Source organism: Ixodes scapularis, unplaced genomic scaffold (assembly GCF_016920785.2).
Source record: "Ixodes scapularis isolate PalLabHiFi unplaced genomic scaffold, ASM1692078v2 ptg000312l_1___fragment_3__unscaffolded, whole genome shotgun sequence".
Classification (NCBI taxonomy): Eukaryota; Metazoa; Arthropoda; class Arachnida; order Ixodida; family Ixodidae; genus Ixodes; species Ixodes scapularis.
In genome coordinates, this window is record NW_024609958.1 from 410620 (window position 1) to 471567 (window position 60948).

General features: G+C 45.6%; 1 protein-coding gene across 1 annotated transcript; it reads left to right on the forward strand.

Annotated features, from left to right (window-relative positions):
• The first annotated feature begins 14753 nt into the window (after positions 1-14753).
• Positions 14754-58265, forward strand: LOC120850893. Its single transcript, XM_040223582.1, has 4 exons — positions 14754-14805; positions 27765-27856; positions 45877-45972; positions 58164-58265. The coding sequence occupies exons 1-4, from the start codon at positions 14754-14756 to the stop codon at positions 58263-58265; spliced, it is 342 nt and encodes a 113-aa protein (XP_040079516.1).
• Positions 58266-60948: the final 2683 nt, after the last annotated feature.

The following is a 60948-nucleotide window of genomic DNA, read 5'->3' on the forward strand; positions in this document are numbered from 1 at the left end:
AAACACGGGTGACATAGAAAAAGGCCTGTAGTTTGTCATGCTGTTCTTGTCACCCTTTTTATACAAAACGCTGACCTCAGCTATCTGCATATTTTCTGTAAATACTCCGAGCAGCAAACAGATTAAAAATTTAGGTCAGACAGGGTGATAGGACATTTATTACATATCTACATTTATTACGACAAGCTTAGCCATGCTTCGAGCCTGGCGTGTCATACTGCAAAACAGCGGCTTATACAAATATATAGAGTGTTCATGAAACAAATCAAAGTATATGTAGCAAGAAAGTAATAATTGTTTTTTGTATAAGAAATTTAAAAAAAGTAAGTCGAAAGCAAATAATTACTTTGGGAGAAATTTGTAATTCTGATGAAGCACAGTTTGTTGTGGTAATTTTTAATGTAACTTAATTACATTTTTGTTGTGTCAGGCAAGGTAATTAGTACTGTTATTTATTTGGAAAGCAAAAGTAATTTGGCCCCCTCCGGCCGAGTGGTGCGATGCCCCAAGCTTTTCTCCGGTCCTGAAAGCTCTAATTCATATTCACATAGAAACTGAGACTTTGACTTTTTACTTTAGGTGCAGCCGGGTCTTTAAAGAAGATTTCAGTTCACTACTCATGGCTTCTCCACCGAAAGAAACGCCTGTGGCTTGACTGGCGTAAGAGGATGCTAATCTGGAGACATCTTCCGCTTGGTTTGCGAATAGAAACAAGTGAATATAATGGCGGTTACGAAAAGACACTTATCGTCGTGTAAATACACTTATGATAAAATCAAGTAGATTTGTGATGATTGTATCGTAAATGTGATATAAAAAAAAAGAAGTAGAATAGCTTTTGAACTGTTTCTTGCAACTCAGTTACGATTGAATCATTAGCAATTCTAGTAATTTGTTATTGTTATTATACCCTATCATAGCTGCAAAATAAAATTTAAAAAATACAAATTGAGCATTGAACTTTTTTTTTTAACTCTTTTACGATTGAATTATTACAAATCTTGCGTAGGGTTTTATGTTGTTGTTGTTCTTGTTTTTGCGGCGGAGGGGGGGGGGGGGGTGCGGCATCTTTATGAGAATAAGTATAGCTTCTTACCGAGGCAATTTACTGGCTCGCGTTTTCTTCCTAAAACAAGCGGAAGAGATACGCATTCTGACCGGCCCTCTTTGACGCCTTTCAAGGCGTCGGCGTTATGTCGGTGAGGGAGCGACGGGGAATAAACCAACAAACGTGTTTAAAAACGCGAAAGACCCCTTTCGAAATTCCCAGGCCGACTATTAGAAGGTGGGAACCACCGCCCAATGGCGGAACAACTGACATCGTGAAAGGTCCAAGTCAATCCATAAGATAGTGAACGTCGCAGCGTGGCCAACGCTAGGAGCAGAGGAACCAATCGAACAGCGTCGAAAGTGCAACTTCACTGCGCTCATCGCCTTTTTTGTTAATGTTTTTTTTTTCTACTCCAACTAAACGCGTAAAGTGTACCGTGACGTTGCGATTTCAGTCCGCCATTGTGCAGGGGTTTTACAGGTGCCAACAGAGGCCAGTCTTTTAAAAGGGGTCTATAGTGTAAAAATTGCAAGAGTGCATCATAAAACTATTGTAAAAGGAAAAACAATAATTTATATTAGAACCCGGTTTCGATAAAACTGAAACCTGTAGTTTTCGTTTTTAAGACGATGTTACGCTCGTTTAATGACTCAACAAACCCGTAAATGGTTTTAAGGGTGTAGTACGTCTGATACATCACTTCGTCAGACATAACCTTTCAATAGTAATCTTCTTCGATTTTTGTTTCACAAAATGTCTACCGGCAGTATCGTTACAAATTGTTTCTAAACTACAAGGACCCGGCATATCTCGTATGTATTTATATATATATATATATGAAAATAAGCACTTTTCCCGGAGCTGAATCGAACTTTTACGAGCCTTCACGATATTAATTTAGGCACAGCTTTGCAGCTCCGTGCATGGGTGAAAAATTAATTTTTAGCTGGCGGAGTAACCACTCCAAGGAATCGTTTGTATCGTCTTCCTCGGAAACTCAAATTGTTTCCCTTCCAGATCATGCTCGAGCCACCGCTTGGAGCTTTGGGGCAGCAGCACAAAACTGTTTGTCTTTGTGGGGTTCACCATATCCGTTTCACTTTAAGTTCGACGGCAGCGAATGCTACGATTCCGCCATATTGCAGTTCCTTTCTTCTACACTGGGCTCTTTTATGTGTTCCAGCTCTTCGAGTGTGTACATCATCTAGTTGTCCTTCGTTTTTTTTTTTTTTTCTCGTCCAACCTTCCACCGTATTGTAGCCAATTAAGCAACGACAAAAGTGCACAAACACTGAGCTCGTGAGCTCGTTTTCTTTGTAGGTTTGCTACCAATGGCTAAATCAATCATGCGCAAAAAAAAACGCAGCAGTGCGGCGCATTTACTTCATTGCTTTTTTTGGTTATAAGAAACCCGTAGGAAGGGTAAGCGCCGTGACGATGCACATTAGTGAAACGGACTGCACTGCCCTGCTTTATGTTAAAGACCACCCTGGGCATTTCTGGGTGTAAGACAAAGCATTGCATAGTCGGCGCCTTTACATGGAATGTTATGTTTTAGAAGTGTATAGTACGCTTATTCCGAAAAAAATATTTGAAGAACTAAACGCGGTCCAAGAACTTCACGCGAATGCAAAATGCAGTAAAAAAATATTTAAAAAAATTTCAGATGCCCATTGCTGTATATTTTCTCTTAAGTTCGGCACAATGCTCTTTGAATCGAGTGCCACGTGTACAAGTGCAGTTTTGGTCTCCTCCCGCCGGCTTCCAAAGCTACCATATGGCGGGAAATGTCTGATGCAATCGCCCGATATGAGTAATACGCCTACAATCGGGGATATAAATAAGCCACCAACCTTTCCAGACCTCGCACTGGCAATCGCCACTTCAAGATTCTTGAAGCAAGAAAGCGCTACGTAAGTTGTCTATGGAATTGCAACGCAGTTTTTGTTGCAATGCCCTTCTCTTAGAAGCGCCTAGAGTACAATCTGTTCGCGAAATTGTATTCATAATAACTTTTCTTAAATAACGGACTGGTGAAGGTGCGCCTAGGGAACTATGTTGCAATATTATTTCCGCCGTTTCGCTGGGACAGTCTAAAAAATAATAATAATTATAACTTAAGATTACTACAGAAGTTTACTTAATTGCACCCCAGATCTCTTTATTTTTTTTCTCTCAAATATTTGAGAAAATACAAAATGTGATGTATATGTTACAGTGTACCCCTTGAAGAACAAATAATTTCGATAGTAATATCTGGAAACCGCGGAAACTCCCTGTTGAAGGCAGGAATATCTGTCGATGGTTATTTTACTGGGCCCAGCTCATTATTTCACTATTTTCTTTCTGACGTAAAAAAATAATCGATTGCATATTGCGGTTACAATTCTAGGAAATATTCTGCGTTGAAAATTACACATTTTCGTTTTTCTCCCTTGATTTTCTGTTCACCCGGGAATACCCTGTCACAATAAAAATCTTGTATCACGTGACTTTTGCTCTACCCTGCACTCTACACGTGTTTGTTTACCCCAGAATACCACGTCACAATTGAAATCCTGTGTCACGTGACTTTCGCTCTACCCTGCACTCTACAAGTGTTTGTTCACCCGGGAATACCGTGTCACCATAGAAGTCTTGTATCACGTGACTTTCGCTTTACCCTGAACTCTACAAGTGTTTTTTCACTCGGGAATATCGTGTCACAATAGAAATCTTTTGTCACGTGACTTTCGCTCTACCCTGCACTCTACAAGTGTTTGTTCACCCGGGAATACCGTGTCACAATGGAAATCTTGTATCACCTGACTTTCAATGTACCCTGCACTCTACAAGTGTTTGTTCACCCGGGAATACCGTGTCACAATAGAAATCTTGTATCACGTGACTTTCGCTCTACCCTGCACTCTACAAGTGTTTGTTCACCTGGGATTACCGTGTCACAATAGAAATCTTGTATCACGTGACTTTCGCTCTACCCTGAACTCTACAAGTGTTTTTTCACTCGGGAATATCGTGTCACAATAGAAATCTTTTGTCACGTGACTTTTGCTCTACCCTGCACTCTACAAGTGTTTGTTTACCCGAGAATACCACGTCACAATTGAAATCCTGTGTCACGTGACTTTCGCTCTACCCTGCACTCTACAAGTGTTTGTTCACCCGGGAATACCGTGTCACCATAGAAGTCTTGTATCACGTGACTTTCGCTTTACCCTGAACTCTACAAGTGTTTTTTCACTCGGGAATATCGTGTCACAATAGAAATCTTTTGTCACGTGACTTTCGCTCTACCCTGCACTCTACAAGTGTTTGTTCACCCGGGAATACCGTGTCACAATGGAAATCTTGTATCACCTGACTTTCAATGTACCCTGCACTCTACAAGTGTTTGTTCACCCGGGAATACCGTGTCACAATAGAAATCTTGTATCACGTGACTTTCGCTCTACCCTGCACTCTACAAGTGTTTGTTCACCTGGGATTACCGTGTCACAATAGAAATCTTGTATCACGTGACTTTCGCTCTACCCTGAACTCTACAAGTGTTTTTTCACTCGGGAATATCGTGTCACAATAGAAATCTTTTGTCACGTGACTTTTGCTCTACCCTGCACTCTACAAGTGTTTGTTTACCCGAGAATACCACGTCACAATTGAAATCCTGTGTCACGTGACTTTCGCTCTACCCTGCACTCTACAAGTGTTTGTTCACCCGGGAATACCGTGTCACAATGGAAATCTTGTATCACCTGACTTTCAATGTACCCTGCACTCTACAAGTGTTTGTTCACCCGGGAATACCGTGTCACAATAGAAATCTTGTATCACGTGACTTTCGCTCTACCCTGCACTCTACAAGTGTTTGTTCACCTGGGATTACCGTGTCACAATAGAAATCTTGTATCACGTGACTTTCGCTCTACCCTGAACTCTACAAGTGTTTTTTCACTCGGGAATATCGTGTCACAATAGAAATCTTTTGTCACGTGACTTTTGCTCTACCCTGCACTCTACAAGTGTTTGTTTACCCGAGAATACCACGTCACAATTGAAATCCTGTGTCACGTGACTTTCGCTCTACCCTGCACTCTACAAGTGTTTGTTCACCCGGGAATACCGTGTCACAATGGAAATCTTGTATCACCTGACTTTCAATGTACCCTGCACTCTACAAGTGTTTGTTCACCCGGGAATACCGTGTCACAATAGAAATCTTGTATCACGGGACTTTCGCTCTACCCTGCACTCTACAAGTGTTTGTTCACCTGGGATTACCCTGTCACAATAGAAATCTTGTATCACGTGACTTTTGCTCTACCCTGCACTCTACAAGTGTTTGTTTACCCGAGAATACCACGTCACAATAGAAATCTTTTGTCACGTGACTTTCGCTCTACCCTGCACTCTACAAGTGTTTGTTCACCCGGGAATACCGTGTCACCATAGAAGTCTTGTATCACGTGACTTTCGCTCTACCCTGCACTCTACAAGTGTTTTTTCACTCGGGATTACCGTGTCACAATAGAAATCTTGTATCACGTGACTTTCGCTCTACCCTGCACTCTACAAGTGTTTGTTCACCCGGGAATACCCTGTCACAATAAAAATCTTGTATCACGTAACTTTTGCTCTACCCTGCACTCTACACGTGTTTGTTTACCCCAGAATACCACGTTACAATAGAAAATTTTGTCACGTGACTTTCGCTCTACCCTGCACTCTACAAGTGTTTGTTCACCCGGGAATACCGTGTCACCATAGAAGTCTTGTATCACGTGACTTTCGCTCTACCCTGAACTCTACAAATGTTTTTTCACTCGGGAATATCGTGTCACAATAGAAATCTTTTGTCACGTGACTTTTGCTCTACCCTGCACTCTACAAGTGTTTGTTTACCCGAGAATACCACGTCACAATTGAAATCCTGTGTCACGTGACTTTCGCTCTACCCTGCACTCTACAAGTGTTTGTTCACCCGGGAATACCGTGTCACCATAGAAGTCTTGTATCACGTGACTTTCGCTCTACCCTGAACTCTACAAGTGTTTTTTCACTCGGCAATATCGTGTCACAATAGAAATCTTTTGTCACGTGACTTTTGCTCTACCCTGCACTCTACAAGTGTTTGTTTACCCGAGAATACCACGTCACAATTGAAATCCTGTGTCACGTGACTTTCGCTCTACCCTGCACTCTACAAGTGTTTGTTCACCCGGGAATACCGTGTCACCATAGAAGTCTTGTATCACGTGACTTTCGCTCTACCCTGAACTCTACAAGTGTTTTTTCACTCGGGAATATCGTGTCACAATAGAAATCTTTTGTCACGTGCCTTTTGCTCTACCCTGCACTCTACAAGTGTTTGTTTACCCGAGAATACCACGTCACAATAGAAATCTTTTGTCACGTGACTTTCGCTCTACCCTGCACTCTACAAGTGTTTGTTCACCCGGGAATACCGTGTCACCATAGAAGTCTTGTATCACGTGACTTTCGCTCTACCCTGCACTCTACAAGTGTTTGTTCACCTGGGATTACCGTGTCACAATAGAAATCTTGTATCACGTGACTTTTGCTCTACCCTGCACTCTACAAGTGTTTGTTTACCCGAGAATACCACGTCACAATAGAAATCTTTTGTCACGTGACTTTCGCTCTACCCTGCACTCTACAAGTGTTTGTTCACCCGGGAATACCGTGTCACAATAGAAATCTTGTATCACGTGACTTTCGCTCTACCCTGCACTCTACAAGTGTTTGTTCACATGGGATTACCGTGTCACAATAGAAATCTTGTATCACGTGACTTTCGCTCTACCCTGCACTCTACAAGTGTTTGTTCACCCGGGAATACCCTGTCACAATAAAAATCTTGTATCACGTGACTTTTGCTCTACCCTGCACTCTACACGTGTTTGTTTACCCCAGAATACCACGTCACAATAGAAATCTTTTGTCACGTGACTTTCGCTCTACCCTGCACTCTACAAGTGTTTGTTCACCCGGGAATACCGTGTCACCATAGAAGTCTTGTATCACGTGACTTTCGCTCTACCCTGAACTCTACAAGTGTTTTTTCATTCGGGAATATCGTGTCACAATAGAAATCTTTTGTCACGTGACTTTTGCTCTACCCTGCACTCTACACGTGTTTGTTTACCCCAGAATACAACGTCACAATTGAAATCCTGTGTCACGTGACTTTCGCTCTACCCTGCACTCTACAAGTGTTTGTTCACCCGGGAATACCGTGTCACCATAGAAGTCTTGTATCACGTGACTTTCGCTCTACCCTGAACTCTACAAGTGTTTTTTCACTCGGGAATATCGTGTCACAATAGAAATATTTTGTCACGTGACTTTTGCTCTACCCTGCACTCTACAAGTGTTTGTTTACCCGAGAATACCACGTCACAATTGAAATCCTGTGTCACGTGACTTTTGCTCTACCCTGCACTCTACAAGTGTTTGTTCACCCGGGAATACCGTGGCACCATAGAAGTCTTGTATCACGTGACTTTCGCTCTACCCTGAACTCTAAAAGTGTTTTTTCACTCGGGAATATTGTGTCACAATAGAAATCTTTTGTCACGTGACTTTTGCTCTACCTTGCACTCTACAAGTGTTTGTTTACCCGAGAATACCACGTCACAATAGAAATCTTTTGTCACGTGACTTTCGCTCTACCCTGCACTCTACAAGTGTTTGTTCACCCGGGAATACCGTGTCACAATGGAAATCTTGTATCACCTGACTTTCAATGTACCCTGCACTCTACAAGTGTTTGTTCACCCGGGAATACCGTGTCACAATAGAAATCTTGTATCACGTGACTTTCGCTCTACCCTGCACACTACAAGTGTTTGTTCACCTGGGATTACCGTGTCACAATAGAAATCTTGTATCACGTGACTTTCGCTCTACCCTGAACTCTACAAGTGTTTGTTTACCCGAGAATACCACGTCACAATAGAAATCTTTTGTCACGTGACTTTCGCTCTACCCTGCACTCTACAAGTGTTTGTTCACCCGGGAATACCGTGTCACCATAGAAGTCTTGTATCACGTGACTTTCGCTCTACCCTGCACTCTACAAGTGTTTGTTCCCCCGGGAATACCGTGTCACAATGGAAATCTTGTATCACCTGACTTTCAATGTACCCTGCACTCTATAAATGTTTGTTCACCCGGGAATACCGGTCACAATAGAAATCTTGTATCACGTGACTTTCGCTCTACCCCGCACTCTACAAGTGTTTGTTCACCTGGGATTACCGTGTCACAATAGAAATCTTGTATCACGTGACTTTTGCTCTACCCTGCACTCTACAAGTGTTTGTTTACCCGAGAATACCACGTCACAATAGAAATCTTTTGTCACGTGACTTTCGCTCTACCCTGCACTCTACAAGTGTTTGTTCACCCGGGAATACCGTGTCACCATAGAAGTCTTGTATCACGTGACTTTCGCTCTACCCTGCACTCTACAAGTGTTTGTTCACCTGGGATTACCGTGTCACAATAGAAATCTTGTATCACGTGACTTTCGCTCTACCCTGAACTCTACAAGTGTTTCTCCACCCGGGACTACCGTGTCACAATAGAAATCTTGTATCACGTGACTTTTGCTCTACCCTGCACTCTACAAGTGTTTGTTTACCCGAGAATACCACGTCACAATAGAAATCTTTTGTCACGTGACTTTCGCTCTACCCTGCACTCTACAAGTGTTTGTTCACCCGGGAATACCGTGTCACCATAGAAGTCTTGTATCACGTGGCTTTCGCTCTACCCTGCACTCTACAAGTGTTTGTTTACCCCAGAATACCACGTCACAATAGAAATTTTTGTCACGTGACTTTCGCTCTACCCTGCACTCTACAAGTGTTTGTTCACCCGGGAATACCGTGTCACCATAGAAGTCTTGTATCACGTGACTTTCGCTCTACCCTGAACTCTACAAGTGTTTTTTCACTCGGGAATATCGTGTCACAATAGAAATCTTTTGTCACGTGACTTTGCTCTGTGTCACGTGACTTTCGCTCTACCCTGCACTCTACAAGTGTTTGTTCACCCGGGAATACCGTGTCACCATAGAAGTCTTGTATCACGTGACTTTCGCTCTACCCTGAACTCTACAAGTGTTTTTTCACTCGGGAATATCGTGTCACAATAGAAATCTTTTGTCACGTGACTTTTGCTCTACCCTGCACTCTACAAGTGTTTGTTTACCCGAGAATACCACGTCACAATTGAAATCCTGTGTCACGTGACTTTCGCTCTACCCTGCACTCTACAAGTGTTTGTTCACCCGGGAATACCGTGTCACCATAGAAGTCTTGTATCACGTGACTTTCGCTCTACCCTGAACTCTACAAGTGTTTTTTCACTCGGGAATATCGTGTTACAATAGAAATCTTTTGTCACGTGCCTTTTGCTCTACCCTGCACTCTACAAGTGTTTGTTTACCCGAGAATACCACGTCACAATAGAAATCTTTTGTCACGTGACTTTCGCTCTACCCTGCACTCTACAAGTGTTTGTTCACCCGGGAATACCGTGTCACCATAGAAGTCTTGTATCACGTGACTTTCGCTCTACCCTGCACTCTACAAGTGTTTGTTCACCTGGGATTACCGTGTCACAATAGAAATCTTGTATCACGTGACTTTTGCTCTACCCTGCACTCTACAAGTGTTTGTTTACCCGAGAATACCACGTCACAATAGAAATCTTTTGTCACGTGACTTTCGCTCTACCCTGCACTCTACAAGTGTTTGTTCACCCGGGAATACCGTGTCACAATAGAAATCTTGTATCACGTGACTTTCGCTCTACCCTGCACTCTACAAGTGTTTGTTCACATGGGATTACCGTGTCACAATAGAAATCTTGTATCACGTGACTTTCGCTCTACCCTGCACTCTACAAGTGTTTGTTCACCCGGGAATACCCTGTCACAATAAAAATCTTGTATCACGTGACTTTTGCTCTACCCTGCACTCTACACGTGTTTGTTTACCCCAGAATACCACGTCACAATAGAAATCTTTTGTCACGTGACTTTCGCTCTACCCTGCACTCTACAAGTGTTTGTTCACCCGGGAATACCGTGTCACCATAGAAGTCTTGTATCACGTGACTTTCGCTCTACCCTGAACTCTACAAGTGTTTTTTCACTCGGGAATATCGTGTCACAATAGAAATCTTTTGTCACGTGACTTTTGCTCTACCCTGCACTCTACACGTGTTTGTTTACCCCAGAATACCACGTCACAATTGAAATCCTGTGTCACGTGACTTTCGCTCTACCCTGCACTCTACAAGTGTTTGTTCACCCGGGAATACCGTGTCACCATAGAAGTCTTGTATCACGTGACTTTCGCTCTACCCTGAACTCTACAAGTGTTTTTTCACTCGGGAATATCGTGTCACAATAGAAATATTTTGTCACGTGACTTTTGCTCTACCCTGCACTCTACAAGTGTTTGTTTACCCGAGAATACCACGTCACAATTGAAATCCTGTGTCACGTGACTTTTGCTCTACCCTGCACTCTACAAGTGTTTGTTCACCCGGGAATACCGTGTCACCATAGAAGTCTTGTATCACGTGACTTTCGCTCTACCCTGAACTCTACAAGTGTTTTTTCACTCGGGAATATCGTGTCACAATAGAAATCTTTTGTCACGTGACTTTTGCTCTACCCTGCACTCTACAAGTGTTTGTTTACCCGAGAATACCACGTCACAATAGAAATCTTTTGTCACGTGACTTTCGCTCTACCCTGCACTCTACAAGTGTTTGTTCACCCGGGAATACCGTGTCACAATGGAAATCTTGTATCACCTGACTTTCAATGTACCCTGCACTCTACAAGTGTTTGTTCACCCGGGAATACCGTGTCACAATAGAAATCTTGTATCACGTGACTTTCGCTCTACCCTGCACTCTACAAGTGTTTGTTCACCTGGGATTACCGTGTCACAATAGAAATCTTGTATCACGTGACTTTCGCTCTACCCTGAACTCTACAAGTGTTTGTTTACCCGAGAATACCACGTTACAATAGAAATCTTTTGTCACGTGACTTTCGCTCTACCCTGCACTCTACAAGTGTTTGTTCACCCGGGAATACCGTGTCACCGTAGAAGTCTTGTATCACGTGACTTTCGCTCTACCCTGCACTCTACAAGTGTTTGTTCACCCGGGAATACCGTGTCACAATGGAAATCTTGTATCACCTGACTTTCAATGTACTGTGCACTCTACAAATGTTTGTTCACCCGGGAATACCGTGTCACAATAGAAATCTTGTATCACGTGACTTTCGCTCTACCCTGCACTCTACAAGTGTTTGTTCACCTGGGATTACCGTGTCACAATAGAAATCTTGTATCACGTGACTTTTGCTCTACCCTGCACTCTACAAGTGTTTGTTTACCCGAGAATACCACGTCACAATAGAAATCTTGTATCACGTGACTTTCGCTCTACCCTGCACTCTACAAGTGTTTGTTCACCCGGGAATACCCTGTCACAATAAAAATCTTGTATCACGTGACTTTTGCTCTACCCTGCACTCTACACGTGTTTGTTTACCCCAGAATACCACGTCACAATAGAAATCTTTTGTCACGTGACTTTCGCTCTACCCTGCACTCTACAAGTGTTTGTTCACCCGGGAATACCGTGTCACCATAGAAGTCTTGTATCACGTGACTTTCGCTCTACCCTGAACTCTACAAGTGTTTTTTCACTCGGGAATATCGTGTCACAATAGAAATCTTTTGTCACGTGACTTTTGCTCTACCCTGCACTCTACACGTGTTTGTTTACCCCAGAATACCACGTCACAATTGAAATCCTGTGTCACGTGACTTTCGCTCTACCCTGCACTCTACAAGTGTTTGTTCACCCGGGAATACCGTGTCACCATAGAAGTCTTGTATCACGTGACTTTCGCTCTACCCTGAACTCTACAAGTGTTTTTTCACTCGGGAATATCGTGTCACAATAGAAATATTTTGTCACGTGACTTTTGCTCTACCCTGCACTCTACAAGTGTTTGTTTACCCGAGAATACCACGTCACAATTGAAATCCTGTGTCACGTGACTTTTGCTCTACCCTGCACTCTACAAGTGTTTGTTCACCCGGGAATACCGTGTCACCATAGAAGTCTTGTATCACGTGACTTTCGCTCTACCCTGAACTCTACAAGTGTTTTTTCACTCGGGAATATCGTGTCACAATAGAAATCTTTTGTCACGTGACTTTTGCTCTACCCTGCACTCTACAAGTGTTTGTTTACCCGAGAATACCACGTCACAATAGAAATCTTTTGTCACGTGACTTTCGCTCTACCCTGCACTCTACAAGTGTTTGTTCACCCGGGAATACCGTGTCACAATGGAAATCTTGTATCACCTGACTTTCAATGTACCCTGCACTCTACAAGTGTTTGTTCACCCGGGAATACCGTGTCACAATAGAAATCTTGTATCACGTGACTTTCGCTCTACCCTGCACTCTACAAGTGTTTGTTCACCTGGGATTACCGTGTCACAATAGAAATCTTGTATCACGTGACTTTCGCTCTACCCTGAACTCTACAAGTGTTTGTTTACCCGAGAATACCACGTTACAATAGAAATCTTTTGTCACGTGACTTTCGCTCTACCCTGCACTCTACAAGTGTTTGTTCACCCGGGAATACCGTGTCACCGTAGAAGTCTTGTATCACGTGACTTTCGCTCTACCCTGCACTCTACAAGTGTTTGTTCACCCGGGAATACCGTGTCACAATGGAAATCTTGTATCACCTGACTTTCAATGTACTGTGCACTCTACAAATGTTTGTTCACCCGGGAATACCGTGTCACAATAGAAATCTTGTATCACGTGACTTTCGCTCTACCCTGCACTCTACAAGTGTTTGTTCACCTGGGATTACCGTGTCACAATAGAAATCTTGTATCACGTGACTTTTGCTCTACCCTGCACTCTACAAGTGTTTGTTTACCCGAGAATACCACGTCACGATAGAAATCTTTTGTCACGTGACTTTCGCTCTACCCTGCACTCTACAAGTGTTTGTTCACCCGGGAATACCGTGTCACCATAGAAGTCTTGTATCACGTGACTTTCGCTCTACCCTGCACTCTACAAGTGTTTGTTCACCTGGGATTACCGTGTCACAATAGAAATCTTGTATCACGTGACTTTCGCTCTACCCTGAACTCTACAAGTGTTTCTCCACCCGGGACTACCGTGTCACAATAGAAATCTTGTATCACGTGACTTTTGCTCTACCCTGCACTCTACAAGTGTTTGTTTACCCGAGAATACCACGTCACAATAGAAATCTTTTGTCACGTGACTTTCGCTCTACCCTGCACTCTACAAGTGTTTCTTCACCCGGGAATACCGTGTCACCATAGAAGTCTTGTATCACGTGACTTTCGCTCTACCCTGCACTCTACAAGTGTTTGTTCACCTGGGATTACCGTGTCACAATAGAAATCTTGTATCACGTGACTTTCGCTCTACCCTGAACTCTACAAGTGTTTCTCCACCCGGGACTACCGTGTCACAATAGAAATCTTGTATCACGTGACTTTTGCTCTACCCTGCACTCTACAAGTGTTTGTTTACCCGAGAATACCACGTCACAATAGAAATCTTTTGTCACGTGACTTTTGCTCTACCCTGCACTCTACAAGTGTTTGTTTACCCGAGAATACCACGTCACAATAGAAATCTTTTGTCACGTGACTTTTGCTCTACCCTGCACTCTACAAGTGTTTGTTTACCCGAGAATACCACGTCACAATAGAAATCTTTTGTCACGTGACTTTCGCTCTACCCTGCACTCTACAAGTGTTTGTTCACCCGGGAATACCGTGTCACAATGGAAATCTTGTATCACCTGACTTTCAATGTACCCTGCACTCTACAAGTGTTTGTTCACCCGGGAATACCGTGTCACAATAGAAATCTTATATCACGTGACTTTCGCTCTACCCTGCACTCTACAAGTGTTTGTTCACCCTAGAATACAGTGTAACAATAGAAATTTTGTATCACGTGACTTTCGCTCTACCCTGAAGTCTACAAGTGCTTGTTCACCCGGGAATAACGTGTCACAATGGAAATCTTGTATCACCTGACTTTCGATGTACCCTGCACTCTACAACTGTTTGTTCACCCGGGAATAAAGTGTCACAATAGAAATCTTGTATCACGTGACTTTCGCTCTACCCTGCACTCTACAAGTGTTTGTTCACCCTGGAATAGCGTGTCGCAATAGGAATCTTGTATCACGTGACTTTCGCTCTACCCCGAACTCTACAAGCGTTTGTTCACCCGGGAATACCGTGTCACAATAGAAATCTTGTATCGCCTGACTTTCGCTGTAACCTGCACTCTACAAGTGTTTTAATTGCCCAAATAAGATTTATTCGTTTTGCAAAGGTACTTAATTTTATCTATTAGCAATGTTTTTGCCAGTGCTTATGACATGGACATTTTTGTCAGATTAAGTATACGCATGCACGGGCTTTCCGCAATTTATGCATACGTTTGTAATACGACGCACAACTTTAGCAACCTTAAGCGCTTTGCAAAAAAGGTTTTGAGTTTAGAGGCTATATTTATATTATCTTTTCTTTTTCAGTGGGACGTTTCCATCGAGCAAAATGCAGCTCGTAGTTCTCGCCGTTGTGCTTATTCTACCGTCTTTTTTAAGCGGTAAGTTTCATCTTAAATATATATATATATCGAACAAATACGAAAGACAAAAGTATGCAGGCTAGTTGTTTAAGAAACACCATAACCTACCCAGAGACACCAAGGAAAAACTAACAGGCAAGACAAGAATTTGGGTCGTCTTGTCCGTTATTTTATTTTTTCGTGTGTTGGTGTTTATATTGCGAAATATATTTTCATTTGTATTTTTCTCAAGATGCATTTTGTCCGTTTTATTCCTATACAATTTTTCGAAACCTTTTCGAGTGAGGCCACCGCTCTCTTTGAACCACGTCAGTCTTTTCGAGCAAGGCTTTAGAACGTCACGTGTCTGGCTAGGTTGTAACAAATATCGTTATTATTGTAATAATATAAAACACTTAAGTATAGCAATAACATTCAACAGTCTCACTCAGGGTACACTGTTAAACTGATAATATTTTGTCGAATTTATTAGCTCGAGAATGTATATCAGCTTGAGGCCGCAGAAAGGTGGTTGCGACTTTCCAGGGTATTGCTGTGTTGGAATCTGGACCAAACAATAAAAACAGTTATTTTAGAAAATGCATGTAATGGCAGGTGTCGCAAATAATAAACGGATTCGAAGTTTTATTCCGACAACCGGCGAGTAGCGCGGCAGTCTGGGGGCCGTCACAATAGGCAACGGTATGCCTGACAAGGCGACAACCGCCCTGCTCCGCCCCCTTCGTGGTAACGCTGTTCAGCAAGCTTAAACAAAAGGAACGTTCAACAGAGAGTGGAAACTCAGATGACTTGGACAAGCAAAACATCATAAATGCAGATCCACAATAAAAGAACGATTAATAAAAGGACGAAATCAAGGAAATGAAACCAAAGTCACCCGAAGCGACAAAACACACATTCATCCCTTTCAACCGGCAAAATACGGCAGAGAAAGTGGAATCACGGGACAACGAGCACGAAAGAATAACGCTCAAAGTCAACCATTCGCCCATGAAACAAAGAGAAACAAGTACTTTTTTCTAAGCTCACAAGGAAAAGTTAATAGCAGTGGCACCCCCCAAAAAAACGAAGAATGAAAGAAATTAACCAGTCACTTTTAAAACGCCCAAACATAATCAAATTATGTGTCTCTTTAGTGCTTGCACAGACATACTTATCCCTATAATGGCAATAATATCAGGTTGGTTTTTTAGAAGCTTGGGTATTTGATATTCTATAGATCGTCGCACGGATAACAGTTTCATCATCTGGATCCAATCTGCATCCGCAGTTTTTGTAGCCGCTTCAGAACCGCATCCTCAAAATTTGAAACCACATCTGATCCTTAATTTGTACATTCGGTCTGCATCATGAGATCAAGAAATCCGAGCGAAAAGAGGATGCTTCTACTTCCTTGTGGCTGGTACGTTTGCGGTTCTCTTTGCCTCCAAAACATTTTCCCTCATTCCCTGTCAAAACAAGAACATGCTTTGCCAGGACGACTGATGTCCCTGCATTCGTACTTTCTTTTTTTTTTAGGGAAAGCCCTTTTTGTCGAGATGGAACGATCTAAAGCCATCTTAGTTAAGACCAGGTCTTGGCGTAAAAAACAATTTTCCTTCCGATTAGTACTTTTTTTTTCTAATACAGCAATTTGCTCCTGCAGAAGACTGGACAATGCCCATCATACTATCACTTACTTATTCACTCTACACTTTGTGATCGCACAGAAATTATGGGCTGCCTTGGCAAAAATGCTGATACGGATCGGCGGATATCCACATCCCATCAGCATCCGCAGCCTTTGGCACCTGTATCCGATTCGTAATCCGACAAATCTGATTCAATTTTATACGCATCCACCAGTCGACTGCAGATTTCTACGGACGATTCGCGGGTAAGCAGCGGATAGGCAAAACTCTAATAACCTAATTTTTGTGTGCCCTTGCTAGTTCATATTCCTAGATACTTCAGAAAGAAGCGATGAAACTTATCGACATCATCATATATTTTATACAGATGTACCAGTTTGGAAATCTTCTGTTTAAAATATTTGTTTTGATCACCTAAAGTGAATTTTATTTTGTGTTAATAAGAATTCTTGACACGAACGTTTATATTCCCTCCATAATGTCGTGTTACATATCGTAGTTAACGTGGAGGCAAATAATAAAAGAACAGAGTAACCCTTTTTTTTTAACGCGGGCTGGGGTCAGTCGAGGCACTCTGGTGATAATTGCTATTTTACTTATAATAGTCCGAAAGATATACGAAGAGTAATCACAAGTTTTGACTTCTAGGCTGTAAATTTTTTTATTCAGTGATGAATATGATATATTACATTTAAATTAAACATTGGAACATCCTTTTTTGCAGAAGCACATAGCGTTTCAGTAGAGTTCGGCACCTGCGCCGATGCACTTCCACTACCGGTGCGCTAGTTTCGGCGTGCCGTCGTAAACAAAATGAAGAACAGGATGAAAGCAGGAGGAGAAAACAGACAGTAAGCAACGCGGTCTGCCTCGGTTGGCTGTTCTGAGTTTGGGAAGGGGGTGGAAAAATGAGAGTAGGAGGAAAGGAAGAGCGGAGAGACGACATGACTGTCTAGCCAATACACGCGTTAACAATAAGCGCAGTATCGTGCGGGCAAAGAATCATGACAGTCGTACTATCGAAAATGGCACAAAAACTCAAAGCACTGAAAGTAGGTTGTTTGCATGGTACAAATGTTCGTCCACAGTACGAAAGCTATATACACCAGCGTGAAGTTCAGTTAACGTGCTTAGAAGAATTATGTGGCTGTGTAACACGAGAGTGCACGACACAAGAGCTTCGACGGGAGAGCGCGAAGACAGGAGAGCGCCGCGACATGAGACCGCGTGTCATTAGAGAGCGCGTCACGAGAGCCCGTCTGCGCGCCTTGGGAAGGATCGATATTTTGGATCTTAAAAGACATTTTTTCGTGGATCTGAATTTTTGACACCAATGGGAGTCGCCTTTCGAACGCTTCATTTAATTTAATTGGATGAGTGCACAGATCTGTGAGGAGTCAAAAAAATGAAATTGTCGCTAACTTGAAATGGAGAATTAAGAGCAGAGTTTTCGAAATATAGTTGTTTATTGATTAGTTTCATTATATATAAAGAAAAAAAACATTGAAACACTGAATGACTGAAACGCCGTGGAGGATGTCTAGCATGCACCTTTCATCGTACCCTTCAACTATATTGCTCAGATTCTTCGCTACGCGAACGTAGGTAGCCTTGCTACTAATTTGAAGGCTCTCCACGGAGTATATCCGCCAGATATTGGAATGCATTGGAGCGTACGGTAGGGTACAGAAGCCTACCGTGCGCTCAGGAGTCACATCACTATCATGTTTAATGCTGGCATACGTCGAGAAAACGTCGAATATGGAACGCGCTAGAAATCAATCCGTACGTTCACACTATTAATGACGAAATATATGACTGCAGTCACACATCGTGCAGTATACTGGCTGTCGCGTGTCAGTTATTTCAATATATGACAACCCAGTTACGACAGAAGAAGATTCGATACTTGACTGCTAAAGGAAAAGGCAGCTTAGGAACCGCCGCTGTTTTTCAGCGGTCTCGCGACGCACGCTCTAATGACACGCGATCTCGCGTCGCGGAGCTCTGCTGTCGCGCGCTCTCGTGGCGCCCTCCCGAATTATATAGCTGGCCGTCTTGCACGCGAGCACGAATAATGGCTAATATAACACTTTTTTTTTTTTCAAACAGAACTTAAGGCAAGTTGCGAGCAAAACAAAGGGGAGCGTTCTCGGCCTTACCCTGTTTAAGTGGAGGGTCCCAGGCCGCTAGTAGTTTGGACATCGTAAATGGTCGGTTGTCTTGATGTGACAGTGCGTGCTTTAGAAGTTCCCTTTCTGTGTCGTTATGACTATAATCGCGATATATTGCAATACGAACAACGGAGCGCGTGGCTTTCTGTGCATGCTGCTCAGCCTGGGGACAGGCTAGGGAAGGTTACGCATGCGCAGTGAGGCCAGAGATACGAGGATTCGCCATAGAGTAATATAGTAAACGTAAAGAGAGGACACAGGAGCCGATTCGCGGCCCAGATAGTGCGTTTCATACCCTCCGCTACGTGGCGCTTTTCTGCAATTTGGTTAAAATTAATTAAAACTCTTTCTGTGAAAAGTATTTATTTTTTAATTGGCAATGCTTTAAAATTGTTTAAAGTACTTACAACGGCTAAATAGTTTAAATCAAATACGTCACAAAAAGCACGTGATGAATGGCGCCTGCCATGGCCTGCCTGCCTGCACGCCGTCGCTTCTGCATCATTCTGCATGGCCTTTGCTCGTCCCTGCGTCGTTCGTCTGTGCCGTGCGTGCCGTCCATCTGTGCTTTCTGCTGCATCATGTTCGGTCGACTTTGCATCAATCAAGGTGACGCATGACCGCCCGCGGGCTCGCATGCTCGGCGTGAATTCGTGGAGCCGATCGGTTCGAGCTTCTCGCGCTGTTCTTTCTGCCGGGCTGTCTGGCTGCACTTGAACCTGTGTGCATGTTGATTTCCGATGAGATTGTTTTAAAAAAAAGAATTTAACTTACGACCCAGCACACGGCATTGTCCATGGGTTTACAGATGACGGTGTTGAACGAACCTCTAACATTGCAGATAGAGCCTTGGTTGTTATGCTGTCTGAAATTTCCAGGAGCTGCGTTTAGCCCATTGCATACACTGTTGTGCACACTCCAACAACGTCTTCTGTTTAACGCAGTCTCCTCATTTCTCTCATTCGGGAGCTTAAAGGGGCGGTGCAACGATATTCAATTGGAATGTTTTTCACTTTACACGAGCTTACTGGCACTAGTGGGACTCAAGGATACTCGCACGCAACGCCACTGGCCAACAAACTCCTTGTTGCGGTGAAATTTCAAGAACAAAAGCAATTATTTTCGTTCAATCTCTCCTTCGCAAAATTTGATGACGTAACGTGGGGATCGCAGAACACCCAAGTTACGATATTTGAATGCGGTTCATAGATTGCACCCGAGCCCTGCGTGGGCAGTCGATTTGGGCTCGTGACAATTACTAGCTCGAGAAGCATTCGGGTGGTGGCCCGTGTCCCATCGCTGCAATGACGACAATAGCCGAGCCATAACAATGTCTGGAACTCAACGCGTGTCCTGTGCTTTGCCAACCCCTGCGCGTGGCTATGATCAACATTGGCGGCATAGAATCGGCTCCAGATCACGTGGCCGCTTGTCCTGGCTGCGAGTTGAGGGTGTGAACGCTGCTCGTTTTTCTTTAATTTTTTTCTGGGACTTCTTTTGTGTGGGGTTAAAAACGAACGCGTGTTTCATAGGTCATTAACGTCAGGGATCTGTTCTAAGCGGTATTTGCGCAAAGTACAAAAATTGTTGCATCGCCCCTTTAAAGGGGCGGTGCAACGATATTCAATGGGAATGGTCTTCACTTTACACAAGCTTACTGGCACTAGTGGGACTCAAGGATATTCGCACGCAACGCCACTGACCAAGAAACTCCTTTGTTGCGCTGCAAGTTCGAGGACAAAACCGAGTGTTTTCATTCAATCTCTCCTTCGAAAAACCTGATGACGTAGCTGGGCGGTAGCAGTACCGCCCAGTGACGATATTTGAATACGGCTCATAGATTGGACCCGAGCATGGCGTGGACACTCGATTTGGACTCGTGATAATCGATAGCTCGAGAAACATTCGGGTAGTGTCCTGTGTCCAATCGCTGCAATGACGACAACAGCCGAACCATAACAATGTCTTGAACTCAGCGCGTGTCCTGTGCCTTGCCAACCCCAGCGCATGGCTATGATTAACATTGGCGGCATATAATCGGCTCCAGATCACGGGGCCGCTTGTTATGGCTTCGAGTTGAGGGGTGAACTCTGCTCGTTTTTCTTTATTTTTTTCTGCGACTTCGATGGTGTGTGGTGAAAACGAACGGGTATTTCACAGATCATTAACGTCAGGGGTTCGTTCTAAGCGGTATTTGCGCAAAATAAAAATATCAGTGCATCGCCCCTTTAAGTCTGTTGGCTTTACAGTAAAGGCTGTGGTCTGTGGTTAGGGGGCTTCAAACATCAGCTTGGTGTGTGTGGTAATAAGCCATTTCTTGAAGTTCACAACGAACACGTTTACTCTGTCTTTGATGTTCCACACCTTCCCAAAACAACCAAGAGCAATCTCCAAGCCCACAAACTTTGCATTCGAAATGAGGTCATTGAGTGGTCTTCTTTGTTGAACTTTATTGTTCTATCCATGAGATGAGCTTGCAATTGGCTCCGAAACTTACTGAGAGAAACATTTTTTCAAGAACCTTTCTGTAACATGGAAGAAAATTGTCCCCACAGGTCTGCTCTTTCTTGCAATCATATCCCTTGTTTATGCCAAGGAACTTCCTGAGGCAGCCATGGCTACAGCCTTTTTCTGTGATAGGATGTGCATACCTTTTGACTGTCTAAATAGCTAAAAAATTCAAGAAGACAGGGCAGAAGTTGCGTCATGCCAATCTGAAGGGAGAATCTGAAATACTTGATTTTTTCCACCAGTAACTCGGATGGATTTCAGCATGGCAGTTCCAAAGTAGGAGGTAGCCATAAGCCATCATTGGGTGGCAAGTTACTATAAAAAGTTTCCTCATGCTCTGTGATGAGCTTTCAAGCAGCCATGACTTGAAGTTCTTGCTTACACGACGCCTGCAGCAAGACACACTTGAGAACGTTTTTGGAGCTATATACGACAAATGCTGGGCTGCAACACAAACCCAAATGTGGATCAGTTCACCTCAGGACTAAAACACCTCTGGATAAAGAAACTGTTCAAACTGTCGGACAATGAAAACGTAGAGGATGACAAGGCTGACCTCCTAAAGGAGTTGCGAATATCTTTGCACCATGAAAGTTTAATTTCAGACATTGTGGAATGTCTTCCAATTGATAACTTCCCGCCACTAGAGGATATTTCTGAGCTGGCATCAGACATCAGGTCTAACATAATTGATGACTCGTCCACTTTTTTTATTACGTTTGGGGCTATTTGATCAAGCTTTTGCTTGAGCAGACAACTTACAGCTGTGGCTGTTCTCAGCTGCTATCGGATGAGTCTAATAACTTGACCAGGCCTCACCAGTACTGTCTTGTTCCTAAAGCATACCACGTGCCTGGAAAATTCTTCGGGAACTTAGTAGTACCATCACAGGCTGCCTTTCATTTTATTCAGCAACTAGAAAATGACTTTCTTCCTATAATAGAGAGTGTGACACATGTTCGAGGAGTCTGTGCCGCCTTGTATAGCACACTTTGAGGTCTGGGTGGTTTTAGCCTTTGCCTAGAGGAGTACCACAAAGGGTTTTTAAAGTTGTTTTGCAGAATACGCTTGTGTTGACATGTTTGATTTCTTAACCGGAATTTGGACAAAGTTCGGTTGCACACTTCAGTGGTTAATAAGAACGAGACAGGTTTAACTGTTAATAGTGTATTAACAGAGGCGGTTGCCAAACCAAAAACAAAAAGTGCTTAAGTGGGCAGTGCAGCTTGCTCTCCAAATATTTGTTTCCCCTTTTTCCAACGAATGCATATCATGGCTCCCTAACAAAAATATTTGTCCACTTTCTACAAAATTGTGATAGAAAATAGTGTATAGAGGCTAAAAATATTTGAAAGAAAATGTATCCACTTTTGTATCCACTGTCCATAGTCTTTTAGCCGCTTTTTTCTGAAGCCATATTTCTTTTCTGAACAATTTCGGGGAATGTTTAGGGACGTTGAATCTTGTCAGATTTCGAATAGAGTTATCTTTGTTTGGTAATGGCTTCAGGCTATGCAAATTGGTGATTTTTTATATTTGCCGGAAATCGGGAATTTGTACTATCCGGCGTGTGCTTCGCACTGTTATTATACTCTTATGACTGGTAATGATAGCGATGTCTTATTTATTTTTGCACTTACTTCCCGTACCCGAGTCGGCGTGAAAGTGAATGTATCATACAGCATGTTCTCCGTGGAAAGGTTTTGTTAACTTGGTTCCGTTAAGAATCTATTACGAAGTGTACGATATGCCGAAGTCCTTCATATTCATTTATTTTTGTGAGTATCGATCTCTTTCGTATAAAACATACAGAGCTTCTGAAGTAAATCATGTATACATGAATGTGGTCCAATAAAATGTGTTCGAACCACTTACTGTTGTTGACCCCACAATGCTCCACCAGCCAGGAGTCAATGCGGCGATTGTGTAACTTCAATGCTTTACAATAGAAAAAGAACAAGAAATATATATACTTATACTTTGTGAAGTAAAATGAAATATTGTTTGATACATTTTGCACGCACTCTATCGTAAAAAATAAAGCAAAAGTGCGTCAGTATTAAAAAAAAAAAAAGAAAAAAAAAACCAGCGGCTTCGGGAGTCAAGGAGCTCCCGAGAGCCGAGCGAGGCGGGGAGGAAAGAAAGAGAGAAGGGTACCGGAGAACCGGGGCAGAACCGCCCAAACCGAAACCGAAACTAACTTGACCGGAAACGGAATCAGATTACACTTCATACCGCCCGCTAGGAGCGCTACCTGTCACTGGTCTATCTGGGCCGCTGGGGCCTATGGCAGTGTCCGCTCTTTACCTTGTGTATATTACTCTATGGATTCGCGTCCAACTATGATTTGCCTTGACCATCGCCCGGTGTGCAACCGCTTTGGCTCGGCGCGTGAGCTGTTTGTCACGGCGCCCCGTGGCACCGTGATTAATTTTATCAATTTTGCAGCGGTACATATTTTTTTTTTGTTTATTAGCAATGCTTTTGTGAGTGTTTATGACGTGAGCGATTTAGTCAGATTAAGTAGACGCATACACAATATTTTCCGCAGTATATGTATACGTCGCTGATACAATGTGCAATTAAACGACCTTAACACTTTGCGAAAAAGATCTTGAGTTTAGAGCCTATATCAAGGCGAAAGCCTTACTTGTCCCAGTGAGCGAAAAGGCGACGTATATAGCCATCAAAATACGATTGAGCGGCACGGGCCGCTCAATCGCATGTTCAAGGACGGTGCTGTCCTTGGCGTCGTCCTTGAGGTCCTCCTGTCGTCCTGGTCCTCTAGGACGACGTTACTTGTCTCATTACGCGGTAAAGCGAAACCGTTGTGCTCGAAAGATGGCCACACAGATGACGTCATCAAGCACATGCCGCTCACGCTCACGTTCAAGGCGGGAGCGTGATGTCACCGCCGGAACGCCGCGTGCAAAAGGTGCGCTTCGGACTTCATCTGTGCTCGTTGAGTGCTTTGTGCGATGGACTCTGAGGTGACCGCATCTACATCCACGGCCCCAATATCGGCAGCAGCGTTTGCATCTACGGCAGCTTCCGCAGGCAAACGTCACCGGCCACGGAAATACGTCGCCCTAGATGTCGTCCTCATCACTCTCGACATCGTCCTTAAGGCCATCATTGAGGTCGTCCTAGAATTTGACCTAGACGTCGTTCTTGACGTCATCCTAGAGGTCGTCCTAAACGTCATTCGTGACGTCATCCTGAAGGTCGTCCTAGACGTCGTCCTCTATGCGTCGTTCTCGACGTCGTCCCAGACGTCGTTCTCTAGGCGTCGTTCTCGTGTTCGTCCTAGAGGTCGTCCTAGAGGTCGTCCTATACGTCGTCCTAGAGGTTGTCCGAGACGTCGTCCTAGACGCCGTCGTTGACGTCGTCCTAGACGCCGTCTTTGACGTCGTCCTCAACGTTGCCCTAGAAATGGTCCTAAATTTTAATACCATGCAGAAACATTACTCGAACACATTTCCACCGCGTAACTATAATCCTTTCGCCTTCCTATATGTAAGCAGTCTTAAGTGTATTCGTGTAATTTTTTTCTTTGGCATGTTTCGTGTAAAATAGGAAGGCTATACCGTAGTATGCCAACAAGCAATGCCACGTAAACAATAACTCCACAACTGGAGCGGCTGTTGACACCAATAGCACACTGCATCAGAAACCTCGTCGTCGGACGAAAACCGTGTTCCCTTCAGATGTTCTTTCATCTTGAAGAACAGTCAGAAGTCTGATGGCTCGAGGTCCTGGCTGTGAATATGGTGAGGCAAAACGTCTTGGAACCGCAGCTCCTTCAGTGCGGAGTTGGTCTCGTCAACAGCCGACCTCAATATTCTTGGACGGCATGAAGGGACTAGTGCACCGGTAATTGAAGTTAATAGCCGCTGGTGGAAAATTTATAGAAACGTTGTGTGCTCTTGAAAAAAAGATTTCAAACTTTGATTTGAATGAAACATCACTCAATGTTTTCCCCGAATAAAAAAAGTGGTAGCACAGGAAGGAGAACTTACGAAACACCCCTCTTAGATTAAAGGGTAACTTTGGTCGAACGTAAAACCAAAATAGCTGACTGGTATCAATTTACGCAGACTAAGTTCGAACACTTCCAAAATATTACACTAATAGGAAACCGCGATTCCCTGTAAAACCGATATTAAAAATGCTACCACTGGCTTCTCAAAAGGCATTTAGCTAGTCGGCTGCTTATCAAGCAACAATGTGCCGTGATGTCATCTTCGTTTTCAAGAAGGTTTTTTGTGCTTATAAAATTAAAAGCGCTAACAACAGATAAGGACACAAAAGGAAGGCAAACAGGACGAGCACTTAATTTTAACTGAATATTTATTTTAAAAGCAGCTAAAACAAACAACCTCCGAAAAAGCCAAGTTTGACCGAAATGTCCAGATTGGCTTAGAAGGAAAACAATCATGTAAGGTTGTCAGGTACGTGGACGACTATCGGGTACTATGGCAACGCACTGACAATCTTTTGACGCGCCAGGTTGTTGAGAGTGAGCTGAAGGTGTATTATGACAGCTCAAATGGCTTAAAGTTCACTCACTAACTCCCAGAGGGCCAGTTTCTCCAGCTTCTAAACTTGAGACTGCAGATCACGGTAAACCACATCTGTTGGAGTTACCACCCGCGCTCCAAAAAGGAAATCCTCGCCTACGATTAGGCACATTCCAAATTAGTCAAAAGTGAGATCACTTTGTCCTGTCTTCAAAAGTCATACCATCATGTATACTTGACAGCTTCAGCCTGCAGGTTAATCCACTTAGAGGTGCCGGTTATACAACTTCACTTTTGCTTGGAGTTGCCAAGACGCTGCTGAAAAAGATCAAGGGCAAGTGTCAGGGTATAAAAGAAAAAACAAAAACGAGACCTCAGGTCATCCCCTACTTGTACAAAATTTCACGTAACTTTAAAAAGGTGGCAAAAAAATTTAATGTTCCGCTTTTGTTTTCGGCGCCATGTAAGTTGGCCCAATTATGCTTGTGGATCCAAGAGAAAAAGAACGGCACGCGCTTGTGCACCGTCAATCATGCCAAAAGATTTGTGGAAAGTAACGTAGGTGTGGTGTACAGAATACCGCTTACATGTGGCGGGGTGTACATCGGCAAGAAATGACGCTGCGTAAATGAGAGGATGCGCAAGCATGGCCTGTATTTGAGTTCAACAACAGGACACCTGCCTTCTCATTGCAGACAGTGTCAGTGCAAGCCCAACTTCTCAAATACCACTATCTTTCCCGTGCCCGTGAAAATGTCGTGAGGGATGTGCTGTAGAAGCGCATGCTATAAAGAATCAAGGCACTGAAGGCTGCGTCAGCCAGCCGTCATTTTTTCTGCATCGAAAACATAGCGATTTTATTGACACGCGGTGATGACTGACGTCACTGGGTGATTCAGTGTCTTTTTATGGGAGGTTGTTTGGTTTAGCTGTTTCTAAAATAAATGTTCAGTTGAGAGTAAGCGTTCGTCCTGTTCGCCTTCTTTTTGTGTCCTTGTCTATTGTTAGCGCTTTTATTTTGAGAACTCATGAACCAACTCGGCCGCTTAGCCACTTTCGCTCAGTTAATTTCTTCTGCGTACTGCTATATATTTCGCCGCGTTTTCTGCAGGGTTTTCAGCCGTCCCAGCGCACGACTTCTGCTTGTTACGTTGTGTTTCAGCGTTCGTAGTTTCTAAGTACTCTTTGACGATCGCGCGCAAAGATTATTGACTTCCTGCTCGCTCAAGGGCGTCGTGGTGCCGAAAGCTGTACCTAAGTGGCTTTCACTGGCGGCCATAGTTTAGTTCGTTTCTGCTCAGCGCCAGCTTACCATTAGCTTCCAAAACGCTTCTGCAACGTGCATTCCACACCACCAAAATTATAGCTTTTAGAACTACATACGGTAATCGTGGCAAACTTGCTTTTCGGCCGGCAACTTGATGAATATGTATTAATATTTGCTACAGATGTTTTATATCTGCAAAGCAAAGCTGTATAAGAGCCGTAGATCTTGCCTGACTGATCGGAACTGCTATTTCGGCTACTAGGCCAGTTGTGCGTTTTGCGATACCTCAATACGAACTTTGCGCCACACGATGCAACTGATCACGAGGCTCGGCATCATGCTCAAGCCGGTAGTTCTGGTTTCGCCGTAACCCTCGAAACAAAAGTGTTCGATAGAATATCTAGAAAACTACAGCTACACAAGGAATAGAAAAACTGACACCTTGAAATGTAGGTACGCTTCTTCACTAAAAACCCTCGTAACCTTATATGTACAAAATGTATTGGAGTCACCCATCAGCAACACGTATTCGCTTTCAGAAACAACTACGAAGTGCACCCATTAGCGATGGCATCCTTACTATAGCATATTATCAGTAATATTGGTGATCGAAGCCTAAAAACGGTTGTAACCAATCAATGTTCCTACACTTCTAACAAAAAGTAAGGTAATGGTAATGGCAATATATTTAATCAAAAATACACGCGATAATACGATGAGCCTTTTGTACCTGGGGTGTGAACTGGGAAGCTGAAAGGAACATTAAAATAAAAAAGAAAACAAACTTCAATTAAATCGTTTGCGTTTCAGCTTAAAAGGAGCTGTTTACATGGACCTGCGATCTAGTACCTTCATTCGCAATTTTTTATTTCAGGGGAAACCTTCTCTCGTACCACCGAAGTGCACGACGAATGCGGGGTCTATATTGAAGAAGGCGGAGCCCGTGAATGCTCTGCGCTAGGAACTGTGAGTCTTTAAAGGCATAGAAAACAATTAAATACAAAGTAGAGATATTTTTTTTAAATAATCCAAAGTGACTTCTTTTCTTTTATATAAAGAAAAATATTGATTGTTGTGCGTCCCCCCCCCCCGCCTTTTTTTTAGGGGGGAGAAAGGGGGGTACCATGTGGACACATACGTATAATGACGTGTTTATTGACAAATACGCCAGCACGTTTTGCCCGTCGGCCAAACGAAAAAAGAAAATAAAACACTAAATGGTCGGCGCTGTCGTATCAGACAGATTCACCTGGAGTGGCCCATGCTACCGTACTAGGTAGACTCCTGGGAAGGGGGAAGCTGCAAAAAGAAAGAAGACTAGAGCCACCCCCGGCGTCTCGGGGTGTTTGCCAGGCCGGTTTATTTAACCTTCAGAGAAGGGACGCGCCCGAATTAGGTGTTCTGGCTAAGCCCGGAGATGGGTTGCGTCAATGATCACTCCCAAGGATGTGCCGGTAGCAGATTCACCCAAAAGAGCGAGGAAGACACCGCCCTCTTCGAGAAATGTGGCCTCGCCTCAATCAGGGAAGCCGCTGCCATGGCGGTCCGCACGGCCTGCATGTGCTTGGTCTATACTCCGTTTCACCTTACGATGTAGCGCGATGAATAATAGAACTACCCGAGCCAATTCATAGTTCGTAACTTGTCTCGTGACTTCGCACTTTCCCGTCGCTCCGCCAAACGGGATGGAAGGAAGCAACTGACGTGTATTGAAAATCGAGAGCCCTACGCGAGTTTACATCCTAACATTCAGGTTGTCTGCTCGTGCGCCGCCGGTAGCTGGGAGCTTGGGCGAACCTCAAAGGACTTTTGTTAGTGACGGTGGTTCTGATGGAAATTGTGAAGCTGATGAGGAAAGATGCAGCGCGGCAGGCTCATGATGTCGGAGGAGTGTGGTAGTCTAGATCCTGAGCCACCCCTGGTCAACACTGCCTAGAGGACAAAGCCGTAGTGCTGACATTTTTGCGTCACCAGCAAAGGCCAACACTGGACACAGATTGGAAACGATTGCTGCGTCAGCGCTTTGCCTCGAGTCGAGTTTGAGCCGAACATTGACGCAATCGTCGTGTCCAATCTGTGGTCAAAGTTGGCCGTTGCTGATGACATCTCTATCAGCACTACGGCTTAGTTCTTTTTTTTTAAATTTCGAATACCCTCAAGGTTAGAGGCATCACAGAGAGGAATGAGGGCTAGTAAGGCGATTAAATATAACGCTCCGAAACATGGTGCCGTTGCTGATGGTGACGGTATTCTCCGGAACCTGCCTCGTGACTTCGCACAATAAAACAAATGAGGCAATTGTTTTGGTAATGTATTCAATGAGAATTACACACGATAATCAGATTAGCCTCTTCTACCTGGGATGTGACCTGGGAAGCTGAAAGTTCAAGTAGTTCAAAAGAATTATGAGAATGCCGGCCCTCCTTTTCGCGTCCTCGGTTGGGCGGGATCACTCCTCCATAAACCTTGGTCTGACCGTTACTGGCAGTCGCTCGATGACGGTCCGTCGAAGTGCTGCTAGGACTTCGCACTCCCAATATTCGTGTGAGAGCATGGGGATGACTCCTGGCACCTTACAACGCTGGCAGTCCGGATCAGGCGGGACGGCGTAAGGCTCTCCTTTTGAGAGTATATCGTAGATCACTGAAGGGGTGGTCGCCCCACCCGTCTGGATCCGGTGGAGGGTGACAGTTTCCCGCCGCCGGAAAGTGTTGTCTGGGATCGGATTGTACGTTTGCTGCCAGGAGTCTTGTGACTCCCGTGGCCTTTGGAGCCGTCCCCTTCTCACTTTTTCCCTTGGGTCGTATTCTTCAAGAACGTTATGTTTTCCGGTGTCGTCGTCGTTTGATCTGGATGGCCTCTGAGGTAGTGGCTGAGAGGTGGGTCGGGTTTTAACCGCATAGCACAGCCTACTCTTCACCGCCCTGTGGCCGGTCTCGTTCCCGGAGGGCCCTTCATGTGCGAGATCGCACGTGATTGCGAAAGTCAGTCCGTGGGACCTCTGCAACTGCATGGCCGAGACGTACGGCGCGTTAATGGTGGGACTGCACGTCGTCCCGTGTTTTGTGACGTCTCTGAGTGTTGATTGTGAGTCTGCGTAGATGATTACTTTGCAGTTTTATGCTGCCGCTTGTGCGGTGGTGTGAACTCCCAGATGAACCGCCTTGGTCTCTAGCGTTTCTGACCTTTGCTCCGGGACTCCGCGGGGGCATAGCATTAGCGCTTTGGTTGTTGGTGCCTCGAGAAATCCTCGACAAACGGTGACCGCCACGGCTCCTTTTTCAGTGTCTGGCTTCAGTGCGGCATCTGTGTAAACCAGCAGAGAGCCAGCATCGTGAATCAAGGTCAGGGATTCTCGCTCGTGATCCTGACTTGGTGTCTTTTGCGCTCCCAATTTATTTTGGAGTTCATGTTTCTTGGTCGGGGCAATTTCCCTCCCTTCTTTCGTGTGTTGCAGCTTGGCTAGATGTGCCTCAGTTTGCTGCTTATCGGTGTCTGCGAAGTCTGGCAAGTAGAGTGTCTCGTGCAGCTCGGCGATCTTAGTGTGTAAAAACTGGAGGCGTAATTCACTTTGGAGGGGAGAACCGCCATGACAAGCTTCTTGGCGACCTTTTCTCAAGCTCTCCCTTTTTTGTGAGATATCCTTCGCACGAGATTCGGTCCCTGTTTCAATTTCTTGGACATTTCGCTGACCCAGCTGTTTGAAACTTGCTTTTCGTGCCCCACGTTGACCGCAAGAACTCTAACGTGCGGTTCTCTGTCGATAGGGCTGCCGTTGAAGGTGATACCCAGGTCAGTATTCTTGCGTTCTTTCTCAAAGACCGAGAACCTATAGTCTTCTTGGACGAGGGTTGCATGCCTGTTTAGGCCAGGAACTTCGCTATTGTGTCGAGTCCTTTCTGTAATGTCTCTTTCTGCGCGTCTGGCGCTCCGCCTTTTTTGCAGATCGTGATGTCATCAGCGTACGTCATCAATCCCAGTCCTTGTATCTTGTGTAGTTTCCAAAAAGGTGGGGCCAGTGCTATGTTGAATAAGGTTGGGGATAGAACAGCCCCTTGCGGGACCCCGACCCTGTTGTCCCTGGTTCGTCTGTGTTTAGCTTTTGTGCCGAAGCAGACTCTTATGCGGTATATTCTGCGTGCCAAAAAGGCAAGGACAAAGTCGAGCAGCTCCCATTCAGATCTAACTCATCCATCGGTTCGATAATAGTTTTATGCGGCACCAAATCCTACGCATTCTTTATGACTATCCACACAAAGACTCTCATCTTCTTGCTGCCTTTAACTTTCAGGGCGCCGAAAATACACAAGGACAAGATACAACAAAGGAGACGTGAACAAGGCGCACTCGCAACTAGCGTTTATGAAAAAACCACCCTCTTATATACTCATGGAAAACAACACAGTCATACTACACAGTCATACTACACAGTCATACTACACAGTCATACTACACAGTCATACTACGTCCGGTGTAGCCCCCTTCGCAGAAAAGTGTGCTCTTTTGCCGATAGTGACACAGACGTGTCACTAATGCAGTCCTTGCCCTTTTCTTTTATTTCGAAGGCCTCGTGCGGCTCCCTCGATATCCGATCGTTGTATCTGGCCAAAAACCTCGTGTCGCTAAATGACGGTGTGCAGGAGCAACGGCTGCAGTGCGTGGCGAGGTGTCCTGACGGGGTAGCCCGTATAGCCGCAGCATGTTCGCGGGCGCGATCATTAAAGCATCTGCCCGTTTGGCCAATGTACAGTCGGGAGCAAAAGTTTGCGGGGCATGGGAGCGCTTGCCGAAATGCACCACCGCGCCGTGCAACGGCGTGCCACCGCATTAAAAAACCGCGCTTTGCGCATGCGCGCCCTTCGTGCTGGCAGTCATGTCTTTTTCGCTCGTTTCTGTCCGACTCACTCCTGATAACCGGAGTCGGCGCCAGGGGCGCAAGTTGCCGTTTCGCTGGCTGTCATGCCTCGCGACCCCTTCAGCTGCCTCAGCAGCCGCGCTTGGTGACGAAGCGCCTGGTCCCCTCCCCCCACGCGAGCTCCGTCACAAAGCGCGGCGGCTGAGGCGGCTGAAGCAGACGCGCAGCATGACAGCCAGCAAGCGCTGGCTCGCGCCCTTGGCGCCGACTTCTGGCATCAGGAGTGCGTCGGAAAGAAACGAGCGAGAGAGACATGATAGCAAGCTCAAAAGGCGCGCATGCGCAAAGCGCGGCTCCTTAGGGCGGCGGCGCGTCGTCGGACGGCGCGGCGATGCATTTCGGCACTCGCTCCCGTGCCCCGCAAACTTTTGCTCCCGACTGTACGATGATCCGCATGACATGGGGATTTCGTATATGACGCCCGTAGCACATTCCGCGTACCTGTTGCGGTGCTTCGTCTTGCAAGGATCTGCTGACTCACGGGGATTGTTGATTCTGCGACACAGTCTCGATAGTTTGTTTGACTGTGTCGCAGAATCAACAATCCCCGTGAGTCAGCAGATCCTTGCAAGACGAAGCACCGCAACAGGTACACGGAATGTGCTACGGGCGTCATATACGAAATCCCCATGTCATGCGGATCATCGTACATTGGCCAAACGGGCAGATGCTTTAATGATCGCGCCCGCGAACATGCTGCGGCTATACGGGCTACCCTGTCAGGACACCTCGCCACGCACTGCAGCCGTTGCTCCTGCACACCGTCATTTAGCGACACGAGGTTTTTGGCCAGATACAACGATCGGATATCGAGGGAGCTGCACGAGGCCTTCGAAATAAAAGAAAAGGGCAAGGACTGCATTAGTGACACGTCTGTGTCACTATCGGCAAAAGAGCACACTTTTCTGCGAAGGGGGCTACACCGGACGTAGTATGACTGTGTAGTATGACTGTGTAGTATGACTGTGTAGTATGACTGTGTAGTATGACTCTGTAGTATGACTGTGTTGTTTTCCATGAGTATATAAGAGAGTGGTTTTTTCATAAACGCTAGTTGCGAGTGCGCCTTGTTCACGTCTCCTTTGTTGTATCTTGTCCTTGTGTATTTTCGGCGCCCTGAAAGTTATCATGAACCAACTAGCCCAGATTGCCATTCTAATGCTGCCTTTAAGTCTGCCCACCACGGTTTTGTAGATCATAGAGAGACTGTCCCTGGTACTAAGGTTCTCCCTGAACCCCGTTTGAGTTGAGTGAAATATCCCATTGTCTGTTGCAGTGTGCTGTTTCTGTGCCGAGATCATGCATTCCATGAGTTTTCCCAGGCTCGACGTCAGGGAGGTGGACCTGATGTTCTTTGCGTCCGTGGCCGGTTTGCCTGGCTTCGGATAGGCAATTCCATGGACATCCTTCACTCGTCTGAAAATCTGCGGTCTCCCAGATTATGATGAAAGTCTTCAGTGTTTTGTCTTTGACCGTTTTAGGCTCGTTTCTCGGCATGGCGGCCGTGATCCCGTCCCGGTATGCCGCGCTGCTCGTTCTGCACTGGCCAATAGCGATCTCTAGTTCATATTCGTTAAAGGGGGAATTTCCTTGTTCTCTCGCCGACCCGAAGTGTTTAGGGGTGTAGATTTTCTGGTCTGGTTGTTGATTCGGTTGGGGAAAAAAGATGTTCCCCCTTTCCTCAATAATTTCTTCCGTTTCCATGTCCGCGCGTAACGCGATAATGGGAACGGCGCTGGCGCTCTTTTTCTTTGTAGTCATCGAGTTTAAGAGTCTCCAATGGTCTTTCATTGTGATGGTGTGGTTAACTATGGCAGCAGCTTGTAGTTGAGGGCCATAAAGTTTGTATTTTGTCACCAGTGAAGAACTCTGCCTATTTCAGAAGGTTTCTTGAAGAGGCACGTGTGACCGGATGTGAAATGATGAACTAATGCTTGGAAATAGTCGAACCATGTCCATTTCGAGGCAAGTTTACTCAAAAATGTCCTATCTTAAAGGATTTGTAGTAGCAGCAGCGTACAGTCGAGGGTCCTAAATTTTGTATTTCATAACCAGTAAAGCCCTCGGTCAACCTCAAAAAGTTCTTAGATGGGGTGCGTGTGCCGGAATTTTAAAAGATGAACGAATGCGTTAAAACGCGCGAACCATTCCCACTTTGATACCGGTGTTCGCAGAAAGATCTCATTTTTGAGCACTCGCCATAGTAGCAGGATGGGCTCGAGGGCTCTACATTTTATATTCCATCTTTAGTTGGGAAGTGATTTCTGCTTAAAAAGTTCCCTGGTGAAGCGCGTGTCCCCAAATTTCAAGATATGAACGAATGCGCAAAAACAGTTGAAACATCCGTACTTTGCGACAGCTTTATCAAAAGAACTGAATTTGAAGTATTTGCCATACCAGGATGGGCTCGAGGGCTCTGAATTTTATATTCCAGCTCTAGTTGGGAACTGCGTTCTTCTCCAAAAGTTTCCTGACGAGGCGCGGGTGCCAAAAATTTCAAAAGATGAACGAATGGGTAAAAACAGTCAAACCATCCCCAATTTGTGACCGGTTGTCTCAAAAGGTAAACTCTTTTTAGTACTTGCCATAATACCAGTATGGGCTCGAGGGCTCTACGTTTGACATTCCAGCTTTAGTTCGTAACTTAGTTCTACTCAAAACGTTACCTGGTGAGGCACGGGTGCCCAAATTTTAAAAGATGACCGCGAATGCGTAAAATCAGCCGAACAATCCCCACCTTGAAACCGGTAGTTTCGAAAATTAATCACTTTTAGCATTTGCCATAATACCAGGATGGGTTGAGGGTTCTACGTTTTATATTCCAGCTTTCGTTTGGAACTGCGTTCTAAAAAAGTTCCCTGGCGAGGCGCGGGTGTTGAAATTTCAAAAGGTGAACGAATGCGCAAAAACAGCCTAACCATCCCCACTTTGAGTCCGGTTGTCTCAAGAAGTAATAATTTTTAGTATTTGCTATAATACCAGGATGAACTCGAGGTGCATGTCGGGGTTCGGGATGTCGTTCACGACTTTCATCGACTCTCTTGCCCTTTCGGTAGCGGTTCTTAGAAGTGACCCCCGTGACGTCACGTGGGTCACGTGACCTCAGGGGGGTCACGTGGCCCCCGTGAAGTCACGGGGTCACCTGACCTCACGGTTACGCCTACGCCGACGGCAGCACCGACGCAGCTCTGGCCGGAAACGGGCGCCTTAGAGCTGCGCTCTAAATATCAACATTATTTCAGTAATATCCAGCGAGACAAAGTATCAGTGTCTGATGCGTGCCCTTCATTACTTCACATGTTATGCAACATAATCCCTAGACCAGCTTGGTGGTTTACGTGATTTTTGTTAAGGGCTGCCGCACGTTAGTGTCCGGTTGCAGCATTTGCTGGGAAGCTGGGAGAGGTGCGGAGGTGGACTCTTCCCGTCCAAGCGGTGCCTTCTGCCCTGCCACAGCATGTTCAGGCGGCTGTTCGTCTGGCAACGACCTCTGATGGGATAGAACTGACCCCGGTTTCATCGGTGCCCCTGAATTCAGCGAAAACCATCCTGGCCACCCTGGTTCTTTTTCTCTTCCCGCTTGAGGGACGAGAACTAATTTCAAAACGTTCCACGTACGTCCGTCTTCCAGCTGAAACATGCCTGGTACTTTTCTTTTTAGAATTTTCAATGGTCTCGTATACCGAAGGTCTCCTTTCCTGCCACCAGGCGGCTTGCGTACTCTGGCAAGGTCGCCTTGCTTGAACTTGGCAGCTTTTGCACCATGTTTTTTGTCAGTGTAGGCCTTGCTTTTGCTCTGCCGGTCCTCGACTCGCTTCCGGAGAGATTTCATTTCTGCCTCTGGTCGGTGAAAGAAGTCCTTGGATGGCAGCCTTACTATATCTAACCTTGTTCTTGGCAGCCGACCATGCAGTGGAACGGCGGGGCAGATTCCGGTCGTGCCGTGTGGGCTGCATCTGTAAACGCCCAGATAGTTGGTAACCGTAGACTGCAGAGGGCGACTCTCGTAGATAGCAAGCTGGATGAAGTCCTTTAAAACCCGATTGAACCTCTCAATCAATTTATTCGCTTGCGGATAGTATACTGAAGACAGGCAGTGCCGGATTCCCCTTTTTTAAAGAAAATCCTCGAACTTTTTGGATTTAAATTGCGTCCCATTTTCTGTTACAATCCCCTCGGGGTACCCTTTCCTACTGAACACTGAGAGAAGAAACTCGATGACCGTTTGCGAGGTCACATGGCTTGTAAAGCAGAGCTCAGGCCATTTCGAGTGATAGCCTATCAGTGTTATTACAAACTGTTTGTCTGGTGGTGCTCGAGCCAGTGGTCCGACAACATCAATGGCCAACTTTTGCCATGGACGATCCGGTAAAGCAACCGGCTGCAGCGGAGCGGGCACAGGCTTTGCAGATTTGTCTACTTCCTGGAAAATGTGGCAGTTTCTGACTTCTTACTCCACTAGGCGATCTATGTGAGGCCACCAAAACCGGTCCCTGAGCCTTTACTTTGTTTGCACGATACCAGTGTGGGCTTCATGTGCATAGCGTACCATCAACGGCGTCTGGGCTTCAGGTATGACCACTTTCTCCTCCCGCAGCACAAGCTTGTCAACCACCGACAGTTATTCCTGAACGTGGTAAAATGGAATCAATTTAGTGTCCATCGACCCAAAGGAAAGCGAATGGGCACGTTGCCTATGAGCAACTCCGTAGATATCTCCCGTGCACGTCTGTAACCGTCGTCGATCTGCAGAACCGTGACGACGTTAGCTTCCGCCAACTTCGGGTCCTTGACGGCTTGAACACTGGACATCTCGCTCGACTTTCACACTCCTTCGAAGTGGACAATATTCTTGCATCGGCGAGTAAAGGTCGGCATTTTAGGTCGCCCTCACTCACCCTCACCCTCACAGCCATACTCACCTAAGCCCCTCACTCACCCTCACCCTCACAGCTACACTCACGTTCAGCCCCTCACTCACCCTCACCCTCACAGTCACACTCACCTTCAGCCCTTCACTCACCCTTACTGAACCCCACGGCCCTCACGCACTCACCGCCCTCACGCCCCTCACGGCCCTCACGCCCCTCACGCCCTCACGGCCCTCACGCCCCTCACTCACTCATGGCCCTCACGCCACTCACCGCCCTCACGCCACTCACCGCCCTCACCGCCCTCACCGCCCTCACCGCCCTCACGGCCCTCACGCCACTCACCGCCCTCACGCCACTCACCGCCCTCACGCCACTCACGCACTCATGGCCCTCACGCCACACAGGCCAGCTTCAGATGGGGCAATTTCGGCCAGAAACTTTACGTCGCAACACCAGCAACACGCGCCGCCCGCGATCACACGCAGCAACCAATTGCTGCAATTTGCCATCGTCATCATAAAATTTTATTTTTCTTGCACTATTTAGACACAATTACGCGTTATAAACGTGTTTTTATGCATTTAAATCCTGTTAAGAATACTAATGCACCTTTCTGAAACAGTTTATTTCCAAAAAACAATCGACTTCAAATGAGAACCAAGTCTTTCGGTGTCATCATCACCGGCACGAGGTATCACGTGAAAATTTTGCGTCCCTGATTGGATGCAGCCGCTTCAAACGTATTCGAATTGCTCCGAGTTGCTTGCTTATTTCGAGCCGGACCCGATCTCAGCAATTCGTGTCGATCTAGGGAAAGCTAGAGAACAACCCGTCATTAACACCGAAATTGCTGAGAAAGATGCTCGATCTGAAGGAGGCCTCACGCACTCACCGCCCTCACGGCCCTCACACCACCTCATGCACTCACCGCCCTCACGGCCCTCACGCCTCTCATGCCACTCACTGCCCTCACGCCACTCATGGCCCTCACACCACTCACGCACTCATGGCCCTCACGCCACTCACCGCCCTCACGCCCCTCACGCACTCATGGCCCTCATACCCCTTACCGCTCTCACCGCCCTCACGGCCCTCACGGCCCTCACGGCCCTCACCGCCCTCACGGCCCTCACCGCCCTCACAGCCCTCATGGCCCTCACGGCCCTCACCGCCCTCACCGCCCTCACAGCCCTCATGGCCCTCATGGCCCTCACCGCCCTCACAGCCCTCATGGCCCTCACTCACCCTCACACTCATGCATTTTCCTGGTTCAGAAACTCACTCACCCTCACCTCACCTGTGAAGATGAGGGTGAGTGAGGGCCCTCATGAGTGAGGTTTGCCGAGGTATGACGGCGACAAGGCTTGTTCTTTTGCCCGGGATTTGTCGTAGTTGGCCTTGTGAGCTTGTGACCCACAGCGGTAGCAACATCCTTTTGCCGAAGTAGATCTCTCATTTTTCTTCGGTGCCACGCGCTGCACAGAAGCGTCACCATCAAACTCGTGGATCTCCCGTTGAATTTTTTTCAATCTGCCTGCCCATATCGATCGCTCTCTGGAGTGAGAGGGTAGAACCTTCGTAGAGCAGGCTTTCTCGGACTTGACGAGTAGTGCCCTCGAGGAGTTGATCTTGAATTACGTTGTCAATGTCGTCACCGTAGTCACAAGAAAAAGCAAGTTCCCGCAGATTGGCTGCATAGGCCGCAAACGCCTCATTAGGCACCTGACGTCTTTGTTGGAACCGGTGACGGACTACGAGCACATTCGTAGTCATGCCAAAATGAGCGTCCAGCACCGTCATTGCAGATTGGAACCCAACTTCAGCTGATGGCGTTCCCTCCTGTTGTAGCGCCAGAACCAAGCGATGAGCTAGTAGCGCAAGTGGCTTTGACACTCAAGCTCGTGACATGGGCCGCGTTCCTCTCGCGCATGAGACGTTACCTTTTTCGTAAGCTCTCAGAACGAGTTGGACGCCATAAAGGTTCTTCTGGTTTGGATCGTCGTCCTTCGTCGTGGTTATTACATTGGCGACGAGGACCGGTTTCGCCTGCACTGGTCTGCCAAGCGTCGGGTAAGGAAAGCGACAGCAAGTAATGGGAAGCCGTCAACGTTCAGAGAAGGCGGCCGGGTACCAGGCGTCAGCTGTGGAGCTCGAACGCACGTCGGGAAAAGCAGCGACAAGATAAGTACCTGCTTGGACGTTTCTTGTGCCTATTGAAGTCATGTCGCGGCTAGGAAGACTCGACGAGTACGACCCAAAGATCCAGGACTTTGAATCTTACCTGCAACGCTTTGAACTTTTTGTCAGCGCAAACGAAATAGCTGCAGCAAAAAAACTAGCGGTGTTTTTAACACTAATTGGGGCAAAAGCATACGAAGTCCTGAAGAACTTCGTAGTTCCCGCACTTCCAGTGCAAAAGACGTGCGAAGAAGTCAAGGCTCTTTTAAAGAACCACTACAGCCCGAAGACTTCAGTCATAGCCGAGGGGTGTAAATTCAACCGCCGGATCTAATTAGACCACGAGAGTGTGGAGGACTTCATTGTCAAGTTGAAACACCTCGCTCGAAAGTGCAATTTTGGAGTATTCCTTCAGGATGCGCTGCGTGACAGATTAGTGGCAGGTATGAAGTGTGAGGAAACTCGAAGAGCTCTGTTTGCGGCGGATGACTTAACGTTTGAAGGCGCCTGCAAGATCGCTCGTGGCAGGGAGTTGGCCGCCAAGCAAAGCGCTGCCTTACAAGTAGGGAGCCGAAGCGATGCTGTGAACACCTCTGTCAACACCGTTAAAACGGAAGTGAGGTCGAAACCCAAGACAAGGAGTTCGACGTGCCGAAAGGACACAAAACAAAAATGTGAGCGCTGTGGCAAGGCACATGCGTCAGATAGTTGCTGGTACAAGACCCACACCTGTAAGCGATGCTCAAAAGTGGGCCATCTTCAGATGATGTGTCGAGTAAATCAAGAACCACTGACGACACATCTAGTATCTGAGTCATCAGAGGAGGACGAGTACATTTTGCACAACTGCACAACAGATTCTACGATAAAGAAGGGCTACATGGTGACTGTGAACGTCGAAGGACAGGACTTGCCGATGCAGGTCGACACGGGGGCCGCTGTCACCGTAATGCCGGAAAGCGTGTACAAGTCCAAGTTTTCACACGTCAAATGTGAGTCAACGCCACTCGTGTTAAAAACTTACACGGGACAGAGAATGCAGGTATTAGGACAGTGTGACGTTACTGCATGCTATGAAGGGCAATCTGCTAAGTCGCCTCTTATCGTGGCTCGGGAGTGTGAACGGAAGCTTCCTGTGCTTCTAGGACGGAGCTGGTTAGACAAGTTGCAGCTGAACTGGAATTCTATTTTCAGCTTAAGCGCAGAAGACAGGGTAGCTAAACTAGGCAGCAAGTTCCCGTGCGTTTTTTCTTCTACGCTTGGAGCTATCAAAGACTTCGAAGCAAAAATAGTCTTGCAAGCTGGCTGCTCACCTGTGTTTTGTAAAGTCAGGCCAGTACCTTTCGCGTTACGTGACGCGGTTGAAAAGCAGTTGTCTGAGCGCGAAACGCAAGGCATAATCCAGCCAGTGAGTCAAAGTGACTGGGCAACTCCGCTGGTAGTGGTGCCAAAAAAAGAAGGTAACAAACTGAGGCTGTGTGGTGACTTCAAGGTACAATCCAGTACTAAAAGTTGACCACTATCCGCTTCCACTGCCAGAAGATGTGTTCACTGCGATTTGTGATGGCAAAGTGTTTTGCGTGCTGGGTTTATCCTCGGCATACCAGCAAGTGTTTCTAAGCCCAGAATCCAAACCCATCCTGACGGTGAACACCCATAAGGGACTCTATCACTACAATAGACTTTCCTTTGGTGTCGCCAGCGCCCCAGCTTTGTTCCAGTCCTTAATGGATAAAAGGTGTTGATGGGCCTAAGCAATGTAGGTTGCTACATTGACGACGTAATTGTCACAGGTCGAGACATAGACGATTGCCAACGCACACTTGAGCGCGTCTTGGAACGATTGAACGAGCACAACATCACTCTCAAGCAAGAAAAGTGTAAATACTTCCGAAACTCGGTGTCGTACCTCGGACAGAAACTGAGCTCAGAGGGTATCTGCCCAACAGAAGGAAAAGGGAAGGCTATCATCCAGGTACCAGAGCCCACAAACACCACAGAGCTAAAAGCCTACCTAGGACTGTTAAACTATTACGGAAAATTCTTGAAAAATGTGGCGTCAGTGGCAGAGCCGTTGTACCGGTTACTGAAGAAGGGCGAAAGATGGGTTTGGACCAAGCAGTGCAGCGATAGGTTCGACGCCACGAAGCACCCGCTGATCAACAGCCGCGCGCTCACATATTACGGCGTTCGCAAGCCGCTGACACGTGCTGCCGAATGGCGAGGAGCGTCCGATTGCATTCGCTTCGCGAACACTGACACCTGCAGAAAAGAATTACGCACAGGGAGAAAGGGAGGCTCTCGCTCTTATATTCGGCCTAAAGAAATTCCACAAGTTTCTGTTTGGTCGACAGTTCGTTTTGTACACGGACCATCAGCCACTTCTAGGGATTTTGGGGCAAAACAAAGCAACTCCTTCCCTAGCAGCTGCTAGGATGCAAAGGTGGTCCTTGATTATGTCAGCGTACCATTACACTCTTAAATACCGTAAGGGCACTGAAACAGAAGTGACTGATGCCTTGTCTAGGCTACCTATCTGTTCGACGTCCAGGGAAGAGGCAGCCGAATGTCTCTCGGTGCTTGAGTGCACTCCCCTGACAGCTCGAGATGTGGCAAAAGCCACGGCACGAGATGCCACACTTTGCAAAGTTCTAGAGTACACTAGATCTGGCTGGTCAGGAGACGTCGCAGACGAACTACAACCGTACCATGTCCGACGTCTCGAACTTTCCATTGAGCAGAGCTGTCTCACTTGGGGATCGCGGGTTATCGTACCCGAGACCTTGAGACCACCAGTTCTGACGTTGCTTTATGAGGACCACCCCGGCATCAGCCGAATGAAGATGTTAGCTAGAAGCTTTATTTGGTGGCCTGGATTAAACAAAGCTGTCGAAGAGTACGTGAAGAATGCAAGCTGTGTCAGGTCGTACAGCCGGCAGCGCAGGCTACGCCACTGTACCCTTGGCCATACCCTTCGAGGTGTTGGCAGAGGGTCCATATTGATTTCGCGGCAAAGGGTCCACATACCTTTCTTGCCTTAGTGGACGCGTATTCCAAATGGGTTGAAGTTTGGTTGATGAGCACTACCACTGCAACTCAAACAATCGCCAAACTTCGCAGTGCCTTCGCTGCCTTCGGTTTCCCCGAAGAAATTGAGAGTGATAACGGGCCACAGTTTGTATCTCAGGATCTGGAACGTTTCTTGAAAAAAATAACATTACACATACAAAGACGCCGCCCTACCACCCAATTTCAAATGGGGCTGCCGAACGTCTTGTACAGACAGCACAGCGGGCACTGTTAAAGCAAGTGCTGTCTCACGCTGAGTCGGAGAAAAAAGAATCAGTGCAAGAAGGGCTAGACAGCTTCTTGATGAGCTATAGAAACACCCCTCATTCGGTGACTGGAAAGACTCCAGCTGAACTCTTCTTGAAACGACAACCAAGAGTGAAGTTGTCGTTCCTCAAGCCCGACTTTGTAAAAGACATGACTGAAAAACAGCTGAGCATGAAACAGCAATGCGACAAGCACAGGGGCGCAGACCGCGCATTTGATCTGGGGGGAAGAGTGTGGGTAAAATGTGTGCGAGGTGAGAACGTTCCCTGGGAGGACGGTGAAGTGACACAAATTGTGAGTCCGGTGACATATATTGTGCGTGTGGCCGGTGAAACGCGATTTGTGCACGCTGACCACTTGCACCGTTCTTCGACACGACCAGATGAATCTTCATCCTTGCTTCCGCGACACGGTCAATCGGACCCGTCTCAACAGCATGAGCAGCCATCTGTGATGACAAGAACACATGACCTAGACAACGAACCGATGTCCGATATTGCGACATGTGCAACACCTTCGAGGACTGATTCTGTGACGTCTTCGCCTGATGCGACGCCGCCTGCAGGCTCGTCACCGTCAACTGAAAGTCAAGACCAGCCGGACGTTGAGTTACGACGAAGTGCGCGTGTGCGTCATCCACCCGACTGGTTCAAACATTCAGATTTTAGAAAGTGATCAGCAGGTCGCGCATTAAGGGGGGAAGATTGTTGTAGCGCGAGAGCCAAACGATGAGCTAGTAGCGCAAGTGGCTTTGACACTCAAGCTCGTGACATGGGCCACGTTCCTCTCGCGCATGAGATATTACCTTTTTTGTAAGCTCTCAGAACGAGTTGAACGCCATAAAGGTTCCTCTGGTTTGAATCGTCGTGCTTCGTCGTGGTTATTACACCTTCGACTTGCCATCCTTCGATGCTTTGTCGCTACCCCGAGAGGCTTTTCAGTAAAAGGTGACTTACGGGTCCGTGCCCCGGCGATGCTGTAGAACACGCGCTGTCCTTCAATGCCCCTGGAATTGAGAAGAATTGCTTTCCGACGATTCGGCTACAATTCGTCGGCACCGGCAGCTTCCAGAAACTTCAGGAACACCAGCTTCCACTGCTCCCATGGAATTCCAGGCTGTCCCGGAGTATGCAGGAACGGGGGCGGCGATGCAGCAGAGAAGAACGCCATGGCTGATGTTAGTATGGCCGTAATGGGCCCAGCATCTTGTCGCCAAAAATGTGGTGTCCTCAGGGACACGGCAGAGAAGAGGGACCAGACCAGTCCAGTCAACGTTCCAAATCAGACTGTCTATTCATCAACAAAGACAACGATGATGTATAGGTCGTATGGTGGTGATGATGATTTGTACATATGTTAGTAAGACAACCCAGCCACACAAATTTGTCTTATACAATCTCTTTCGTTGGCCTCCTGTGCGTCCGACTTTATTGCCCTAAAACGGTGTCGTCGTCACGTGTCGCAAAGACACGTAAAACCCTCAGAGCTATTCACTGACTCCGGTGGCTTCGTAGCGTCCTTTGCGGTCCATCGAAAGCGGAAACTGTGTATAGACAGCGAGACCGGAAACACGTGGTTAGCACATTGTTTAAAAGCGATTTCTATCAAAATCTTGCGTTATGTGTGAAAACTCACAATCTGTCAGGTAACGTACACAATAGAAGCAGCTTAGTGACACATCGCATAAACATAGGGGCAATTAAGAAAAAATATATTGTTCTCAAAAGTCCCGGTAAGCTGTTTGAGAAAGCGAAGCACCGGAACCGGTTTGAAATTTTATGCGAATATTCCTGTATCAGATCCCGTTGACGTGTGGCAGGAAATATGTAGGTCATAGAGAAAGATGTGTTAATAGAAATTATGCGAACATAACCAGAACGTGAGCAGCCACAGGGAAATCTGTGACAATGCAATCTGTCATTGCATTGTCATGAGTGCAAATGCAAACATATGTTCACTAAATGCACGATTATCAGCGTGCATAAAACTAAAATGGTAAGTGAAATTATTGAAACGGACTAAACCGAAAGTTACGACGAGAAATGCGTCAGCATGGCTTCAATTGATATGGCAGATAAAGAGAACTACTTGCGATCAGCAGCGGGTTACGCGATTAGTTCAGTGGCGTGATGGCGCAGAGCATATATTCGCGCGGAGTTCCGAAGATTATATACAGTTGATATTAGCACATTGTGTTGTTTGTTCTTCCCTCTTTTCGCTATAAGCGCAACCATATTTTCGATAACAAAAAAAAAATATACTGCGCTCATTTTTATAACCTTTATTTACTGGTGTCACGTGGGGCAAGTAGTTTTACGAGGTTGAACGAAGTAAACGTTCTATAAAGTAAACTTCTTTTGTGGATTTATAATATGCAGCAGTGGTTCAAAAAGTGACGAATTATTATCGACAAAAACATGGAAGGCAACTACTGCTTAAAAAAAAAAGACACATCCAGAACAGCGAGAAAGTAATGCGATTCTTTTGAATCTGTACCGAGTCTCGCATACCGGTCACCATGATTTCCGGAACACGCGAGTGGTGTCTTATCTCATGGTATTACAATCCTAATGGCAGCTGTAGAAGTACTCTGTAATGTTTAGCTCAATGGAACACTTCAAGGAAGCGAGGCCGTTCGCTCAAGGTCCAGATCGCGGCTTTACCGTGACCAGAGCTAGCAGTTTTTTTTTTTCGACCGGCCGTTCTCTGCTTATCGCCCCCTTTTTGCACGAGGAGGCATATGTGCCGGTCGAAACTATTATTAATTGAATTATCCAGTAAGTATTTAAAGTTTCTACTATGATCGAGCAATATATAAACTGACGACTAAGTAGTCACCGTATACACTGTAAGTGAGGGGGTGGATTAAAGCGTAGATTGCCACACATGCAAAATTTGTGTATTTTCTGCGGTTCAGTGGCGATTTCAACCTTTATCCAGGGCCTCTAAACCCGTCAAGCACAAGGGGCCAAATTTGATGGTGCGCACCGATTGGCCTATCATGACGGTGACTTCGCACGTTTTTCGCCGACGTCCAATCGAGGCACACCGCGATCTTTCAGCTCCAACATTGTGTTTGACGAGTTTAGGGCCCCAGTGGTTCCAACTTCCCGGGTTGTTTCACTGAGCGCTACGTCATAGCGCAGCTCTTCGACTGCCGCCTGGATAGTGCTCTTATGAGATGGGACGCCGTTCTCGTGTTCCCGATTAGTTTGGTTAGCACAGTTCTCAGTTACTTTTTGGGTGAGTAACGAGTCAGGGAATCTAGTGAATATTGCTCAAGAACGTGTACGTGTCTACTTCTGGGGAATACTGTACTCTGTTGAGAGAAAGTTAAATAAAGCGACAGGCGAGGCTGACGTGTTACCCACGGAGCCGGTCAAGTCTTGTACAAATATTAGTTGGGGATACTTACCCGCTGGTTCAGAAACCCGAAGCGATTAGACGCGTCTCCTTAACTACAGTACAGAAAGCTAGCGCTGTGTTTAAGAGAGGGAACCGCTGCAGCCAGCATTGCCCTAGAGCTAGATCCCGTTGCTACAACAAGATTCACGTAAGCGGTGCTAGTTAATGCCCTTCGTATTTTCGCTTTTTTCACAAGTTCAACATCTTAAAGATTTATTTTTTACTTGCATATTTATACTACACATTTTAATTTGCGACATTATGTAAATGTATTTCAGGAATACAAAACCTTTGATCCAAAAACATGCACCATGTTATGCGAAAATGGACAATACCGGAAGTTTCCAGAAGGCGTTTGCTCGAGCGGTAACGTGGTAAGTCACCAGAAAAGCTTTTTGCTGCTTGAGAGCTTCTTTTTCTCCCAGGCGCGAACCCCCGGCTATTTCATATAAAAATAAAGTTGTTGATAATTGACTCCTACTTTTCTGAAGGCAGCATGGCAGATCAGTATCAGGCGTTTTTTGGCATTGTCATGTGTTTGGCCCTAACAGAGGTAACACTGGTTGGTTCTCTCATAATTCTGTGCAGAGTCTACACGCGAACCATATTTTTAATATCTGACAGGCCATATTTAATTCCATCGGACTCACTTGTTAAGATACTCTCCGTCATCTTTTTTTTCTCTTTTGTGCATGAAGATGAACCCATATTGGCCTATATATCAGTAAATAGTCGGTGGAGAGATAGTATAAAAATGTTCAAATATGTAGCTACTTTTAAACTTCCATGTCGGATATTTCACGAGAACAAAAACACCTCTTATATTTCACCCATATCTATATGATCACGGCGGCTACAAATTGCTCGTCAGCTAGCAGAATGAATCACCACCAACATACCCCGAACGTAATATTTCGGTCACAATTCCTTAATCCTCTGAGTGTTTAGAATCGTTCTATGACCATCTTGTCAAGGGCTGGTAGGCAAAGATTGAGTGACAATTACCACGTGTAATGCCGTCTGTTCTTAAGCCTATTGATGAGGCAAATTTCTTCTCAAAAGTCACGTCATGTCTTGCCAAGTGGTTTGCTAGAATAGGCCTGTATCTCTCGACCAGGGGGTGGGAGCCTGTCCGTAAGACGCGACCATGTAATGTTTGTAACAAGGATAAAGCAGCACTGCAGCATTTTATTTTTCACGAGCCAAGGTCGTCTATAAGCGTGAGTCAACATCGGATTACGTGCGGTACTAGCGCGTTTAGAACGAAAAAAAAAATAAAGGAAAATATTGTGTGTTCTGTCTTTCTAAAAAATGTAAGAATTATTCTCTTCTAGATTTGTGTCCTAGTTAACTCTCACAAATTTATAACTACCAATGTATATTTGCCAGATTACTCTCCACGAGCAACATGAGGAAGCGTATTGTTGCACAACCGAAACGCGACTGTAAAGAATATGATATGCTTGATAAAGGCGTTGCCCAGACTCGAGAGCTGCAGACATAATATAACAAATCTATTTTTCGTTTTAATATCAGTACAAAAGGTGATTGCAGTTTTATCAAAATTAGGAGCAAGATTAAGAACAATAATATTAGCAGTAGTACCCACATTTGCTACAGTAGCATGTAAAGTTTTTGTGCAACACTATTTGTAAAATATCAGAAATAAATAAACATATAAGGAGAGAACACGGACAGCATATATGTGGTAAGATATGCTGCCCGAGAGAGCACTCTGACAGCATATCTTACCACATATATGCTGTCAGAGTGCTCTCTCGTTATTTATGTTTAGTTATTTATGAAGCTCTTCCGCTATCCGAACGTGCTCAACTCCAAAACAACGGTTGTATGGGTTGGAACCTTTCCCCCTTTACGCAAGCTTGATGGCCCATACCTTAGCTACACTAGCATGCAACGGCACTGATAAACAAGGGTCTTTGTCGCGGTGTAATAAACCCTCTTTGAAAGTCACGTGCCGGTTGTTAGAAAGTCGGAACCGCTCAGCAATGGCGGAGCAACCGACAGCACTGAACGCGCAAATCTAAAACTGGAATAAACACAAGCACGAACACACCGACTAAAACCACAAGCTCACGGTGCATACATGCGCTTGGTTGGTTTAGCCGATGTTAATGTGACAACGAGCGCCGTGACGTTGCGCTTTTGGCACTGGGTGTTTGTGTTATCCGAAATACGCAACAAAACTATTTAAAATAAAATACTAGATACCAATTTAAAATGTAATTACAGTAGCATTCATGTTGTCTTTACCGCGAACCATCTCGGGTAGAGTAAAAATACTGTGAAAGCAGTAAGTGAATTACTTTCGAAGATATGTTGCAAGCACGTTGCATGTTGGTTATAAAAGAACAAAATGTAAAACCGGGATACTCCACTTGTGAAGACTTCGCTGAAAATCGCAATCTGCAATGAGCTCCATAACCTGCAAAATGAGCCTCAGCTGCTGGAAAAGGTTTCTATGAAATAATTTTGGATACGCAACATAATGGATGCAAAAGATTCCAGGTACAATAGGGGCTGAAGTATTGTAGACATATCGACTGCGGTTCTTTAGTTTGGCGGCAGGTTCGGCTCATGACGCACTCCGTCATAAGTCCTTAATATGCCCTACGGCCATCAGGGAAACCTCAGATGTAGTTAGGCGTTGCATATCCCTGACAGCCGAAGTAGAAATAGTTCAGGCAGCCACACTTTTGGATGAGAACGCGAGTGAAGGGCAAACGCTTAAGAAAAACATCGACCCGAGGACGGAAGCATCGGTCGCTGATCAACAACCAAGGGCTAGTACTTTGTGCTCCCGGTCAAGGGCGAGGAACAACACCTCTACCTTAAAACTGGCAAACAAATTTTTAAAAAAAGTCGAGAAGAAAACACACCTAACGCGAGAGAATGTACACGAAACCGCACCCAAACTGCATTCATTCATCAAGGTCAGGATTAAATAATCGAGATAAAAGAAAGGCTCTCAAACAGGCTTGGGAGCAAATGTTAAACCAGAAGAAGCGCACGGGGGGCTTTGGGGAAGCCTAATCTAGGTCAGTGGAGCTTAATAAAGAAAGCAGGATCTAACTTCCTTGTTCAAGGGAGTGTGTGCGCTCGCTTGAAAACCAGCTCACGCATTTTTATGCTAGAACCCCTTGAACCGGCGATTTCTGACAATGGTTCATAAGGGAGCTTTCGAAGACCGTTTTCTTACCTCCTCGAAGCTCCCCGGAACGAAGACGCCCTTTGCAAAAACAGCCCTGTGGCCGCCGCCCTTTTGCGACTCGTGCGACCTCTATCAGTCAGAAATGTCTGTCAACCACCTGAGCTCCGGAAACCCAGTCAGCAAACTTCTTCTCACCTGCATTGCGTATTCGAAGATCGCCGGCCTTTTTTAATGTTTTTACTTTATTTGCCTGTTCCGGATGGCTACCATTTTTGTGTTATCTTAGACTGTTAGAACAAGGGAATACAAGGTCTCTTCACCTGCTCGGCCTTCGCAGGAAACGAACGAAGAGAGCGAACGTCCAGCGGCCCGCGGCGTTCTTCGAGAATAATTTCCGTTGAGATAAGCTCCGAAAAGCCTGCCGGCTATATTCCTTGCCTTCACGAAAAATAGGTGATATGTCGGGTTTATGGGGACGGAATAGACATGTTTGTTCATTTGTTTTGGTACTGTGCAAAGAAAGCAGCAAAGCAGCTCTCTTCAAAACATGCTCCAAAACAAGCCGGATTCCGTCAGATCGGCGTGAAGTGACCATCATCGACACTGTATATTGCTATTTTGTGTTTTTTTAGACCTTTCTCAAATTCTGTTCGGATCACGAGGCACCGTGGGATACTACGTATCAATCGGTTGTTTGGTTGATGAGATCGTTGAATTTGATATTGTGAGCGGGACAATACCCACGCAGTTCGACTACCTTGTGTCTTCAAATATCTTCGACTTTTAAGACCTTTGTAGATTAAAATGGCTGTGGACATGGTGCCGTAAAAAATCAACACAAAACAAAACAAACATTCCAGTTGAATTTGTTCGGTCGCGTACGGACTCACCAAAAATAACTTTGATTCTGTTTTTCCTGAAAATAGTCAAAAGCTTTTTTTTTTTTTTAATCTAGACAAATTATAATCGCAATAGAACACGAAAAGTCGAAAAAGAACGTGGCAATTTAGCTGCCCCCCGCGTCCGGGATTGGGCCTACTTAGGCTGCGAAAGTCCACAGACGAGAAAACCCACAGTCCAGCGCAACCGGACCACAGTGACGTAGACTCTCAAAACCAGGGAAGCGCGCTGAAAATTACTTCGCTCGAGACTGCCACTGGAAAGGTCTATACACCAACTCAACTCTCCTACGTCACGCCGCGGTGGTGGCGCGCCGGACGCACTTCCGGTCTCGGGCGGTGGGCAGAAGTCGCCGTGCCAGACATGCATTCCTGTGTTCCTTTGGAAGAAACGAGAGAAAAAACCTGGCTTCTCGTCAAAATGCTGCGATGGGGCTTTACCAAGAGAGTCTGGGAAGGTTTGAAGATTAGTTTTCATGTGTTTTTGCACCCTCCGTTCGTCCGAGAACGTAGCAGCCGTGAAAAGGGCAAACCTGACGCTGTCGAACTACGATTGCGTGTGCGGGCCACAATTTGTAGTCGCCAGATGTATTTGCTTTGTTCCAACATGACCGAGAGAACCCCCAAGTTGTCCGGACCACCCACGGATTCAGTGCGTCTTCAAATTCACACGGCCGCCTGATCGTTCGAACTTTCGTCTGCTCTTTCAAAGTTGTCTGCTCTTTGTCGTCTGCTCGTTCAAACAAAAGCGGCTCATAGACCAAACTTTGACCCGGTGATTGCAATAAGAAGTAATTGCAGGCCTCAAAAGACTTAAGTAGGCTCGGTGTAAACAGTAGATACAAGATGTTAATTATTGGTACCGGTGGCCATCACCTACTTGTTACGCTTTGTCTGTTCCCGCTTCCGATTTTCAGTATCGATGTCGATCATCGCTGCTACCTTTTACACTTTTGCAGCACGAGCGACGTCGCGACCGAAAATAGCTACAAGAATCTCATCATGGTTTTGGCGTCCATTCTGCAGCGTTCATGCGAATGAATCGCCGCACGTCAAATTATTTACGGAAAGTTTAGCGGCGTAACGAGACTTGATAATTTCGCCCAGGCGATTGAAGTGGTAAGACATTGCGATGAGGACGTAGAATCGACAACTCCAACGCGAAAAAGAGTATGCAGACTCACACAGACGCCGACAACGGGACATTCGAATGGTTTGTTGACGCGGGACGCGGTGCTTCTTGCCCGTACTCCATTGCGCGTGCGTTCGAACTGTCGTCTGCTCTTTCAAACTTGGCTGCTTTTTGTCGTTAGTTCGTTCAAACGACAGCGGCTCGTAAACAAAACGTTCACCCGGTAATTGCGAAAGAACTAAGTGCAGGCCTCAAAACACTTTTGAAGGCTGGTTGGGGTAAGTCGGCTAAGTGTAAACAGATACAAGAAGTTGTTGATCATTGTTACCAGTGGCCATCACCGACTTGTAATGCCCGATTCTACTTGAGGTTTTCAGTATCGATGTCCACCATCTCAGCTACGGTCCACGCTTTTGCAGTCCGAGCGACGTCGCGACTGAAAATAGCGAGCAGAATCTCGACGTGGGAGTCAGGCTTTAGCGCCCATTCTGCGGCGTCCACGTAAAATGAATCGCCACACGTCACATTATCCACGCAAAGTTTTGCCTCAATAGTTTTGCTGAAGCCGCTCAAGTAGTCAGACATTGTTAGGAGGACGTAGAATCAACAATTCCAACGCGAAAAAGAGCACGGGGACTCCCACCGACGCCGACAACAACGCAATTCAATGGTCTGTTTATGGGCGACGGCGGGCTTCTTGCCCACCATCCACGGCGCATGCGCGGCGCCGGTGACGTCCGCTAGGGGCGCTCCGGTTTGTTTGTAAACATGAGTTGGTGTATACCCAGTTCACCCTTAAACGGAGACTGCAGTGGGACCTGCACGCCCGCCGGTCCAATCTAGGGAGCCTTCATGTGCGCTTTGCTAGGGTGATGCCACCCTTTGTAATACCACTCGCCGACAAACCAGCAGCCATTTTGATTCTCGGCGATAATCCGTGGGGCTTATAACCCTCCCGGAAACAAGCACCTTATCTCAGAAGTTCGGAGCAGCGTTGTGGAACCCACGGAGGGAGGATTAGCATTTTCCCCCTCGGATGGGATTACCGATGGACACAAAGGCCACCTTCCGGCGCACGGGGAAACAATGAGAGAAACAAAATGGCGGTGGAAGAGGGTGTGGGATAGGGAAACAGGCAGTTGGCATCACTCTATGCGAAGCGCACATGAAGGCACTCTAGTCCAATCAGTCGCCTCCCTCTTATCGGGGAGTTTTCGTAGACCGCGTTTCCCCCTCCGCTAAGCCCTTCGCAACGAAGAAGCCGCGCCTGTGCGCCGATGACCTTGACTGTGGAGTTCCGGGTATCGTAGCGGGTTGCGGAGAGCGCTGCGGGACGGTGAAAACCATCTGCGAAAACTCCCTATCATTTGACCCAATTCTCTGCGTGTTCGTACTTGCGAGAGCGTGATGATGTGGCGAAAGAGAGGCCTATGACTGGTCCAACGAGGACGTAGCTTCCACCGCAGTCTCAGCTTATGGGTGAAGGAAGTATAGCCTGCAAAGTCCCAGATCTCGTAGCGGGTTGCGGAGAACATTGTGGGACAGCGGAGGCGATATACGAAAACTCCCTCTATGATCGTACTGAGCGTTGGCTTCCCAATCTTCTGCTGAAGGTCCAACGTGCCCTTATAGAACAACTTTTGAAACATAGATCGAGAGGAGACAATACTTCGTGTCACTAGTTGCGTGCAATACAGGCGAAGGCAACGCTAGGCGAGGGGACAAAGGGCAAGCACTAGAAAGGCTGGGGCAGAAGAGAGAAACCTCCTTTCCACTCTAACGTTCCTAGAGCCCTCCCTTTGTCCCCTCACCCTCCAGTTCCCTACTCTCACTCCGCCTCCATAGTGCTTGCTCCTCCTCTCTTCGCCTCGCGTTGCCTTCGCCTGCACTGCACACAGACTTGTACGTAACGCGTTACAAGTAATTGATTACTTGTAATCAATTACAGTTAAGTGTAATTTTGTAACGCTTCAATTACATTTGTCAAGCTGTAACGCTCGGAGTAATTCAATTACTTTTTTTCTGTAATCAATTACAAAATCAATTACACAATTACCAATTACATTTTTCATCCCACAATTCTTTTTTCTCACAAAAATCAGCATAGTCACTCAGCCATGGAGCAAAAATGATTGACATTTTTTTAACATCTAAAAAAAATAAAACTAGGATTAGTCGGCAAATCCTTTTTTCTTTTACGCCACGCTCTTCTACAAGCGCGCCACCAGCCTTGGCTGGGGAGTTCCGGATCTCATTGCAGATTGCTGATAAAGTCGACGGGAAGCGGGAACTCGCTATTGACTTTTTAGTGGGCTTTTTTCCTTAGGTCGACGCGTCAGCTACACGACAAGCTCCGGGTCTGAAAACAAAAAAGGGAACAATAACCAAACAAAATTGTGTACGCAATATTTTACTGTGTATTTGTGTATTTCTGTCATCGCAATTAGAAGTAACGTGAAAGTAACTTGAAAAGTAATCAATTACTTTGCAGTAATTGTTCAGTTACTTCTGGGAGGCAGTAATCAGTAACGGTAATCGGTTACTTTTTCGACTGTAGTAATTGTAATTGTAATCAGTTACTTTTTTCAGTAACGTGTACAAGTCTGCTGCATATAAGAAGTGACACTGAGTATACATGGGTTGCGCGTGACGTCATTCAAAGAGCGATCATATGACCACCAGAGAAGAGGGGAAGAAGGAGCTCCCCTCTTACCAGGATCCTCCTTTGTGCCTCCCGGATTTGCACAGACGTCGCTATTCTCCTCCCAGAAGATTATAGAAGATTAACCCGTCACTCGAAATTCTTACAAAAGCAGCTTCCCTCTCCTCCTCTTACATGGTGGTGAAGAATATGCGATGTGACGCCAGTGCAACACATGTATATAGGTGGACATACTTGGGGCTTTCCAAATGGTCCTTTGTTGGTATTTGGAGACTACGTTTGCTATTGCCTTGTTTCCTGTTCTGTGTTCGGTCGCTTGACTCCAAGTTTGTAATCTTTTCAGCTTTGCTCGGGAGTCTGGGGATCCCTAGTACCGTAGCTTCTTCCGGCGACAAAAATTTGTCCAATGTTGAAAAATGTGTCTGAGATAGTGAGTACAAGATAGTGAGAATTGTATATAAATAGAGTAGCATTACTCCAGACAAATGCATTTGCAAGATACCAAATACTGACAAACGTATTTGACATATGTACAGCTTGAGTAGAGTATGTAAGATAGGCACAAGTCTTGTTTTCATCCAGCGTCTCGTAGTGTTGGTTGCGATGTCATCTTTGTCCGCCATTATACAGAGATTCCGAAGTTTCCAACAAAAGGCAGACTTTCGAAAGGGGTTTACTTCAACGACATCAGTTGCCTTTTTTTTTTTTCAACTTCTTAGAAAAGTTTCATGCCGTAGTAATGGGTATCGCATTGTTGTTGTAGACCCTAGTAGTAACTTATAATCGGGCTTCCGTGTTTTCGAATAAATTAATAAATATCCGGAAAACACTCGCCGGTAAATATTCCATCAAATCAGATATCTCCGAAAAATTAAAATTCTAGGTCACAACCAGGAGTACACAAAAAACAAAGGCGGTTTTGCAAGTAACCTCCATGAGAGCACAAGGTCAGTGGTCCTGAAGAAATACCGCCTCCATTTCGTTTGAAATCTCGAACGACTGACAAAAGGGATTTGCCTTTTAGCTCGTCAAGGTTCTTCTCAGGGACTCTAAACCGTAACCGAAAACGGAAACTGTTTAGGAACGAAATTTTTTCAGTGACCGTAACCGAAACGAAACCGTTATTTGTAATTTATGAAAACCGTAACCTTAACCGTAAATTATTTACTTGTAACTGACATTAACCGATATTAACCGAAAAATAAAAATATTAGTTTCTTTCAAGAATGACGTCGCGGAGAGGTCCTGAAATGTGGCCATTTGACAGACTCACCGACAGCGAGTGGTGCATCTGCTAATACGTTTCCGTTCAATCTAAACTTCGGACTAAGGATACTTAGTTGGAATCAGTGGTCGAGCCTATTATTAAAGGTCTATATTTCTAAATATGACTCACTCCCAAAATCGCTACATGTATTCAGTACGTGTCGCTTTCAGGGTATTAACTAATATAAGTTAGAATTTTGAGATGTTCAACGAACTCGGTTCTTTTAAAACCGCAGATGCTCCTGACCTGCAACTAGGGATGTCGCGAACAGGTTGAGGTTCGAGTTCCGCCAGGTTTGACGTTTTCGAACTTTGAGTGAAAAGGTCGAGAAAGTACGATTAGGGTTCGACTGTTATGCGTATGCGCGATGTAATGGCTCAGTTGGCTTTGGATTGGGTGATGATGACCAAATGATGAACTCAAAGATCCTACTTGAAACTGCCCTATAGCCTGCTTTGAAAAAGTGGCTCCGATCTGTACTCAAGACCGAACTAAAGGAAGTCGCAACGCCTCGATTTACCCCGCAGCGGCCACCCCGGGAACTGCACGGCTGCACGCATTGGTTTAGATCGAGTCGTGCAAGGGCCGGTGGTGCCATCTCGCAGTGCCATTTCGCAGTAGCTATGTAAATGAACTTTCTTGTTTTGAATTGTCGCTAAAGGGCGGTATGTTATCGTATTTCGTTCGGTCTCGGTCGACGCGAGCTGCCCAGTTTCAAAGGCAAGTTTCCCAACTGAGTGTTTTAGTAACGTCGACTTTTAAAAATGGCAGCACTGTTTGGTTGTTTATTATATAGCAAGACTAAGTTATGCAATTTACTTTTACGTTATTAGAATTATGTTCCGTTGATTGTATCCATTTATAAAATAAAGCAACCTGTTCCGTAAGAACGTTTTCTACAAACTTTAACTTGATTGTATTCAAGTTTAACCACACTGTCCACAAAGTCCAACCCACTGATATCTATGATAATTGCTGGGTTACGCTTCCCAGCTTAGACGTTGCACCGCGCGTGTGGAGCCACCGGACGGCCATCTTGCACTTGGCGAAATTGCGCTTTTGCTAGCGTTGCAGAGGCTGGCGGCAGCTTGCTGAAGACACGTTTTGTACTTGTTCGTCGTTATTCACCGAACAAGTTTTTCAGACCCTGTGTGAGCGTTGAGGTATTAACACATTTTACGGAAGCGCAGTGCCACAGGAAGAAGGCACAACTTGTCGAAAGCAAGTTTTGGCGGTCTCACGGCGTGATCAAAGCTTCCTTGGCACGTTGAAGTGCTGCGTCTCTGTGCCTTCGCACGCTTGAATACCGATCAAGATTCGAAGTAGTGTGCCTGTGTTTTCCGAGTGCGATGTGCGTGAAGCCGCATGTACCTCTGGAGCAGCGTTTTACTTTACTTTGACGACTGTATTCTTTTCTTGCGGCTCTATCAGTTCAGCAAACGAGCTTGATCCATTGTCCGGTGGCGACGGAAGAGCGGGCGGGGGGGAGGGGGGGGGGGAAGGGGGGTACGTCTTCTTATTCGACGTTAGGCGGTTTACAGAATACCACGCAACAGCTCCATATCACTGATCAGTGGTCTGGCTCATTATCAACAATTGCACGTGACATCAAGTTTGAGCGCGGCTCGCCTAATTGTGATTGGTCAACCGATCGCACACGACCGTATGGGCCGCGCTTCAATGATTTTCAATCTGACCGTCTTGTATTTTACCTTCAAAAACCATTTTTGCTTCATAGCGTTGCTCTATTTGTGCTGCCGTGGGATCCATTAGAGTAGATTTGGAACATAGCCATGGTTAATAGTGCATAAGAAAAACTGTAAACAATTTTTTACCTCTTTATTAATAGCAACTCGCCGGAACAGCTGGACGATTAAGAACTCCGTGACCGATATATGATGCTAAGACATCCGCACGCGACACACCTCCAAACCTTTGCCGCAGACTCGATTCTTGATCGGTATCCAAGCGTGCAATGGCACAAAGACGCAGCACTTCGGCCTGCCAAGAAAGCTCTGATCACGCCTCGAGACCGGCGAAACTTGTTTTCGACGAGTTGTTCTTTCTTTTTCTGCGGCATTGCACTTTCGAAAACAATTTACACGTATTCTCAATGGGGTCTCACCGCTAACAAAGGGTTTTAAAAAAATTCTTCGGCGAATGACGACGAGCGAGTGGAAAACGTGTCTTCAGCAGGCTGCCGCCTGCCTCTGCAATGCTAGCAAAAACGCGATTATACTACTAGCAAGATGACAGTCCAATGGCTTCACTCGCGGGAGCGGGACGCGCGATCCAGCAGTTCTCATAGAGATCAATGGCCCAACCTTCTAGAACCAGGTTAACACGTCGAAGGGTCGTCTAAGCAGTGGAACCTTGAGGTTCGATGTAAAAATCCGGTTTGATGGAAGTTTGGGTGATCCCTAGTTGCAACATATCTGTAGGAGAAGCTCCGCCTCCAAATCCCGTGAAAAAAAATGGCGACAGTATATAAATGCACAATTTTTTTAGCGTCGCAGTATCAGGCAGCGAGAAACCTGCGACTCTATAAACACATGCACTTGCTTGGAAATAGCAAACATGACGTAAGTGTAACATTGCACAAGAACGAAGACTAGGCAAAGGAACGGACGGCACAGACTCGGGACAATCGGTGCTTTAAAAAGTATAGAGGTGGTGACTCGCGTCAAATCACCGCAGTGACGGGAGCAACCGAACCCTGAAGGATAGTTCACAGACTTGTAATTGTTTACTAAAGGGAAGGCTAAATGCGAGCTTTTAAACCTCTTGTGACTGCTTAGAAGAATTTGCGCTGCTCTGCAGTCGATTGTGAACAGTCACAACAGGCTTGAACACTGATTGTGGCGCAGTCGGTCCTAGTCAGGCTCAACTGCGAACCAGTCTTAACAATGTGTGGAACTCAAAGCAGGCCCCGTGCTTTTCCAACACCAGCATATGACTATATGTTAAACACAGGCGGCATATAATGGCTTCAGATCGCGTGGTCGCAAGTTCTGTGTTTGAGTTGAGGGTATGAACACCGTTGATATTGTTTTTTTTTTTTTTCGGTGACTGCCATGCGTTGAAAAAACGCTAGTAATGAACACCAATAATTAAGTCAATTTGGTATATAAAAGAATATTGGCACTGCCTTCTTAGTATGACAGTTTAGAAGCAAAAAGGATGATCTTAGTGTGAGTACGGAAACAAAAATTTCTCTCGCCTTTTTAATCATAGGTTTCACTCACGCACCTTAATCTTATTTGTAGAAAGCACATTCAAAGGCGTGTTTCAAGGAGGATGTTTTGTAGCATATTTTATGATTATAAAGTGCTGCCCAATTACAAAAACATCCCTATTACCAAAAGGAAGCTGTATTAAAACGTTAATATATGTGTTCCGATTGTAATAAGGTCGCATTCTCTTTTTTTTACAGGTCTGCACTCAAGAAGTGAATAAAACGCTTCACGAATGGTTATCGATTATAAAAAAAAAAGAGAAACTGAAAACTTTGAACTTTTCTTCCGGAAAGAAATAATTTTGGCTAGGGTGACTGACCAATAAAAAATAACGATTGTGGTTCCTCTAAATCTATAATTTGTAAAGAAGAAGGTACATAAGCTTCATCATCCTGGCAAAAACCAGGCAGCTCGGAATGTGTGCCACACAAAGCTCACACACTTTTTAAAAACTTTTAAGGTTATTTTTTGTATATTTGTATTATTTTTATTTATATTATAGTTTTATTGTAACTTATTTTTATAATAACAATTGTGTTAGTATAAAAAGGCTAGTTCGCCTCGACGGGAAACTTATCTTTTAGTTATAGATGAGAAAATTAGCCGGTGCAGTACAACCGCTAACCTGGGGTCTTTAGCGTGCACCACGCAGTAGGGATTACACAAGCGTGTGCCGGTACAAAATTCATCGCTATCGAAACGAGCAGGTGATGGGGATCAAGCCGGTCAGGTGGGCGTAACGCCCCATTCGGAGGCGTCGAACTTGTGTTCTGGTTCTCATACGCGCCACCAGATGGCGCCACATACATCAAGGTCTACGCGAGGCTGCGAGGCCGCCTGCTACGCGCGGAGTGAAGCGTTCAGCAACTGCAGCGAAGCTTTACACGACTTAACTGTAGGAAAAAGTTCACCATGGTACTTTTAAGCGGCGGTGGATATTTCTGATATTATATAAGGCTATTAACCGTTCCAAAAAGGGGTTTTTGACGGCGTCATTTCCAGCGGTTGTGCGTATGGCGCGTGCTTCCTTTCTGAAGGGAAGAACGCGGACCCAAGCGCCCTGTCGGCATGCAAGTGGCTCATAGTCGATTGTAAAAAACGGGACGCTGAAGTGCTGTCGTGGCGACGGCACGCTATTTCCTTATTAAGTACGCTCCGATCGCAGCGCCGGCAAAACGGTTCTCTCTCGTTTGCACAAACAAGTCTACTTTAAAATAAAAACGGTACGTTTTAAAAGATGTCTAAGTTCATGAGCCTCCAGCTACAACTAATATATAAAAAGTGCCTTTCGGCAGCATGCAAATTTTTTTATTTTTTTTTATTTCAACATTACGCCAAAACGATCAACTAAAATTCTTTGATGCAGCTGGCCTCCTGACAGTGAGGACTCATTGAACTTTAGTTCTGTCACAGAAACAAAACGAGGCGGAGATATGCTTCGATTTATAAATGTTGTTTATTAGAGAAGTTACACTGCCTTTCATTTTAGGAAAAAGCAGCATTTGACAAACAAAAGGCAACACTGCACTACTCGTGCACTTTCAGGTAAAGTAACACTGATTCTATTAAAAAATACTTATAAAGTAAATATACATAATGATAAAAGAAGTTTGAAGAGCTGAAGAGACCTATTAAGGCAGTCTTTTCGTAAGCTTTTGTTCTTTTTTCTCTGAAATGTCTGCCATATTAAGCCATTCCTGCTCTTCAAACTTTAAGGATCGTTCCAGGAGAAGCGGTCTACTGAACTACTTTTGAGAGCTTGCGCAAATTTTGAATTTTGTTTGCCTGGTTAATTTTGAGCTGTTTGCAGTACTGACGGATTCGCATCCCAACATAGTAGTGCAAAACGTGCGCCATGACCTCCACTTTGTGTTCATGGCAAGGAAATGACAAGTAGAAATTGTCCAGGACATGCTCAATGATTATGTCGTACGCGTGTTTCTTCCTTGCATGCTTCTGAAATATTTTCTCTGTTTCATATAAAAGTCCAAACAAACCAGCATTGGGATGCAGCAGTCCCCCTCGCGTCTTGCAAACTACTAGAGCTGGTTCGAGTCTTGTACATGATGCAGCGCTAGTTGTGGCCGTTAGTCCAGTCTTGCACACTGAACAGCTTGTGTTTTTTAGCAGTTTCTTGCACAGAAACCCTGCTACATAATAAATTATGCATTCGGTGACAGTGGCTGATGCAGGAGCGCCATCAAATACATCCTCACATTCAACCTCATCATCAACACAACCGTCAAGTTTCCTCTTGAGCTCTTCTAGTCGTGACTCGCACGGAACATCTTCCTTAAATGTTGTGGTTAGATCAGACAAGCTTAGGAGACGCAGTTCTTCATTGGCATGAACTTGACAGCTTCCGTACTTAGGCGGCTTCACAAGACTGTAAATACAAAGCATGTTATACAGTTGCAAAAATGTAGGCATGCAGGGATGCTCGTTCTATCCACCTGCTTGACGTATCACTCCTAAAGCGTTTTCGAGAACATCCTGATTAAACTTTGCTGTTAACACAAACTTGAAATTGCATTTCGTCAACGGATACTCCCAAAGGTGAATCCTTGAGAGAATGAACACTCGGGCAGCCCCTCAGCAGTCGATTGTGATAAAAAGTTGTAAGGACTAATTTTTCCTGCCTTCAGTTCTTTCTCCCAGTCATTGAGCCATTTCAAAAAGCATTCGAGTACTTCAAAATCTTTTCCACCTAGCTTTAGACCTTCCTTTGGCTGCCTACGATTTAGCGCATCATAAAGTTTATTCATCCGCACTGTAAAGTCAATTGTACCTTGGACATTTCCAAGTCCAGCGGTTCCTCTTTAAGAGTAAAACTCCAAACCTTTTGCAACACTGAGGCTGAACACCTGAGTTGCAAGCGTGACGCGCATTTTTTCAGTGTTCGAAGGGTATAAATAAGAAAACGTCAGCTTCGGACAAGCCCTCGCCTTGCCTTCAGCCTTCGTATCTTCTACATAAAGTTTG

Excerpts from the sequence above, each read along its gene's own strand:
- LOC120850893 (XM_040223582.1), top strand. The coding sequence starts at position 14,754 with ATGCAGCTCGTAGTTCTCGCCGTTGTGCTTATTCTACCGTCTTTTTTA. Across the intron at positions 14,806-27,764 it reads TCTACCGTCTTTTTTAAGCG|GGGAAACCTTCTCTCGTACC; the intron begins GTAAGTTTCATC and ends TTTTTATTTCAG. Across the intron at positions 45,973-58,163 it reads TTTGCTCGAGCGGTAACGTG|GTCTGCACTCAAGAAGTGAA; the intron begins GTAAGTCACCAG and ends TTTTTTTTACAG.